General features: G+C 51.8%; 2 protein-coding genes across 2 annotated transcripts; both read left to right on the top strand.

Annotated features, from left to right (window-relative positions):
• Window positions 1-13,309: 13,309 nt before the first annotated feature.
• Window positions 13,310-25,716, top strand: LOC102270147 (uncharacterized). The gene is made up of 7 exons (XM_070387072.1): window positions 13,310-13,492; window positions 15,750-15,839; window positions 16,588-16,679; window positions 18,639-18,744; window positions 20,997-21,086; window positions 23,144-23,235; window positions 25,420-25,716. The coding sequence occupies exons 2-7, from the start codon at window positions 15,767-15,769 to the stop codon at window positions 25,600-25,602; spliced, it is 636 nt and encodes a 211-aa protein (XP_070243173.1). The 5' UTR covers window positions 13,310-13,492; window positions 15,750-15,766; the 3' UTR covers window positions 25,603-25,716.
• Window positions 25,717-31,112: 5,396 nt separating this feature from the next.
• Window positions 31,113-40,086, top strand: LOC102270435 (uncharacterized). The gene is made up of 7 exons (XM_070387071.1): window positions 31,113-31,293; window positions 33,595-33,684; window positions 34,266-34,357; window positions 35,602-35,752; window positions 37,972-38,061; window positions 38,520-38,611; window positions 39,758-40,086. Exons 2-7 carry the CDS (start codon window positions 33,615-33,617, stop codon window positions 39,968-39,970), a joined length of 708 nt encoding a protein of 235 aa, XP_070243172.1. The 5' UTR covers window positions 31,113-31,293; window positions 33,595-33,614; the 3' UTR covers window positions 39,971-40,086.
• Window positions 40,087-50,699: the final 10,613 nt, after the last annotated feature.

Raw genomic sequence — 50,699 nt, forward strand, 5'->3', positions numbered from 1 at the left:
TGTGCCTTTCCCAGGAAGGCCTGGCCTGGACAGTGGGGGAGGGGCGCTGGGGGGAGGGCTGTGCGCTGAGGTCCAGCAGGGACACCTCAGAAGAGGGACAGTGATGCTGGCAGGCTGGGGGTCTTCCTGGAGGAAGAGGCCCGGGACCCTCCCCACGAATAATGAAATTGCGGTGAACATTCCGACGCCTGTGCGGGTGTCAGAGACAGTGTTAACCGCCTGACTTGCTGTTTGGGGTTTGCAGGGGGCTTGTGTCTCCGAGCAACCGAGCCGCGTTCATTCTCTTGGGTTTGTCCACAGGCTCCACAGGCATCCCCAGAGCCAGCCCTGTCCGGGCGTCAAGGAAAAGCACTGGGCCCCCCATCCCGCTTGTGCCCAGGGTCGAAGAGAGACCCGGGTCGCGATGTCAGTCTCGAGGTCAGTTCTGCGGCCGCAGTCCTGAAGGGTCTCCGCCTTTCGGCCAGGATGGCGCTGCAGGGGTCTCTGTGGGGAGCACAGGGAGGCACCCAGGGAGGATGTGCGGGGGCCTCCTGGGTGGTGGGTCCCAGGGGCGTGGGCTGGGGGCCACAGAGACCCGATGGGGCGGGCGGTGGGGCCCCTTGAGGAACCAAGTCTCCCTGAGGGCAGCCTCACCTTCTGAGCTTCCCGACCCCTCCCAAGTCTGAGGGTTTCTGGGGTCACCAGGAGGAACAAAGACTGCAGCGGGCAGGGGAGGCTGGGGTGTCTGCAAGAGGAGGTGGCGGGGACCCCCTCCTGGTCCCCAGGTTTTCAGTTCAGTCGCTCAGTCGTGTCTGACTCTTTGTGACCCCATGGACTGCAGCACACCAAGCTTCCCTGTCCATCACCAACTCCCGGAGCTTACTCAAATTCATGTCCATCGAGTTGGTCATGCCATCCAACCATCTCATCCTCTGTCGTCCCCTTCTCCTGCTGCCCTCAGTCTTTCCCAGCATCAAGGTCTTTTTCAATGAGTCAGCTCTTCTCATCAGGTGGCCAAAGTATTGGAGTTTCAGCTTCAGCATCAGTCCTTCCAATGAATACTCAGGACTGATCTCCTTTAGGATGGACTGGTTGGATCTCCTTGCAGTCCAAGGGCCTCTCAAGAGTCTTCTCCAACCCCACAGCTCATTTTAGGGAGCACAGGGGCAGACCTGTGGACTTCTGAGTTTGTGGGAGGAGGCAGAACTTTGGGAGGGGGGCACTGTAGGACCCAGGAGAGGTCGGGTGTGGATCGTGGTCCAGGCACAGCCCTGACCAAAGAGGACATCCAGAAATTATTTCTGGGGGGCAGCCCAGAGGGGAGTCTGGGGCAGGGGAACTTCTGAAGGCGTTTGATAGAGTTGGAGCCGACACAGGACTGCCTTGGTCTGGGTCAGACTGTGTTCTCAACACTTGACATGCATTGAATCCTATGTAATCCTCACATTTCATCATTCTGCTCATTTTGTGGAGGGGAAAGCTGACAGCACAAGAGGTTAAATACCCCCAAACTGGGGCTTTCCAGGTAAAATATATGATAAATACTTAAATGGAAATTTCAGATAAATAATGAATTACCTTTTAGTATAGTAAGTGAGTGAAGTCGCTCAGTCGTGTCCGACTCTTTGCGACCCCATGGACTATAGCCTACCAGGCTCCTCTGTCCATAGTACTGGAGTGGATTGCCATTTCCTTCTCCACCTTTTAGTATAAGTACGTCCCAAATATTCCATGGGACTTGCCAATATTGAAACAAAATTTAGAAGAATAAATACAAAATGAATTTTTATGTCATTAGCGACATGAGCCATGCAGTGTTTGCAGATACTTATGCTAAAAAGTGATCTGTGTGTCTGAAACGCAAATCTCAAGGTGCTGTCTTTCTTGTTGCTGTTGTTAAATCTTGAGATCCCCAGCTAGTGACTGGCAGGCTGGAATCCCCCAGTTCTCACCCCAGACATATGGCCCACGTCCTGCCCGGGGTGATTCTGGGGCCGAAGTGATGCTGGGGCGGAGCCCCTTCCCTGCAGGGCTGGCCCCGCCCCAGGGCTGGGGCCCGGCCCCTCCCCTCACCGCGGTCCTGAGGGCAGGACTGAAGCCTCCTGTACCTGGACCCGGGAGGGCCTGTCTGAACCCCTTGGGCAGGCTGCCTGGTAGCCTTGGGACGGAGCTGAAACAGCACTGGGATGGCTCCACGAGTGCACTTACTGAGTGCCTGCTGTATGCCAGACTCCAGAGGCCCTTCTGATACCCAGTTAGCCGAGCTGCAGCTTCCTGGTCCCAGCACTTCGTGTCACAGTTGTTCTAGTTTTAAAGGGGGGTGAGCCCCAGGTACCACGAGCCCTGCCCTTGTCCTTGCCAGGCGCCATGACAACCGCTCTCCCCAGATCACACCCTGGGCCTTGGAGGAAACCAGCAGGAAACCCAAATGGGTGCATTGCCAGCACGTCCGTCCCCTTGGATGCTGGGGACCTGGAGACGTGGGAGGGGATGGAGCTGTCTGAGTCCACCCGAGCTCTGAGAGCCACACCCAGGCCCCCTGGCTCCACCGTCCAGGCACTAACTGTCTCCTGTCCGCAGGGAGCACCTGTGGTGCCATGATGCTGCCTCTGAGCACCATCGGGGGCCAGGGAAGGGAGGAGGTGCAGACCAGACCTCCGCAGAGAAGAGGTGAGACCCACGTGGGGCGGAATCTGTGGTCAGGCGGGAGTGGGGAGGTCTCCAGGGCACAGGCAATGGGGAAGCAATGACCCTGAAGACTGGCCCCAAGCCCGAGTGTCTGCTGCTGCTCTCTGAAGGAGGGGGCCCTGAGGGGCACCCAGCTGTTGTAGCTGACGTGACGATGGTACAACAGATACTGGTCCAATCCACCGTGTCTTCCCCCACGTATTTTATCAAATCTGTAGCAGCTTATAACCATCACACAAAACACAGACATGCCTCTCCGTCGCTCAGCTTTGTAGTTCCTTCCCCAGACAGCTACTTCCCAGCTCCTTGTCCAGTCTTCCAGAATGTTCTATGCTCACTCATGGAGACAAGGATGTGCATGTATCTGTTACTGTGTATTTATGTCTGATATACGGGTGTGTACTGCACATGCAACTTCCTTCAGTGTTTGGTTTCATTTATTTCTGCTCTGACACAGAATCTTCCAGTCACAGTCCCAAGGCTTTCCACACATCCAGTCACGCATGCTTCACAATGAGGGAGGGACAGGAATTACCTCGTTTTCCAGATGGGAAATCTGAAGGGTGAAAGTGAATAAACAGCTCACGGTGGGATCTGAATCCCTCTGGCCTGGGGGTCTTTGTCCTTAAGCACCGTGCCCCCTGTCCATCTCTAGGACGCTCCCCTACAAGACGCCCAGTTTGTGTTCCAGCTGCCTGGGATTCCACATCTCTCTGTGCTATATGTGTGCTAAGTTGCTTTGGTCGTGTCTGACTCTTTGCGACCCTACAGATTGTAACCCTGCCTGGCTCTTCTGTCCATGGAATTTTCCAGGCCAGAATACTGGAGTGGGTTGCCATTTCCTTCTCCAGGGGATCTTCCCGACTCAGGGATTGAACCCAGGTCTCCTGTGTCTCTTGCACTGGCAGGCGGATTCTTTACCACTGAGCCTTCAGGGAAGCTTGACCAGGTTCCTGCAGGTGGCCATTTGGGTTATTCCCAGTCTTTGACGATGACAATAAATGCAGATGGAAATAGGACTATACTTGGGTCACATTGCACCAGGGGAGTGGATCCAGGACTACATGTTTAAAAAGGGAGGTGGCAGCGTCCGAGGGGACGTTTGCACAGGTGGCCTGGATGGTCCTCCAGAGAGGCCGGCTTCCATTCTCAGGAGTGGAGGAGTCTGTAAGCAAATAGATGGATTTGTGGGCAGCTTTCAAATAGCAGGGACTTTCACTCCAAATCGACATGTCTGTCTTCTTCAGGGAATCCCAAGTGTTTTCTGGAGAGACGTGCCCACTGGCACCTGCGTATCAGCTGTGCCTTCCTCCTGGGCACGGGTGCCCCAGGGCGTCATATCTCCAGAGCCCCTGTTGTCTAACTCCAGCCTCTCCACTCACTGACATTCCCTGTCTGTTCCTGTGGACCTTCAGGATGCAACTTCATGCATCTCTGCAGGGACTGCTGTGCAACCTCCCGCAAGTGTCCTAACCTCTCCGTTTCCTTCTCTCTAAAGTTGGATGAATATAGTGCCCATCTCAGAGAGTTATCATGAACAACCAAACAAGCTAATACCTGCAAAATACTTAAAATTGTGCCTGACACACAGCAGGTCCTCCACATGTATTAGCCATCGTCACTGGTTTCATGATGAACATTTTATTATTATCGAGTTTCGCAAGCCTCAGCAGGCGAGAGGGCCTCATGCCTCTTTCTTCCTCGCTCAGCCCTGCCTTTTGAGAGAACCACCGGTCAGCGAAGGGAGCCCGCCAGAAAGAATGCAAGAGTGTCAGCCAAACAGGTGCCGACGTGTCCCATGGTGAGTCTGCTTGTTTTCTCCTTTGACCAGAGAACCCTGGGCCTGAGAGGTCAGGCTCATCGCCCACCCTCTCCGCCCAGCAGAGACCCTTGGGTGCCCGGGTGCCCCTTGCCCCTCCCTCGTCCCAGATGTGGCCCCATCCTATGAAGGGGATGGTTTTCCTTGAGGGTCCTGCCCTCTTTCCTGCCTCCTTCTCTTTGCTAATTCCAACCTCTGCTCCAATGTCACCTCCTTCATGAAGCCTCTCTTGACACTGCATCCCCAACCCCTTGCCTTGCTGAATTTCTTCAGCTTTATTATTGCTGCTTGAGATTATACCATTTATCTATTTGTTCCTAATCTGTCCCCCTTAAGAGAGTAGTTCAGGGGGAGGATGGCAGCGGGAAGCCCCGTGTTGTTCAGTGACATGTCCCCTGTCTAGATCAGATGTAACCCATGTCCAGCACTGTATACACTCGGGCTGATTAAATGAAGGAATGAATTAGGGAACGGTCCCTCCTGCGGAGGCAGCTGTGGCCTTGTCCACCTGGGTACCAGTCCTCCTTCTCCTGCTAACCCCCTTGACTTTTCTGGGGGACCACCGGTCTCCACCCACTTTGGGTGGATCTGATCCCATCCTCTGACTAGCTCCAGGTACGCCCCTGACCAATCAGAGCCGGCAGTGCCAAGGTTCCCGGTGATTGGCCCTGGGCTGGCACGTGACTCGCCCTTGGCCAATGAGGCGTCGGCTCTATCTCTGGGCTTCTTAACAGGCACGAGGGGAGGCTGGAGGGACCCTGGTGAGAGGGGTCAGGGGAGGCCCTGGGTCAGATGCCTTCGAGAACGTCTTTCCTACTAGTGCCTGCAACAGTCGTGGGAGGACTCTTTAGAAATTATATTAGAAAAGAAAATGAGTCACAGACGGTATAAAGATCATCCAAATTCGCCAGTTGCTAACATTTTTTCTATTTACATATTTTCTTTAATAAAAGAAATAATATATATGTATATTATAATATATATGTATATATTATGCATATATGTGTATATTTGTTACAGTATATATACACATAACATACCTAAGTGTGCATCGCCTTAGATACAATATTCTATTATACAGGGTGGGGTTATTGTCACCTTCCTGCATTCAACCCTGATACACGCTGCATCTTATCCCCGTGCTGGTTTTGATATTAACAATATGCTACATACTGTCCATCTGGCATTCTCCCTCCAACACAAGGCCTAGTCTAGGGCAGAGATTGTACTTAGTACCGTATCTGTAGTTTTCTTTAAGCTAGACAGTCTCCTAAGCCTTGTTTGCTTTTTATGGCCCTGACCATTTTGAAGTCCAGAGTCACACCCATCCCATATGTGGTTTATTGGGTATATTTTTTACCATCTCCCTGTGAATGAGACTCTGGATAAGCTATGATCTCTGGAGCACCACCTGTGACGCCGTGTCCTTCTCAGAACATCACATTTCGATGCACATGAGGTCTGTGCGCTATCACTGGTGATGCGAATTTTGATCCATTGGGCCAAGATGCTTGTTCCATTTCTCCACTGAATAATATCTGACTTTCCCATTTCTAATAGGAACTCATTGGAGAGACACTTGAAGCACTAAATAACTTAGAAGCAGAGAGAATCTTATTGGTCCTTCCAGGTCCTTTGCTCACCACTGAACCAATCATCAGCTAACCTAGAAGCAGAGAGCCTTTTGATTGGTCCTTCCAGGTCCTGTGTCTCTCCACTGAACCAATCATCAGCTAATCCAGAAGCAGAGAGCATTCTGATTGGTCCTTACAGGTCCTTTGCTTACCACGGAACCAATCATCAGCTAACCTAGAAGCAGAGAGCATTCTGATTGGTCTTTCCAGGTCCTGTGTCCTCCACGGAACCAATCAGCTGAGGTGACGCAGGACCCTAATGGCCTCAGGCCGGGTCACCTGACCATAGTAATGGAAAGGAAATCAGATCCCTCCCTTTCCCCATACCTGGAGAACACAAGGAAGGGATGAGGCGGTGATTCTCAGCCAGAGGCAGTTTGTCCCTCAGGGGTCGCCTTCAATGTCTGGAAACATTTTTGTTTGTCACAATTGAAGGGGTCGTGCTAATGGCATCCGGTGGCCGGGAATACTGCTTAGCATTTCTGCAATACTCAGGAGCCCCTGCCCCACCCACCGCAAGAAGGATCTGGACCCCAAATGTCACAAGTGGGAAGCGCTGGTAACCTGGGAATAGGAGAAGGACGGTTCTGCAGAGCTGAGGGCACCGTGTGGGGGGAACACCATCCTGCCCACCCCAAGCTTCCCAGCTGGCATCCCAGCCCTCTGAGGCTAAGGGCCCAAACTCCAGACTCTCAGCGCTGGGTTCAAACCCGGCGTCCGCCACTACCGGCTGTGGGACCCGGGACCAGTTCTTGAACTCCTCTGTGGCTCAGTTTCCCCATCTGTGAAACAGGGCAGTAGGAACCGCACATGGGGTTGATTACTAGGAGGAAGAAGTGGGTTCACATCTGTGCTGCGCCTACCTGGGAAAATGGGCTTCCCAGGTGGTGCTAGTGGTAAAGAACTCACCTGTCAGTACAGGAGACACAGGTTTGATCCCTGGGTTGGGAAGATCCCCTGAAGGAGGAGGGCATGGCAACCCACTCCGGTATTCTTGCCTGGAGAATCAAGGTTATGTACTCACTTCTAATCCTGAGTGCTGCATGTTCCCTACCTATACGTCTGATCAAATGCCAGAGTGGGAAAGCTTACCAGTGCCTCCCTACCCCCATTTCCTCATCTGCAGGATGGAAAAATAAGATCAGAGGCCACCTCGTGAGGATTAAATGGGACCTGATGTGTCATTCACGCTAAAGCGTCCTAAATGCTCAAAAACCCTTGGATAGAAATAGTAGTCCTCTCAGAAATCACTACAGCTTCAATACTGCCAGCACCGTGGGTGATGCTTTCTATTGGGAAGAAGTGTTTAATTTTTTAGGAAAGCAGATGGTTTTAAGAAAACCAGCAAAGCAAACATTGTCACAGCTGACGGGTTTCCAGCTCTCACAAAGCGGCAAACATTGTTACATTTAATGATCCTTTTTTTGGATTACCTTGTTCAGTCCTTACACGCCTCTGTGAGGGAGCAGTTACTTATAGTCCATTATACAGAAATGTAAACTGAGGCCAGGGAAGGGCAGGTTATCTGCCTCAGGATCCCCAGCTGTACTGGGCGAAGAAGGAATTCAACCCTAGGTGGGTCGCCCCTGAAATCCTTGCTCAGACCCTCCCCCCAGGGCACTAAAGTTCTCCTCCCTTCTCCCTGTTCTTTCCTTCCAGCCGGGTTTTTGCTTCGCTTTCTACATGGATTCGAAAGACTCCGAGTTTGATTCGCAACCTTCTCCTGGAAGTTCGAGAGGTGGCTCCAAGTATACCTCCCCTGCGAAGCCTCGTGCAAAGTATAAGGAGATCCAGGCCTGGGAGTGTCCCCTGTGCTGCCTCAGCGTCCTCTACATCTCCTGAATCCTGAGGACACCCCCGGCCTCCCGCTCCAGGCCACCCGCGCGCCCCCCAAACATGCATGCTGGGCTTCTGTGATGTGAAACCCCCAATATGGCGGCTTCAATAAACCCAACTTGCTGTCTCTCTCAAGGCTGTGGTCTGTGTGTGAAACTCCCAGGACCGGGGCAGTGCAGCTCCGTGCAGTTGGGCAGCCAGGGTCCTTTGACCTCGGAGCTCTGTGCCACGTGGCTGGAGAGGGCTCACCCCCCACACCCAATCCACATTCTGGTTCGGGGCAAGTTGGGGGATGAGAAGGGAAACACGTTTCAGTCCTTCGAAGGGCGACTTCTACAAGAAGCCCAAATAACTTTTCCTCACAGCTCATTGGCCAGAGCAGGTCACATGGTGACATCTAGTTGCAAGGGATGCTGGGAAGTGTAGTCCCTAGCCGGGCAAGCCTGTGTCACGTAATAGCTGCCATCATTAGAGCAAAGTTGTGTAGTACTTAGTGCAACTCCGCGACCCCGTGGACTGTAGCCCGCCAGGCTCCTCTGTCCATGGGTTTTTCCAGGCAACACTAGTGGAGTGGGTTGCCATTCCCTTCTCCAGGGGATATTCCCGACCCAGGGATTGGACCTGCATCTCCTGTGTCTCCTGCATTGAAGGCAGATCCTTTACTCACTGAGCCATCAGGGAAGCCCTTTTATAGCAAAGGAGAATGGCTATTGTTTCCATCACTGACGAGATCTTTTATGTTCATTTATCCCCAGCAGCAGGCTGTGGTGATTACACGAGTGAATAAACTTATTCTTCAGTTCTGTATCTCTCTCCCACTGACTAGGCTCTCCTCCCTTTTTACACAAATATTTAGAATGATGAACATTTTAGAGCACCGTCCATGTGGGAGGCACTGAGCTAATGTCTTTACACATTTTGATTCCCTTAATTGCGTTCTATTATTATCGCTCTTTCTGAGATAAGAGAACAGAGAGTCCACATCACTTGCTTCAGGTCACACAGATCAGAAGGAGCCAAGCCAACATTCAAACCCAGGCAGGCTGGCTCCAGAGTCTACGCCCTTAGCCATCATGGTATCCACCTCACAGAGGTGGACACGGGGAGATTCCCAGACGGCCACACAATTGTGAGTCAAAGAGCCTCTTTCAACACTCAGACCTTCCAACATTCCCTTCACACAACTCTTCAGATGCTGCAGAAATACTTGGAATATGTGTGTAGCATGTATCTATAGCCACAATAGTGCCAGTTAACAACCACCACCACAAAATCCATAGAGGTTGTTCACTGAGGTGAAAACACACAACGTGAGAGCTGTGAGTTTTCATTTTATCTGGGGATTTAGTGGGGATTATAGCCCAGGAGACAGCCTCTTGGAGAGCTGTGAGTGACTGCTCCAAACAGGTAGGTGAGAGGTCAGTTTACATGGGATTTTTGGAAAAGGGGTCCACGCAATCACGTGCACCCCTCATTACAAGGTTCATGTTGGTTATGATGCATGGACATCTCCATTAAAGAATTAAAGACTGTAGTTCTTTTCTAAGTAAAAGGTGCAGGTTGGGCAGAAATGTGAACAGACATGCTTTTTTTAAAAAAGTAGTTTATGAAAATTTAAATCCTGTGAAGTAAAATATAAAAATAGTAATATATTCTTGACATATGTGCAAAATTTGAAACAACCACCTTTAAAAACAGCTTTCATGAGCCTAGGTATCTTTCCTATAAATTAGGGGTCATTTTCTTTCCTATTTTATAGGACTCTGGTGAAGGTTACTTGAGCTCATCTATGTAAAGTTCTCAGTACCACACCTGACAGATGGAAAGTGCCCAGGAAACCAGTCATGACACAGACCCTTCAGTGACCATGGAATTGCATTTGAGAGGGATCCGGGTTTAATTTTCTTGCCTCCAGCACAATCACTTCATGCGGATCCTTCAATGTAACGGAATCCAGGACATTTCAGGGGCCCAACATGGCCAGTAGCTACTGCACTGGACGCCACAGATACAGAACGTTTCCATGGTCACCGAAGGATCTGTGTCGGGACCGGCTTAGATTTCTTGTGCTGTGCTGAGTGCTCAGTCCTGTCCAACTCTTTGCCACCCCATAGACTGTAGCCCACCAGGCTCCTCTGTCCATGGAATTTTCCAGGCAAGAATACTGGAGTGGGTTGCCATTTCCTTCCCCAGAGGATCTTCCTGATCCAGGGATTGAACCCGCAACTCCTGCATCTCCTGCACGGCAGGCAGATTCTTCACCAACGAGCCACCAGGGAAACGCTTTAGATCTCTTAGATTATCAGAATGATCATACACTGCAGCCTTCAGAAGTGAGGCTGTGGGCTCGCTGCTGTGAGAGCCTGAAAGAGCACAGTCTCATGGAGCAATCTCATCAGTGGATCTTGGGGACTCTTGGCTCTGCGCAGCGTCCTCTGGGCACTTTGAATCTCAGGGTTCCCGGTGCCCTGTCCACAGGACACCTCCCCTGCCTGGGCCAGATTAACCGATCGGTTACTGCTGATGTTAGATAAACGCTGACATTTCCCAGGCGCCTCCGCCTGTCACTCATGGTGCTGAGCACTTTATGTAGATGAGCTCATGTAACTGTCACCAGAGCCCTAGGAAATAGGAGCTAATATGATCCCCAATTTATTGGAGAGAAAAGCATGGCTCAGAGGAGCTTTTTAAAAACACCGCCATTTTAAATTTTCTGTCAAATTCCACACTATGTGCCTATTTGTATGCTCAGTTCAGTTCAGTCGCTCAGTCATGTCCGACTCTTTGCGATCCCATGGACTGCAGCACGCCAGGCCTCCCTGTCCATCACCAACTCCCAGAGTTCACTCAAACTCACATCCATCGAGTCTGTGATGCTGTCCAGCCATCTCATCCTCTGTCGTCCCCTTCTCCTCCTGCCCCCAGTCCCTCCCAGCATCAGAGTCTTTTCCAATGAGTCAACTCTTCACATCAGGTGGCCAAAGGATTAGAGTTTCAGCTTCATCAGTCATTCCAATGAACACCCAGGACTGATTTCCTTTAGGATGGACTGGTTGGATCTCCTTGCAGTCCAAGGGACTCTCAAGATTCTTCTCCAACACCACAGTTCAAAAGCGATAATTCTTCAGCACTCAGCCTTCTTCACAGTCCAACTCTCACATCCATACATGACCACAGGAAAAACCATAGCCTTGACTAGACATTCAAATTTTCATAAAATATTTCTTTCTTTAAAGCAGTTTATCTGTTCACTTTTCTTCGCAAACTGCCCTTTTGTGAGAGAGCAGCTTGACTTTATGTACTGCAGGAGCTGGTACAGAAAATTCTCCAGGTCAGAGGTGGGCAGACTATGGCCATCCAGCCCCGAGCCTGTTTGTGTAAATAAGGGCGTGTTGATACAGCCACAGTCATCCTTAGGTATCGTCTGGGATGCTTTCATGCAAAAGAGGAGCAGCTGCGACACAGACCTGATGGCCCAGGATTCTAAAATACCTGCCACACACCCTCTGGCCAAGAAAGGTGACTGACCCAGAACTGATGAGGCCAAACTGAAATCAGTATGGGTGAGGGTGTGAGAATGGTTAGAAAAGGAGGGAAACCCGGAACTACCGTGAATTCAATGCACACTGTAAGAGATATTCTGTGTTTGAGCCCAATACACATGCTATTAACACATACACGCGTTTCTACCTGTGTAGCGTCTCTTCCTACTCTAAGCACAAGTTTAGAACCACTACTTACTCTTACTGAGCTGTTACACATCCTAAAAGATGATGCTGTGAAAGTGCTGCACTCAATATGACAGCAAATTTGGGAAACTCAGCAGTGGCCACAGGACTGCAAAAGGTCAGTTTCCATTCCAATCCCAAAGGAAGCCAAAGTCAAAGAATGTTCAAACTACCACACAATTGCACTCAACTCACACACTAGCAAAGTAATGCTCAAAATTCCCCAAGCTAGGCTTCAACAGTACATGAACTGAGAACTTCCAGATATTCAAGCTGGATTCAGAAAAGGCCGAGGAACCAGAGACCAAATTGCTGACATCTGTTGGATCATAAAAAAAGCAAGAGAATTCCAGAAAAATATCAACTTCTGCTTCATTGACTAGGCTAAAGCCTTTGACTGTGTGGATCACAACAAACTGTGGAAAATTCTTCAAGAGATGGGAATACCAGACCACCTGACATGCCTCCTGAGAAATCTGTATGCAGGTCAAGAAGCAACAGAATCAGATATGGGAAAACGAACTGGTTCAAAACTGGGAAAGAAGTACGTCAAGGCTGTATATTGCCACTCTGCTTCATTAACTTATATGCGGAGTATATCATGTGAAATGCCAGGCTGGATGAAGCACAAGCTGAAATCAAGATTGCTGGGAGAAATATCAGTAACCTCAGATATGCGGATAACACCATCCTTATGGCAGAAAGCGAAGAGGAAGTACAGAGCCTCTTGATGAAAGTGGAAGAGGAGAGTAAAGAAGTTGGCTTAAAACTCAACATTCAGAAAACTAAGATCATGGCATCCAGTCCGATCACTTCATGCAAATAGATGGGGAAACAGTGGAAACAGTGACAGACTTTGCTTTCTTGGGCTCTAAAATCACTGCAGATGGTGACTGCAGCCATGAAATTAAAAGATGCTTACTCCTTGAATGAAAAGCTATGACCAACGTAGACAGCATACTAAAGCAGAGACATTACTTTGCCGACAAAGGTCCATCTAGTCAAAGTTATGGCTTTTCCAGTAGTCATGTATGGATGTGAGAGTTGGACTATAAAGAAAGCTGAGCACCGAAGAATTGATGCTTTTGAACTGCGGTGTTAGAGAAGACTCTTGAGAGTCCCTTGGACTGCAAGGAGATCCAACTAGTTCATCCTGAAGGAGATCAGCCCTGAATATTCATTGGAAGGACTGATGTTGAAGCTGAAGCTCTAATACTTTGGCCACCTGATGCAAAGAGCCGGCTCATTGGAAAGGTGCTGGGGAAGATTGAAGGCAGGAGGAGAAGGGAGAGACAGAGGATGAGATGATTGGATGGCATCACCGACTTGATGGACATGGGTTTGAGCAACTTCCAGGAGTTGGTGATGGATAGGGAGGCCTGGCGTGCTGCAGTGCACGGGGTCTCAAAGCGTTGGAGACGACTGAGTGACTTAACTGACTGACTTACTCTTATGACCTGCACAAGGTCATTCTCGTCCCCTTAAGACCTGCCCATCACGACCTCCTATATCGGTTTCACTACCGAACTGAGACACAGAGGCCCCCGACCCTCCCCGCTAATAACCAAGTTGCCGCGAACCTCTGACGCCTGTGCTGGTGTCAGAGGCGGTTTGAACCACCTGACTCGGCCTTGGGGGCGGGCTTGGGGCTTGTGCGTGACGCCGAGCCGCTCAGCGCTGTTCGTTCGCGCGCGTTTGTCCACCGCGTCCCCGAGCGCCTCCGGAGCCGGCTCTGCTCAGGCGCCAAGGACGCGCGCGGAGCCAGCCCGCCTGCCCTGCCCAGCCGCCCAGACCGAAGCGGTCCCGAGGTCAGTTCCGCGGCCGCCGCTCCGCGGGGTCTGCGCCCGCAGGGCGGGGGCGCGGGCCGGGGGTCCCCGCGAGCAGGGCGGGGGCGCCCCGGGAGGAGGTGCGGGAGCGGGGGCTGCCGCCTGGGGGCCCCGAGACCCCGGGGCCCGCGTGGTGGGGGCCCTGCAGGAACCCGAGTCTCCCCTGAGGGCGATCGAGACCCTCGAATCCTCTGAGCCCCTGGGCAACTCCGGGCCCCAGGATTTCTGAGGCCACTGGGAGGAGCGAATCCTGGAGGGGACAGAGGAGTGCCCCCCTCCCGGAGTAGGGTGTCCGGAGGCGGGGATGGCGGGGACCCCGTGCAGGACAGGCCGGGCGGGGGGGCCGGGGCCGGGTCCCCAGGTTTTGGGGGCGGGAGAGGCGGACCCGGGGACTTTGCGGTTTGATGGGGGAGGCGGAGGTCCGGGGGCTGCTCCCAACCTGGGAAGCCAGCGGGGTGTCAGGGGTCAGCGAGCAAATGGGCGAAGCAGAACACGGGAAGTGATGCCATGGGGCTGTTCTGGGGAGTGCGGGGGTTACTTTGAGGGGTAGGGAGCAGGGGCGACCCTCTGGACGTGTTTGCAGGTGCGCTGAGACGCATCAGAGGCTCGCAGATGAGGAGTGCGCGTGGAAAACAGCTTTTGCGCCTCCAGTGGTTCTGTGCGCCTGCGTGGCTGCGGGTGGGGGCTGGGAGCACGTTTGGGGCGCGCGGTTTTGAGGGGCAGCCTCTGGGGGAGGGGCCGGGCGAGGCTGAGGGTGGGCCTGGGGCTCCCCCAGAGGGAAAGTGTGCTGGGGAGGGTGGGGGGTCACTCCAGCCTGTGGGTCTGCCTCTGTGCCTGTCTGGAGGGTGTGTGTGTGGGTATGTGTGTGTGAGTGTGTGAGCAGGACTGCCTGTGAGGAGTGTGCTCAGCACTGAGCAGCAGCGTGGTGGGGTCTCTGAATTTCCCTGGGCTCGTCTGCAGGTGTGTTTGTGTCCTTAGGCCCTGGTTCCCGCAGTCTGCATCTCAAAGTGTGCGTTACTAACGATCCTGTGTTTGTGTAACTGGTCGAGTGTTCCCACTGTTTGACGCACCTTGTATTTGCACGATTAATGTGTGAGGGTCTGTGGTGGGTCAAAGGATTCTTAAAAAGGGTTAAAGGAAGAGGTTTGACTCTAAGTTACCAGAGTGTTCTGAGTATGTGTGTGTGGTTAATTGCATTTAATTTTCATGTTTAATCATTTATAGTCCTCATTTTCATGAGGGGAAAGCTGACAGCCCAAGAGGTTAAATAACCCCTGAATCAGGAGCTGCAGGTAGAATGCAGTGCACATGTTTAAACATGAATGTCAGATAAATAATGAATTATCTTTTGGTATAAGTACACTCCAAATATACCGTGGGACTTGCATATACTTAAACATGATTTAGCCAAATAAATAAAAACTTAGTTTTTAGTAGACATGCCCATATAGTGTTTGGATATGGCTTATACTAAAAAAAAAAATGATCTGTGAGTCTAAAACACAAATCTCAGGGTTCTGTGTTTTTCTTGCTGCTGTTGTTAAATCTTGAGATCCCCCAGCTAGTGACTGTAGGAGTGGAAGCCCCCAGTTCTCACCCCCAGACACACTGGCCCACGTCCTGCCCAGGGTGATGCTGGGGCCCGTGAGGAGCCCCCTCCCTGCAGGGTTGGCCCCGCCCCAGGGCTGTGCTGGCGGGTCTGGGGCCCAGCCCCATCCCCTCACCCCGCTCCTGAGGGCAGGACTGATGCCTCCTGTACCTGGAGGGGCCCAGGACAGGAGGGGAGGGCCTGTCTGAACCCCTTGGGCAGGCTGCCTGGGAGCCCTGGGACGGAGCTGAAACATGGTGATGGTAATGCTGACCTTGAGGTGCACTTACTGAGTGCCTGCTGTATGCCAGACTCCAGAGGCCCTTTGGATACCCAGTTAGCCGAGCTGCAGCTTCCTGGTCCCAGCACTTCGTGTCACAGTTGTTCTAGTTTTAAAGGGGGGTGAGCCCCAGGTACCACGAGCCCTGCCCTTGTCCTTGCCAGGCGCCATGACAACCGCTCTCCCCAGATCACACCCTGGGCCTTGGAGGAAACCAGCAGGAGCCGTTGCCAGCACGTCCCCTTGGATGCTGGGGACCCGGAGACGTGGGAGGGGATGGAGCTGTCTGAGTCCACCTGAGCTCTGAGAGCCACACCCGGGCCCCCCGGCTCCACCGCCCAGGCACTAACTGCTCTGTGTCCTGTCCGCAGGGAGCACCTGTGGTGCCATGATGCTGCCTCTGAGCACCATCGAGGGCCAGGAGACCGAGGAGGTACAGACCAGGCCTCCGGAGAAAGGGGGTAAGACCCGTGTGGGGCGGAAACTGTGGCAGGCGGGAGTGGGGAGGTGTCCAGGCGATGGGGAAGCATGGACCCTGAAGACTGGCCCCATCACCAAATGTCTCCACTGGCTCTTCTGGGCAGGGACACCCAGGATGCGGCCTCCCTGACATCACCTTCCGTCAGCGGGTCCCGTCACGGCCCCGCTCAGAGCCTGCAGGGAGCTCCTTGGAGCTGAGCCTGTTTGGGCCCCTTTTTGTGGCCTGGACACCCCTGTTTTCTTACCCCAGCCCTTCCCCTCCCTCACACTTCCTGTCTGTTCCCTGGGGGCCTTTGGGATACAATTGAATGCAGGTTTCACTCATTCCTGGGTGACCTCCAACAAGTGTCCCTACCTCTCTGTACCTCAGTTCGCTCATCTCTAAAGTGAGTTGATGATGATACCCATCTCAGAGAGTTATTGATTTCCCTGGTGGCTCAGTCAGTAAAGAGTCCGCCCTCAACATGGCAGACCAGGGTTTGATCCCTGGGTCGGGAAGATCCCCTGGAGAAGGAAATGGCAACCCACTTCAGTATTCTTGAGAGTTATTATGAAGAGAGAGTTATTATGAAGAACCACATAAATGAATACGTGTATAATACTTAAAAGCATGTCTGGAACATACTTCAACGTATTAGCTCCTATTACCGGTTTTGTGATGAAGACTATTATTACCGAGTTTCTCAAGTCTCAGGGTCAGATGGTTTCATGACTCTCCTCTTCCCTCAGTCCTGCTTTCTGTGAAGGCTGATGTTCCACGAAAGAAGTCCAAGAGAATGAAGGGAACGGTGTCCTTCAGAGTCCTGCCGTTCTGCCCCGTGGTAAGCCTGCTTGCTCCCTCCCTTTTCACCGGAGGCCCCTGGGCTGAGTGATCACGTGGATTGGCCACCCTCTCTGCCCACCAGAGACCCTTGGGTGCCCGGGTGCCCCTTGCCGCTGCCTTGTCCCGGACGTGGCCCCATCCTGTGGGGGCTAGTCTTCCTTGAAGATTTTGCCCGCCTTTCTGCCTCCTTCTCTTTGCTAATTCCAACCTCTGTTCCTGTGTCACCTCCCCCATGAAGCCTCCCTTGCTCACATTCATTCCGTTTCTCGCCAATTCACTGCCTCACTGAACTTTTTTTCACAGTAGTTATTGCTACTTGACAGCATACCTTCTGTCTGTGTGTTCATCATCTGTCTCCCCTACCAGAGTAGTTCTGTGAGGGCAGGGCCCTCCTCTGTTTTTCAATGACTCATTCCGTGCCTAGCACAGATGTAACCAGCGTCCGGCACTGTATACCCTCGGGCTGATTAAATGAAGGAATGAATTAGGGAATGGTCCCTCCTGCCAAGGCAGCTGTGGCCTTGTCCACCTGGGTACCAGTCCTCCTTCTCCTACTAACCCCCTTGACTTTTCTGGGGGGACCACCTGTCTGCACGCACTTTGGATGGCTCTGATCCCATCCTCAGACCAGCTGAGGATTGGGCCCCTGACCAATCAGAGCCGGCAGTGCCAAGGTTCCCGGTGATTGATCCTGGTCTGGCACATGACTCGCACTTGGCCAGTGAGACGTCTGCTCTGTCTCTGCGCTTCTTAACAGGCAGGAGGGGAGGCTGGAGGGACCCTGGTGAGAACCAGGGGGGCCGTGGGGAGAGGTCAGGGGAGGCCCTGCGTCAGATGCCTTCGAGAAGGTCTTCCTGTTAGTGCCTGCAGCAATCCTGGGGAGGACGCATTAGAAAATCTTATTAGAAAAGAACACGAGAGTCACAGGTTTACAAAGTATTTCCTGGGCAGCTTCGACCTGTCAGGCGTGGTGTGAGCACTTTACATAGATGAGCTCATGTAACCACACCGAGTCCTATGAAACACAGATTAATATGATCCCTAATACAGGAGAGACACCTGTGTCATGAGTGCTGTTTTTAAAGGTTATTTCAAGTTTGTACATAGTGAAGACCCAATGGCTCCTTTCATATTAGACTCAGTTCTCAGGATTCGTATCTTCATAAAGTATTTCTTATTTTTAAAGAAAATCCACAAAGTGTACCCTTTCACATTGCTGCCCTAACTGCCCGTTCACCAGAGAGCACCTTGGCATTGTGTACTCCAGGAACTGGCACAGAAGATTCTCTAGGTCAAGGGGGAGCCGATTAAGGCCACCCAGTCCACGGCCTGTTGAGTAAATAAGAGCTTGTTGACACACTACACCCACGTCTTAGGGAGAGTCTGCGACGCCTTCATGCCAAGTCCAGTGGTTCTGACACAGAGTGGATGCTTCAGGAAGAGTAGGCAATTTGCCATGACACCTTTGACCGCCAAAGTGACCGATCTTGCTTGGAATAGATGCAAACTGAAATTAATGCCGGTGAAGGTGTGAAAATGGTTAGAAAAAGGAGGGAAATCTTGAACTACTGTGAGTGTGAAGCCGGGTGTAAAAGATATTATGTGTTTGGGCCCAGTGCATATGCTCCACACACGTGTTTCTAGGTGTGTGGGGTGGGTGTTCCCTTATATTCGAGAAAGGCGTTTAAAACCACTCCTTACCCTTGCTGCCTGCACTACTGAGTCTCCTCCGCCTCAAAGCCGCCCAGGGCCACCTCTGTATCAGTTTCTCTAAGCAGTGAGGAGGACGAGGCCTGGGACCCTCCCCACAACCCTAGAAGTGAAGCGAACACGTCGTGCTGGCGGCAGGCACCCTGTTGACCTCCTGCTGGTGTTGGGGGGACCAAGGCTGGGGGTGCAGGATTGTGCCTGTCACGGAGCCGCTCGGCGCTCTTCATTCCTGCGAGTTCACCCGCAGGTGCCCTGGACTTCTTCGGAGCCAGCCCTGCCCGCGCCGCCAGGACACGCGGTGAGCAAGCCGGCGCGCTCCAGCCCGGACGCCCAGACCGAGCCCGGGGCCGGAGGTCAGTTCCGCGGCCGCAGCTCCGAGGGCTCTGCGCCAGCAGGGCGAGGGGCGCGGGAGGGCGCTGCGGGGTCCCCGCGGGGGGCGAGCGCCCCGGGAGGAGGTGCGGGCGCGCTCTGGGCTGCTGCCTGGGGGCCCCGAGACGCCGGGGCGCGCGCGGTGCGGGCCCTGCAGGAACCCCGGCTCCCCTGAGGGCGGGGGGCGTCCTCAGACCCTCGTGAGCCGCGGGGCGGCTCGAGTCCGAGGGAGGAGCGGAGCCTGGAGGGGACACAGGAGGCTGGGGTGTCCGGAGGCGGGGGTCCCCTCCAGGGCAGGCGGCGGGGAGCCCGCGTCCTGGTCCCCAGGTTTTGGGGCGCGGGAGGGGCGGACCCGGGACTTCGCAGTTTGCTGGAGGAGGCGGGAGGCGCAGGTTTGCTCTGCACACCAGAGAGGGCAGTCGGTATCGGGCTCAGGTAAGGAACTGGCCACACAGAAGATGGGAACATGACTCGGGGGAAGTCCAGAGGGCGGTGTGATGAGTGGGGAGCCGAGGAGACCCTCTGGGTGTGTCTGGGGTTCACTAAGGGCGCAGAGCAAGGTTCACAGATGAGGAGTGCGCGTGGAAAACAGCTTTTGCGCCTCCAGTGGTTCTGTGCGCCTGCGTGGCTGCGGGTGGGGGCTGGGAGCACGTTTGGGGCGCGCGGTTTTGAGGGGCAGCCTCTGGGGGAGGGGCCGGGGGAGGCTGAGGGTGGGTCTGGGGGTCCCCCAGAGGGAAAGTGTACTGGGGAGGGTGAGGTGTATTGATAATTTCAGCTGATGCGTCTGCAGTTGTGTTTTTTGGGGGGGGGGCGCGGGGGTGAGCATGACCAGGACTGCCTGTGAGGCCCGTCCTTCAGTTCTGAGAAGCAGGCCTGCCCACCTGAGTCATGGGGGTCATGGGGGTCTCTGGGTTTCCTTGCAGTGTGTCTGCGGGTGTGTTTGTGTCGGTAAGCCCTGCTTTCCACAGTGATCAACAGTTGTGTGTGTTGTAACAATTGTGTGTGTTAGTATATCTGGCCACGTGTTCCCGCTATTTGACGCACTTGTATCTTCACGATTATGTGTCAGGATCTCTGATGGGTCTTAAGCATCTTATGAAGGCTTCGAAGAAGAGGTTTGACTCTAAGTTACCAGATAGTATGTTCTGAGTGTGTGTGTATTTAATCATATTTAATCCTCATGTTTAATCATTTATCTTCCTCATTTTCATGGACGGGAAAGCTGACAGCACAAGAGGTTAAAAAACCCCTGAATCGGGGCTTGCCAGGTAAAATACAGGATGCTTACTTCAATTTGAATTTAAGACAAATAGTGAATTCCCTTTTAGTATAAGTATGTTCCAAATATTTCATGGGGCTTGCCTATACTTAAACATCATTTAGCAAAATAAATTTAAAAATGAGTTTTTATGTAGACCTGACCCGTATGGTGTTTCAATATGACTTACAGTAAAAACTGATTTCTGTGTCTGAAATTCAGGTCTCGGTTTGCTCTGAATTTGTTGTAATATCATTTTGGGAAATCTGGCAAACTTCATCCTTGAGATCTCCCTGCTAGTGACTGGCAGGCTGGAATCCATCCAATCCGCAGTCCCCAGACACACTGACCAGGGCTCTGCCCAGGAAGGGCTAGGGTCAGCCTGTGCCCAGCCCCCTCCCTGCAGGGCTGGCCCCGCCCCAGGGCTGTGCTGGCGGGTCTGGGGCCCAGCCCCTCCCCTCACCCTGCTCCTGAGGGCAGGACTGATGCCTCCTGTACCTGGAGGGGCCCAGGACAGGAGGGGAGGGCCTGTCTGAACCCCTTGGGCAGGCTGCCTGGGAGCCCTGGGACGGAGCTGAAACATGGTGATGGTAATGCTGACCTTGAGGTGCACTTACTGAGTGCCTGCTGTATGCCAGACTCCAGAGGCCCTTTGGATACCCAGTTAGCCGAGCTGCAGCTTCCTGGTCCCAGCACTTCGTGTCACAGTTGTTCTAGTTTTAAAGGGGGGTGAGCCCCAGGTACCACGAGCCCTGCCCTTGTCCTTGCCAGGCGCCATGACAACCGCTCTCCCCAGATCACACCCTGGGCCTTGGAGGAAACCAGCAGGAGCCGTTGCCAGCACGTCCCCTTGGATGCTGGGGACCCGGAGACGTGGGAGGGGATGGAGCTGTCTGAGTCCACCCGAGCTCTGAGAGCCACACCCAGGCCCCCCGGCTCCACCGCCCAGGCACTAACTGCTCTGTGTCCTGTCCGCAGGGAGCACCTGTGGTGCCATGATGCTGCCTCTGAGCACCATCGAGGGCCAGGAGACTGAGGAGGTGCAGACCAGGCCTCCGGAGAAAGGAGGTGAGACCCACATGGGGCGGGACTGTGGCAGGCGGGAGTGGGGAGGTCTCCAGGCTGATGGGGAAGCATGGACCCTGAAGACTGGCCCCAACCTCGCATGTCTGCTGCTGGCTCCTCTTAAGGAGGGAGGGCCCTGAGGGGCGCCTGGAATGGAACCTCCCCAACATCACCCCGTGTCCGTGGGTCCATTACTCCCCTGCTCAGAGCCCACAGGGCTGCATCCTGGGAGCTGGAATCAGTCTGGGCTCCTTTGTATCATGTGGCCACCTGCATGGGCCAGCTGACCCTCCACTCAGTTGCCAGGTCAAGGGGCTGTAGGGTCATTCATCTGAGACGCGATGGAGGCCTGAACCAAGGACTTAGCAGTGGGAAGGAGTGCGGTGGGGACTTCCCAGGTGGCGCTCGTGGTAAAGAACCCACCTACCAATGCAGGAGTCACACGTTTCCCTGGGTGAGGAAGATCCCCTGCAGAAGGAAATGGCAACCCGCTCCAGTGTTCTTGCCCAGAGAATCCCATGGACAGAGGAGCTTGGCGGGCTACAGTCCATGGAGTCCCAAAGAGTCGGACACGATTTAGTGACTGAGCACAGAGCTCCTTGCTGGTCCTGTTGGTGGTCTGGCCTCATGAGGGAGGGCTCTTGGGTTTGCTGTGACACTCCCTTTTTTGAAAACTTTTACTTTGTAATAATTTTATATTCACAAGACATTGCCATCATAATTCATTGAAATTCCATGGGCCCTTTATCCCATTTCCCCCAGCCATTTGATCTTATTGGATGATAGTCCAGCATGAAAACTGGCCCGCTGATCCTGGCACAGTCCCATGCGTGTTTTTGCTTCTATTTCCACACATCTGTAGCTACATGTAGCCATCATACAAAATAAGATGCAAGCCCCTTCCTTAGCTACCTACTTTCTTGCCCGAGGTAGCTGCTTCCCAGCTTCTCATCCAGTCTTCCAGAATGTTCTGCGCTCACTCGGACAGACAAGGATGTGCGTGTATCTGCACTGTGCATTTATGTCTGATATGCGGTGTGTACTGTGTATCTCACTTCCGTTTCCTATTTCGTCTTATTTCACTTCATTCTCATCTGGCATGTCGTGCCAGGCCCGGTCCCAGTGCTTCCCCTGCGTCCAGTCACCCACACTCCACAACAGCCCTGTGAGATGGTGACACCAATGACCTCATGTTGCAGGTGGGAAATCTGAAGGGTGACAGGTGCGAATCATCAGCTCACGGTGGGATCTGAGCCCGTCTTGCCTGGGGGTCTTTGACCTTAAGCACTGTGTCCCCCGTCCATCTCGAGGACCCTCCCCCACAAGACGCCCGGTGTGTGTTCCAGCTGCCTGGCTGTTGCGCTAAGTCGCTCACTTGTGTCCGACTCTGCGACCCCATGGACTGCAGCACGCCAAGCCTCCCTGTCCATCACCAACTCCCAGAGCTTGCTCAAACTCATGTCCATCGGGTTGGTGATGCCATCCAACCATCTCATCCTCTGTCGTCCCCTTCTCCTCCTGCCTTCAGCCTCCCCCAGCATCAGGGTCTTTTCCAATGAGGTAGCTCTTCTCATCAGGTGGCCAAAGTATTGTCTTCCTCGGGGAAACCTTCTTTGGGGAAACCTTTGGGGAAACCTAAGTATTTTCTGGAGAGATATGCCTCAGTGGTACCTGTGTATCAGCTGTGCCCCCCTCCTGCACACTGGCACCCCAGGGCGTCACATCTCCACAGCCCCCTGTTGTCTGACTCCAGCCCCTTCGGTCACTGACATTCCGTCTGTTCCCTGGATGCAATTTAATGCGTGATTGCAGGCATTGCTGTGCAACCTCCTGCAAGTGTCCTAACCTCTCTGGGCCTCAGTTTCTTCATCCGTAAAGTTGGATGAAGATAATAACCAAATCAGATATTACAGTATAATGTATGCAAGAGTGCCTGGCTCAGGGCACGCACTCAACACGTTAGTTTTTGTCACTGGTTTCCTGATGGAGATCTTATTATTACTGAGTTTCTCAAACCTCAGAGGGCACGATTGCCTCATGCCTCTTTCCTCCTTCCCCAGCCCTGCTTTCTGAGAACCCTGATGAGCCTCGAAAGAAGCCCAGAGGAATGAAGGGAAGACTGTCTTTCAATGTCCTGCCGTTCTGTCCCATGGTAAGCCTGCTTGTTTCCTCCCTTTGACCAGAGATCCCCTAGGTTATGAGAGGTCAGGCACCTCCACCATCCTCTCTGGCCAGGAGAGACCCTTGGGTGGCTGGGTGTCCCTTGTCCCCCACCCCAGGATGTGCCCCCATCCTCTTGGGGGTGCTGCCCTCTTTCCTGCCTCTTCTCTTTCCTAATTCCAACTTCCAGTATCACCTCCTCCATGAAGCCTCCCTTGCTCACTTTTGCCCCATTTCCCTCGGACCTCTTGCCTTCCTGAATTTTCTTCAGCGTTATTATTGCTACCTGAGAGCATATCTGGCAGCTATCTTTTTAATCATTTGTCTCCCCTACTAGAGTAGTTTTGTGAGAGCCTCCTCTTGTGCAATGACATATCCCCTGTCTAGATCAGATGTAACCCGTGTCCGACACTGTATACTCTCGGGCTGATTAAATGAAGGAATGAATTAGGGAACGGTCCCTTCTGCAAAGGCAGCTGTGGCCTTGTCCACCTGGGTACCAGTCCTCCTTCTCCTACTAACCCCCTTGACTTTTCTGGGGGGACCACCTGTCTGCACGCACTTTGGATGGATCTGATCCATCCTCAGACCAGCTCCAGGTACGCCCCTGACCAATCAGAGCCGGCAGTGCCAACGTTCCTGGTGATTGGCCCTGGGCTGGCACGTGACTCACACTTTGCCAGTGAGGTGTCTGCTCTGTCTCTGGGCTTCTTGACCTGCAAAGCGGGAGGCTGGAGGGACCCTGGTGAGAAGCAGGGGGCCCGTGGGGAGGGGTCAGGGGAGGCAGAGGGTCAGACACCTGTGAGAACGTCTTTCCTATTAGTGCCTGCAGCAGTCCCGGGGAGGACTCTTTAGAAAATCTTGTTAAGAAATAATGTAATCAAAGATTTTACAAAAACAGTACAAAGATCATCCGAGTTTGCCAGTTGTTACCATTTTTTTCTATTTGCATGTTTCTCATATATGGACTATGTATGTATGCTCCTATTCCTCCGTGTGTTTCACTTTAGAAGAAGAATATTCTCTTATATAACTGTGGGCCTGTTGTGACCTTTGAGGTCTTAACCGTGATATGCACTTCCATCTCACCTGCTGTCCATATTCTTGGTTTCTTCACTCACTACATGCAGTCTGTTTGGTGTTCTTTTCCCTCCTACCTGGGGGAAAACTGGGGCCAGCTATTGCACTTGGTGCCACCTGGGATTCCCAGGTGGCACTGGTTGTAAAGAACCCGCCTGCCAGTGCAGGAGATGTAAGAGACATGGGTTCAGTTCCTGGGCTGGGAAGATCCCCTGGAGGAGGAAATGGCAACCCACTCCAGTCTTCTTGCCTGGAGAATCCCATGGACAGAGGCACCTGCGGGGCTACAGCCCATGGGGTCGCAAAGGGGTGGACAGAACTGAAGCAACTGAGCATGCACACAATATATCTTTAGTTCTCTTTGAGCTAGACAATCTCCTCAGTATTCCTTTGCCTCTTATGACAGACGATTTTGAACATCCGAGTCACACCTCGAACAATATTGATTGCTTTTTCTGTTTTGTTTCATTTCTACACTTGTTTGATTTTTATGCTATCCCCCTAATGAGATTCAGGGTAAGCTATGATCTTTGGAGCACCACCTAAGTGATGCCGTGTCCTAAATGCACTTGAATTTAGATCCACTCAGGCAAGATGTTTATCACATTTCTCCACGGAATACTTACTGATTTTTCTTTTCTCTATGCAACTAACTAATAAGAAATCAGTGGGGAGATGCTTGGAGATGAACCAAATACTCTAGAAAGAGAGCTTTCTGACCAGTTCATTTTGGGTCCTTTGCCCACCACGGAACCAACCGGCAGCTTATGAGATGAGAACCCTACATCTTGTATCCATGGGCGTGTATGGGGCAGACGGTCCCTGCCTTTCCCTAACCGCTGTAAGGATGGGACGAAGCAGTGATTCTCAACCAGAGGCAATTCACCCCCCAGGGGACACCTTCAGTGTCGGGACACGTTTCTTCTTTGTTACAAGTAAAGGGAGCAAGCTACTAGCGCCTGGTGGGTAGAGGGCAGTGATGGTGTTTAACATCCTGCAATGCACAAGAGGCCCCCAAACACTCACACTGCACAGAACGGCCTGAGAGTGCGACACCACCATTCTTGCCCTGCGTCTCTGTTCTCTTTCCTTCCAGCCGAGCGTCTGCTTCACCTATTACGTGGAGCCCGATGACCCTGAGCCTGAGCCCCAGGTTCCTTCTGACGGTTCGAAATCGGACCCGAATTGCACCTTCGTCCCTATGCCTGTGCTGGAGTTCCGCGAGGTCAAGGTGTGCGAGTGCCCCCTGTGCTGCCTCAGCTTCGTCACTGCTTCCTAAAGGCTGAGGGCCCCCCGCTTCCCGCTCCTGACTGCGCGCCCCCGAATCATGCATGCTGGGCTATCGTGATGTGAAATCCCCCAATACAGCGGCTTCAATAAACCCAACTTGCTGTCTCTCTCAAGGCTGTGGTCTGTGTGTGAAACTCCCAGGACCGGGGCGGTGCAGCTCCGTGGAGTTGGGCAGCCAGGGTCCTTTGACCTCGGTGCTCTGTGCCACGTGGCTGGAGAGGGCTCACCCCGACACCCAGTCCACATTCTGGTTCGGGGCAAGTGCGGGGATGAGAGGGGAAGACAAGCTTCAGTCCTTCAAAGGGCGACTCCTACAAGAAGCCCAGATCACTTTTCCTCACAGCTCATTGGCCAGAGACGGTCACATGGTGACATCTAGGTGCAAGGGATGCTGGGAACTGTAGTCCTTAGCTGGACAATCCTGTGTCATCTAATAGCTTCTGTTATTATAGCAAAGGAGAATGGATAATGTGTCCACCTCGGATCAAGTCTATTATGTTAATTTATCCCCAGCACATGTTGTGATGAACACATGAGTGAATAAATATATTCTTCAGTTTTGTATCTCTCTCCCATTGATTAGGATCCCCTCCGTTTTTAGCAGGATAAATGTTTTTGAGCACTGACCCTGTGTTAGGCACTGAGCTAATGTCTTTACACATTTTGAGCTGCTTAATTTTCACAACCTGTGGCTGGTTCTATTATCCCTCTTTCTGAGATAAGAGAACAAGGCACAGAGAGTCCACGTCACTTGCTTCAGGTCACACAGATCAGAAGGAGCCAAGCCAACATTCAAACCCAGGCAGGCTGGCTCCAGAGTCTACGCCCTTAACCATCATGGTATCCGCCTCACAGAGGTGGAGACAGGGAGATTCCCAGATGGCCACACACCTGTGAGTCAAAAAGCCTCTTTCAACACTCAGACCTTCCAATTCCCTTCACATAACTCTTCAGATGCTGCAGAAATACTTGGAATATGTGTGTAGCACGTATCTGTAGCCACAATAGTGCCAGTTAACAACCACCACCACAAAATCCATAGAAGGTGTGCACTGAGGTGAAAATGCACAATGTGAGAATTTCTGTTTTATCTGGGGGTTTAGTGGGGACTATAGCCCAGGAGACAGTCTCTCGGAGAGCTGTGAGGAGCTGCTCCAAACAGGTAGGTGAGAGGTCAGTTTGCATGTGATTTTGGAAAGGGGGTCCATGCAATGAAGTACATAACTCAGTACACGGTTCATGTTGGTCATGATACATGGACATCTCAGTTAATGTGATTAGTGCTTTTCTAAGTAAGGAAGAATCTAAGGCTCTTGCGTCCTATTATTTTCTCCTGAACATATCTAGCATCTGAGGTGTAACTGAGCCCAAGTTTGGCCACCTGGGACTCATAAGTCAATCATTCAAGAGGCAGGTGTCAGCAGATAGGAAAGGTGCTTTTATCAGACAAGATGACACCTGGGGAGATGGTGGGCTTGTGTCCAGGGACCAACTCAAGACATTCTTCTCAGCCTTTTGTTTTTTCAGTTGCTAAATGGTGTCCAACTCTGTTACCCATGGACTGCAGCACACCAGATTTCCTTATTCTTCACTGTCTCCCAGAGTTTGCTCAAACTCATGCCCATTGAGTTGGTGATGCCATCCAACCATCTCATCCTCTGTTGTCCCCTTCTCCTCCTGCCTTCAATCTTTCCCAGCATCAGGGGCTTTTCAAATGAGTCAGCTCTTCCCATCAGGTGGCCTAAGTACTGGACTTTCAGCTTCAGCATCAGTCCTTCCAATGAATATTCAGGGTTTATTTCCTTTAAGCTTGACTGGTTTGATCTCCTTGCTGTCCAAGGGATTCTAAAGAGTCTTCTATAGCACTGCAGTTTGAAAGCATCAATTCTTCGGTGCTCAGCCTTCTTTATGGTCCAACTCTCACATTTGTACGTGACTACTGGAAAAACCATAGCTTTGATTATACAGACCTTTGGGAAAATGGAGGAATCTCTGTGAACCGTCAAGGCAGGAGGTTGGATTCTACACCATTCTCCACTGTATGCAGAACTGGCTGAGGTCTCTTCAGATGTTACCTTGCCCATTCAATCTGCCTTCTGGATGCTTAGGGGCACTTTGGAGGAAGAGAGCTAGTCATGCTTCTATTTATCCAGGAAAAGTATCAACAGGTTAGACAAGGCATTCAGGAGAGGATATTAGTTCAGTTCAGTCGCTCAGTCGTGTCCAACTCCATGTGACCCCATGGACTGCAGCACACCAAGCTTCCCTGTCCATCACCAACTCCCGGAGCTTACTCAAACTCATGTCCATCGAGTTGGTGATGCCATCCAACCATCTCATCTTCTGTCGTCCCCTTCTCCTCCTGCCTTCAATCTTTCCCAGCATCAGGGTCTTTTCCAATGAGTTTGTTCTCATCAGGTGGCCGAAGTGTTGGAGTTTCAGCTTCAGCATCAGTCCTTCCAATGAATATTCAGGATTGATTTCCTTTATGATGGACTGGTTTGATTTCCTTGCAGTCCAAGGGGCTCTCAAGATTCTTCTCCAACACCACAGTTCAAAAGTGTCAATTCTTCATAAGTCAGGAGTTAATTTCAATTACTTAGTGATCTCATTCCTGTGATTAGTTTATTTTAGAGGTGGGACATAATTGAGCAGACAGGAAACGGACAAAGGACTTGCTTTCAGAGGATTCTTTCTGCCACTTCTCCCAGAACATAAGTGCCTCACCCAGATCTTCATTCTGAATTCATTTCAGGGTGAACTGTAGGTGGTGGTGTGTGGTGGGGAACATCCTTTAGTTGGCAAACTTCAGGGACAAAAGACATATGAGGTCAGGGAGGAGGCTGTGGTGCCATTTCTGAGCTCCTCCTGGCGCCTGGTGGACCCTGGTCCTCAGCTCTCCTAGGCTGGCCTCTCCTGGGGGACTGGGGAGACCTGGCCCTGCTCTCAATGTCTTTTCTCCTCCAACAGGCTGGCTTGGGCAGGTTCATCCTCATGGCACTGGTAGAGGTGCAGGGGAGAAACAAATGTCATTTCACAAGCACTTTTCAACCTTCTGCTGGATCATATTTTGCCAGCCTCCTCTGCCGAGAGCACGTTCCATGGCCAAATGCAAATTCAGAACAAGGGGGCATTGCACACTTAAAGCACAAAGGGGATAGAAACAAGGCAGGGTGGAAAACAGGCCATGTCTGCAGTCTACTTCAATGCAGAGTTGTGACTACATCCCCAACGTCCATGGGCTTCCACCTGTCACAACACAAGAGGGTTCCCCAGCCTGGCACCTGGGAGGGAAGCCAGGAATGGGGGAGAGCCTTCAGCAGCCAGGTGACCCTTCTCAAGCATCGGAAGAGCCTCTGGGAGGATGCAGGTATCAGTGTGAGAGATGAGGAGGAAAGACTTTCTGTGTAAGTCAAATGTCCAGAGACCTCAGAGCCTGCATGCCACAGAGAAGCCCACAGGAGTCCTGAGTGTGGGGAAGCTTTCACAGAGGGCTCACCCCTTACTCGTCACGGCAAAACCCACACCTCGGGGCAGTTGTGACGATGCACCGAGGACGGGGGCGTGGGGGTGGGCTTCAGGCAGGTCTCCTCCCTGCTGCTCCAGCAGAGAGTTCAAGCTGGAAAAGACAGTAAACTTTCTGAGTGTGGAAAAAACCTATAACTGAAACGCACATGAAAACCACGGAGAACCTCTGGGAATAGAGATTTCTTTCATTTCACCGCCAACATCTTTGGGTAGACCAGAAGTTCTCATGTGGGGTGATACTTCAGCGCCCCCTCCTGGAACTTGTCTGCAATGTTGGCACTATTTCAGGTTGTCCCAAATTGGTGCCCCTCTACTAGGCTCTGATGAAGAAGCAAATGGCAACCCACTCCAGGGTCCTAGCCTGGAGAATCCCATGGACAGAGGAGCCTGGTGGGCTACAGTCCACGGGGTCGCAAGAAGTCAGAGATGACTGAGCAACTAACACACTAGACTCTAGTGGATAGAGACCATTCTAAACACGGTGCGGTGGACCAGGAAGACCCCCTGAACAAAGAACGTTCAGGTCGCAAATGTCAGTGACACTCTGGGGGATGCATTTCAGAAGGAATTAGGTACAATTTTCTGGCTCTCCAACACAGTAATCACTAAGTAACCACATGAAGCTAATCGATGTAAACAAATCAATCTTAAGTAAAATTCAAAACAGAGTTTCTTGGCAGCTCAGGGCAGGATTCAGCCGCCGAATGTGGCCAGAGGCTACCGCCCTGGACGCTGCAGATACACAACATTTCCGTGGTCACTGAAGGGTCTGCGACAGGACTGGTTTAGATCCCTTAGGTTATCACTTACCGTGGCCCCCAGAAAGCGAGGGTGTGGGCTTGCAGCTATGAGAACGTGAAGGAGCACAGTCTCCTGAAAAAACCTTATCAGTGCATCTTGGGGACTCTTGGCTCCTTGCACGGTCCTCTGGGCACTTTGAATCTCAGAGTGGCCAGTGCCTGCCCCAAAGGGCACCCCCTCTCCTGGGAGAGATTAACTAAGTGGTTACTGATAGTGTTAGATAAACTCTAACACTTCGCGGGCACTTTCCATCTGTCAGGTCCGGTGCTGAGCACTTTCCACAGATGAGCTCATGTAACCTTCACCAGAATCCTATGAAATAGGAACTAAAATGATCCCCAACGTATAGGGAAGTCACCCAGGCTCACCAGAGCTGTTTTTAAAGGTGGTTGTTTCAAATTTTGCACATATACCAAGACTATATTACTATTTTTATAGTATACTTTACAGGATTTAAATTTCCATAAACTATATATATATATATATATTAAAAACACATATCTGTTCACCTTTCTGTTCAAACTGCACTTTTCACAGCAACTTTTTGGTTTATCTACTCCAGGAGCTGGCACAAAAAAATTCTTTAGGACAAGCATGGGCAGATGATGACCATCCAGCCCACAGACTGTAAATAAGGGCATGTTGACATAACTCCATCCATCCTTAGGACTGTCTAGGACGGGTTCATGCAAAGAGGAGCAGCTGCGACACAGACCTGATGGCTCAGGAGTCTAAAGTACCTGCCACACACCCTGGCCAAGAAAGGTGACTGACCCGGACTTGAATAGCCGCAAACTGCGATCCACACGGGTGAACGTGTGAGAATGATCAGCAAAAGGAGGGAAACTCTTGAACTTCCCGTGCCCGTGATGCCCAACGTTAAAAGATATTTTGTGTTTGAGTCCAGGACACATGCTATTAACACATACGTGTGTTTCGACCTGTGTGGCATCTCTTCTTACTCTAAGCACAAGTTTAGAACCACTGACTTACTCTTATGACCTGCACAAGGTCATTCTCGTCCCCTTAAGACCTGCCCATCATGACCTCCTATATCGGTTTCTCGAAGCAACGAAAACAAGAGGCCCCCGACCCTCCCCCCTAATAACCAAGTTGCCGCGAACCTCTGACGCCTGTGCTGGTGTCAGAGGCGGTTTGAACCACCTGACTCGGCCTTGGGGGCGGGCTTGGGGGTTGCGCGAGTCGCCGAGCGGCTCAGCCTGTACATAAGCGCGCGTTTGTCCACCGCGTCCCCGAGCGCCTCCGGAGCCGGCTCTGCTCAGGCACCAAGGACGCTCGCGGAACCAGCCCGCCTGCCCTGCCCAGCCGCCCAGACCGAAGCGGTCCCGAGGTCAGTCCCGCGGCCGCCGCTCCGCGGGGTCTGCGCCCGCAGGGCGGGGGCGCGGGCCGGGGGTCCCCGCAAGCAGGGCGGGGGCGCCCCGGGAGGAGGTGCGGGAGCGGGGGCTGCCGCCTGGGGGCCCCGAGACCCCAGGGCGCGGGCGGTGGGGGCCCTGGAGAAATCCAAGTTTTCCCCTGGAGGCGATGGAGACCCTCGGATCCCTTCCACCTCGGGGAGACTCCAGGTCTAAAGATTTCACTGGTCACTGGGAGAAGCGAAAACTGAAGGCGACAGAGGAGGCTGGGGTGTCCGGAGGCGGGGATGGCAGGGGTCCCCTCCAGGGCAGGCGGCGGGGAGCCCGGGTCCTGGTCCCCAGGTTTTGGGGGGCGGGAGGGCGGACCCGGGACTTCGCAGTTTGCTGGAGGAGGCGGGAGGCACAGGTTTGCTCTGCACACCAGAGAGGGCAGTCGGTATCGGGCTCAGGTAAGGAACTGGCCACACAGAAGATGGGAACATGATTCTGGGGGGATCCAGAGGGCGGTGTGATGGGTGGGGAGCCGGGGAGACCCTCTGGGTGAGTTTGGGGTTCACTAAGGGCGCAGAGCAAGGTTCACAGATGAGGAGTGCGCGTGGAAAACAGCTTTTGCGCCTCCAGTGGTTCTGTGCGCCTGCGTGGCTGCGGGTGGGGGCTGGGAGCACGTTTGGGGCGCGCGGTTTTGAGGGGCAGCCTCTGGGGGAGGGGCCGGGGGAGGCTGAGGGTGGGTCTGGGGGTCCCCCAGAGGGAAAGTGTACTGGCGAGGGTGGGGGGTCACTCCAGCCTGTGGGTCTGCCTCTGTGCCTGTCTGGAGGGTGTGTGTGTGTGTGTGTGTGTGTGTGTGTGTGTGTGAGAGAGTGTGTGAGAGAGATCAGGACTGCCTGTGAGGAGGGTGCTCAGCACTGAGCGGCAGGCCTGCCCGCCTGCGTGGTGGGGTCTCTGAATTTCCCTGGGCTTGTCTGCAGGTGTGTTTGCGTCATTAGGCCCTGGTTCCCGCAGTCTGCATCTGAAAACGTGTGTTTCCACTGACTGTGTGTGTGTGAGTGTGTGCGTATCTGGCCTGCGGGTCCCGCGCTGTTTGACGCACCCTGTATTTGCAGGATTATGCGTGAGGGTCTGCGATGGGTCTCATGCCTCTTCGAAAAAGGCTTAGAGGAAGAGGTTTGACGCTAGGTTACCAGATAATGTGTGCTCAGTATGTTTTTAAGCATATTTGATCCTCATGTTTAATCATTTATAGTCTTAATTTTCATGGAGGGGAAAGCTGACAGCCCAAGAGGTTAAAAAACCCAGAATCCGGGCCTGCCAGGTTAAAATGCAGGCTGCTTTCTTAAATTCAAACTTCAGACAGATACTGAATTACATTTTAGTATAAATGTGTCACAAATATTTCCTGGGAGCCCATCTGTAAAGATAATCTAATACATTTTTAATAATTTTTTTTAAATGTAGATATGACCCACACAGTGTTTAAAGACTACTTAAACTAAAACTTGATTCGTGTATCTGAAATTCAAATCTCCATTTACTGTGTATTTATTATAACATTGCTGTTGTTAAACGTGGCCAACTTGATCGTTGAGATCCCCAGCTAGTGACTGGCAGGCTGGAATCCCCCAGTTCTCACCCAAGACACACTGGCCACGTCCTGCCCAGGGTGATGCTGGGGCGGAGGTGAGGAGCCCACACTGAGCCTGTGCCGAGCCCCCTCCCTGTAGGCCTGGCCCCACCCCAGGGCTGTGCTGGGGGGTCTGCGGCCGGCCCCTCCCCTCACCGCCGACCTGAGGGTGAGACTGAAGCCTCGTGTACCTGGAGGGGCCGAGGACAGGAGAGGGGGGCCTGTCTGAACCCCTTGGGCAGGCTGCCTGGGAGCCCTGGGACGGAGCTGAAAGACAGCCCTGGGACTGCTCCACGGGTGCGCTTACTGAGTGCCTGCTGTATGCCAGCCTCCAGAGGCCCTTTCTCTACTAGTTTGCTGAGCTGCACATCCAGGGTCCTGGCACTTTGTGTCATATTTCTTGTGTTTCTTAAAGGATCATAAACCCACGGACCCTGCCCTTTCCCTTGCCAGACACCATGCCACACACTCCCCAAATCACACACTGGACCTTGAAGCAACTCTATGCAGGTGGCATTGCCAATATGTCCGTTCAGCTGTTGGGGACCTGAGGACTTGGGGAGGGGATGGAGCTGTCTGAGTCCACCTGACCTCTGAGAGCCACACCCGGGCCCCCCGGCTCCACCGCCCAGGCACTAACTGCTCTGTCTCCGGTCCGTAGGGAGCACCTGTGGAGTCACCATGCTGCCTCTGAGCACCATCGAGAGCCAGGAGACCGAGCCGGTGAAGACCAAGCCGCCGAAGAAAGGAGGTGAGACCCGGAAAACTGGGCAGGCGGGAGTGGGGAGGTCTCCAGGGCAAAGCAATGATCCTGAAGATTGGCCCTGTCACCAAATGTCTCCACTGGCTCTTCCGGGCAGGGACACCCAGGATACAACCTCCCTGACATCACCTCCCGTCAGCGGGTCCCATCACGGCCCGCTGGGAGCTCCTGGGAGCTGAGCCCGTTTGGGCCCCTTTTTGTGGCCTGGACACCCCTGTTTTCTTACCCCAGACCCTTCCCTCCCTGACACTTCCTGTCTGTTCCCTGGGGGCCTTTGGGTTACAATTGAATGAAGGTCTCACTCACTCCTGGGTGACCTCCAACAAGTGTCCCTACCTCTCTGTACCTCAGTCCGCTCATCTCTAAAGTGGGTTGATGATAATACCCATCTCAGAGAGTTATTATGAAGAACCACATAAACGAATGCGTGTACAATACTTAAAAGCACGTTTGGAACACACTCCACACGTATTAGCTCCGTTACGGGTTTCATGATGAAGACTATTATTACCAAGTTTCTCAAGCCTCAGAGGGTCAGATGGTCTCATGACTCTTTCCTCCTCCCTCAGGCTTCTTTTCTAAGAAGCCTGATGTTCTGCCGAAGAAGTCCAAGAAAATGAAGGGAACGGTGTCCTTCAGAGTCCTGCCGTTCTGCCCGGCGGTAAGCCTGTTTGCTCCCTCCCTTTTCACCGGAGGCCCCTGGCTGAGCGATCACGCAGATTTGCCACCCTCTCTGCTCACCAGAGACCCTTGGGTGCCCAGGTGGCCCTTGCCCCTGCCTTGTCCTGGATGTGGCCCCAGCCTGTGGGGCGGGATGGTTTTCCTTGAGGGTGCTGCCCTCTTTCCTGCCTCCTCCTTGCTAATTCCAACTTCTGCTCCAATGTCACCTCCTCCATGAGGCCTCCCTTTCTCCCTTTCACCCCGTTCCTCTCCAGCCCCTTGCCTTCCTGAATTTTCTTCAGAGTAATTATTGACAGCATACCTTGTACCTATTTTTCAACCATCTCTCTCCCTTACTAGAGTAGTTTTGTGGGGTCAAGAGCCTCTTCTGTTGTTCAATGACATATCCCCTCTGCCTAGCACAGATGTAACCAGCGCCAGGCACGCAATCTCTCGGGCTGATTAAATGAGGGAATAAGTCAGGGAACGGTCCCTCCTGCAAAGGCAGCTGTGGTCTTGTCCACCTGGCTACCAGTCCTCCTTCTACAACACCCTTGTTTTTCCAGCAGGAGCTAGCACAAAAATTTCCCTAGGTCAACGGTGGGCAGACTACCGTCATTCAGCCCACAGCTTGTTTGTGTGAATAAGGGTTTCTTGGCACATCCACCCCCAACCTTAGGTAGAGTCAGGGCTGTTTTCATGTAAAATCCAGTAGCTGAGACGCAGACTGGATGATCCAGAAAGGCTATGCAATTTGCCATGACACTTTCCACGACAGTGGTGAATGACGGTGCTTCGAATAGATGCAGGCTGGCATCAGTTCAGGAGAAGGTGTGAGAATGCTTAGAAAAAGGAGGGAAACTCTTAAACTCTTGTGACTCTGATGCACAGGGTGGATACTTGCTGTTTGGGTCCAGCACACATGAGACATACATGTTTCTACGTGTGGGGCCTGTGTTTCTTCGTATCTGAGTAACAAGTTTAAGAGCCACTGCTTACCTTGCTACCTGCACAACTGAGTCTCCTCCACCTAAAGCCGCCCAAGGCCACCCTCTGTATCAGCTTCTCTAAGCGGTGAGGAGGAGGAGGCCCGGGACCCTCCCCCCAAAATAAAAGTGAAGCCAGCACGCCCGTGCTGGCGGCAGGCACGCTGTTAACCACCCGCTTGTGTTGCGGGTGGAGGTGGGGCGTCGTGAGTGATGCGGAGCCGCTCGGCGCTCTTCATTCCTGCGAGTTCACCCGCAGGTGCCCTGGACTTCGGATCCAGCCCTGCCCGCGCCCCCAGGACAAGCGGTGAGCAAGCCGGCGCGCTCCAGCCCGGACATCGAGACCGAGCCCGAGGCCGGGGCCGCAGGTCGCTCCCGCGGCCGCAGCTCCGAAGGGTCCGGCCATCAAGGTTGGAGCAGTTCGGGGCGGGGGATCTCCGCGGGGAGGGCGCGGCGGGGGCTCCCCGAGGGCGGCGGGAGGCCTCGGACCCTTCCGAGCCGCGCGGGGACTCCGGGCCCCAGGATTTCTGGGGCCACTGTGGGGAGCGAATCCTGGAGGGGACAGAGGAATGGGTGCCCCGCGGAGTTGGGTGTCCGGAGGCGGGGATGGCGGGGACCCCCTCCAGGACAGGCGGAGGGGGGCCCGGGTCCTAGTTCCCAGCTTTTGGGGGCGGGAGGGGCGGACCCGGGGACTTTGCCGTTTGATGGGGGAGGCGGAGGTCCGGGGGCTGCTCCCAACCTGGGAGGCCAGCGGGGTGTCAGGGGTCAGCTAGCGAGTGCAGAATGAAACATAGGCTAACGACTTTATGGGGAGTCCAGAGGGCAGTTTGCAGGAGGCAGGAGGCCCTATGGATGTGTTTGGGGTTTCACGGAAGACGCATGAGAAGTTCGCTGATGAGAAGGGCGCGTGGAAAACAGCTTTTGCGCCTCCAGTGGTTCTGTGCGCCTGTGTGGCTGTGGGTGGGGGCTGGGAGCACGTTTGGGGCGCGAGATTTTGAGGGTCAGCCTCTGGGGGAGGGGCCCGGGCGAAGCTGAGGGTGGGCCTGGGAGTCCGCCAGAGAGAGTTCCCCCAAACTGATGCATCTTTTTTTTGCGGGATTATATGTGAGGGTCTCTGATTGCATCTTATGTTTCTTTAAAATGTTTAAAGAAGGTTTAAAGAAGGCAGAGGTGTTGATTTTGTTTCCAGATAATGTGTTCTGAATATGTGTCAATTTAACCATATTTAAGCTTCATGTTTAATAATTAATTTTACTCATTTTTTTCTGGAAGGGAGAATTGACATAACAAGAGTTAATAACCCCTGAATTAGAGCTTATCAGGTAAAACGCAGGATCAGTTTAGTTCAGCTGCTCAGTCCTGTCCGACTCTTTGCGACCCCAAGGACTGCAGCACGCCAGGCCTCCCTGTCCATCACCAACTCCTGGAGCTTGCTCAAAACTCATGTCCATCCAGTGGGTGATGCCATCCAACCATCTCATCCTCTGTCGTCCCCTTCCTTTCCTACTTTCAGTCTTTCCCAGCATCAGGGTCTTTTCTAATGAGTCAGTTCTTCTCATCAGGTGGCCAAATATTGGAGCTTCAGCTTCAGCATCAATCCTTCCAATGAATATTCAGGATTGATTTCCTTTAAGATTGATTGGTTTGATCTCCGTGCCATCCAAAATGTAGGAGGGTTACTTACATTTGAATTTCAGGCAAATCATGAATTACCTTTGGACATAAGTATGTCCCAAGTATTTCCAGGGATATATACATAAACATAGGTTAGTATATTAAATAAATGATTTTTAGGTAGACACTTACCATGCAGTGTTTGGGACTTGTTATAGTGCAATATGACCCGTGTATATGAAATTCACATCTCAGTTTGCTGTGTATTTGTTATAATGTAGTTGTTAAATCTGGCAAACTTGATCCTTGAGATCCCCAGTTAGTGACTAGCAGGCTGGAATTCCCCCAAGTCCACTCCCCAGACACACAGCCCAAGTCCTGCCCAGGGTGATACTGGGGCAGAGGTGGGGTCCCCACACTGAGCCTGTGCCGGGCCCCCTTCCTGCAGGGCTGGCCCCGCCCCAGGGCTGTGCTGGGAGGTCTAGGGCCCGGCCCCTCCCCTCACCATGGTCCTGAGAGCAGGACTGATGCCTCCTGTACCTGGAGGGGCCCAGGACAGGAGGGGAGGGCCTGTTTGAACCCCTTGGGCAGGCTGCCTGGGAGCCCTGGGACGGAGCTGAAAGACAGCACTGAGACTGCTCCACAAGTGCACTTACTGAGTGCCTGCTGTATGCCAGACTCCAGAGGCCCTTTGGATACCCAGTTAGCCGAGCTGCAGCTTCCTGGTCCCAGCACTTCGTGTCACAGTTGTTCTAGTTTTAAAGGGGGGTGAGCCCCAGGTACCACGAGCCCTGCCCTTGTCCTTGCCAGGCGCCATGACAACCGCTCTCCCCAGATCACACCCTGGGCCTTGGAGGAAACCAGCAGGAGCCATTGCCAGCCCGTCCCCTTGGATGCTGGGGACCTGGAGACCTGGGAAGGGATGGAGCTGTCTGAGTCCACCCGAGCTCTGAGAGCCACACCCAGGCCCCCCGGCTCCACCGCCCAGGCATTAACTGCTCTGTCTCGTCTCTAGGGAGGGCCTGCCGCGTCATGATGCTGCCTCTGAGCACCATCGAGGACAAGGAAGCCGAGGAGGTGCAGACCAAGCCTCCGGAGAAAGGAGGTGAGACCCACGTGGGGTGGAAAGTATAGGCAGGTGGGAATGGGAGGGTCTAGGGCAAGGTGATGAGGAGGGGTTGACTCTGGAGACTGGCCCAGTCCCACGCAGGCGTCTCCCCCTGTGGAGGGGGCCCTGAGGACACACAGGATGAAGTCACTGACATCACCTCGTGTCAGGCTGTCTGTCACTCCTCTGCTCAGAGTCTGCAGCCTGCAGCAGGGTCCTCACCTCTCTGCCTCAGTTTCCTCATCTCTAAAGCGGGACAATGATAGTGTCCGTCTCAGAGAGTCATTATGAGCAATCAGTTAAGCTAATACATGTAAAGTACATGAGCGCCTGGACATGGCAAGCACTCAGTAAGTGTTAGCTTTTGTCACTGGTTTCATGATGATGAAGATACTGAGTTTCTCAAGCCCCAGCAGGCAAGATGGTCTCACACCTCTTTCCTCCCCCCCACACAGCTCTGCTTTCTGAGAACCCTGATGAGCCTAAGAAGAAGCCCAGAGGAATGAAGGGAAGACTGTCTTTCAAGGTCCTGCCGTTCTGTCCCATAGTAAGCCTGCTTGTTTCCTTTCTTTGACCTGAGATCCCCTAGGTTATGAGAGGTCAGGCACATCTACCACTTCCTCTGTGCAGCAGAGACCCTTGGGTGGCTGGGTGCCCCTTGTCCATGCCCCCCCCCCAGGATATGGCCACCATCCTCTGGGGGGTGTTGCCCTCTTTCCTGCCTTCCTTCTGTTTCCTAAATTCCAATCTCGGCTCCAATGCCACCTCCTCCACGAAGCCTCCCTTGCTCACTTTTGCACCATTTCTCTCTAACCCCCTGCCATGCTGAATTTTCATCAGATAATTATTGCTACCTAAGAACATACCTTGAATCTGTGTGTTCATCATCTGTCTCCCCTCCTAGAGAAGTTGTTCAGTGACATATCCCCTGTCTAGATCAGATGTAACCAGTGTCAGCCACTGTATACACTCGGGCTGATTAAATGAAGAAATGAATTAGGGAACGGTCCTTCCTGCGGAGGCAAGCATGGCCTTGTCTACCTGGGTACCAGTCCTCCTTCTCCTACTAACCCCCTTGACTTTTCTGGGGGGCGCTCCTGTCCCCACGCACTTTGGATGGATTTGATCCCATCCTCAGACCAGCTCCAGGTACGTCCCTAACCAATCAGAGCCTACGTCCCTGACCAATCAGAGCCGGCAGTGCCAAGATTCCCAGTGATTGGGCCTGGGCTGGGCACGTGACTCACCCTTGGCCAATGAGGCGTCTGCTCTGTCTCTGGGTCTTCTTAACAGGCAGGAGGGGAGGCTGGAGAGACCCTGGTGAGAACCAGGAGGCCCTTGGGGAGAGGTCAGGGGAGGCCCTGGGTCAGATTGCCTGCGAGAATGTCTTACCTACTAGTGCGACTAGTACTACTCTTAAAGAAGTTTTCGTATTAGGAATTAATGTGAGAATCCAAGATTTTTTAAAAAACAGTACAAAGATTATCAAAATTCACCGAGTGTTGCCACATATTCTATTTGCATGTTTTTAAAAATATATATTTAGATATAATATTGATGGTACTCAAGATTCTGCAAAGCACAGGATGCCCCCCCCCCCCACACACACTCTGCAAGGAATGACAAGACCCCAAAATGTCACTAGTGTGACACTGACATTCCCCTCTTGTTTCTTTGTTCTCTTTCCTTCCAGCCGAGTGTCTGCTTCAGCTACTACCTGGAACCGGATGACGCTGAGCCTGAGCCCGAGCCCGAGCCGGAGCCCGAGCCCGAGCCCCAGGCGGCTCCTGACGGTTCGAAATCGGACCCGAATTGCACCGTCGTTCCTATGCCTGTGCTGGAGTTCCGCGAGGTCAAGGTGTGCGAGTGCCCCCTGTGCTGCCTCAGCTTCGTCACTGCTTCCTAAACGCTGAGGGCCCTCCGCTTCCCGCTCCTGACCGCGCGCCCCCGAATCATGCATGCTGGGCTACCGTAGTGTAAAATCCCCCAATACAGCGGCTTCAATAAACCCAACTTGCTGTCTCTCTCAAGGCTGTGTGTGGTCTGTGTGTGAAACTCCCAGGACCGGGGCGGTGCAGCTCCGTGGAGTTGGGCAGCCAGGGTCCTTTGACCTCGGTGCTCTGTGCCACGTGGCTGGAGAGGGCTCACCCCGACACCCAGTCCACATTCTGGTTCGGGGCAAGTAGGGGGATGAGGAGAGAGGAAGACATGCTTCAGTCCTTCAAAGGGTGACTCCTACAAGAAGCCCAGATCACTTTTCCTCACAGCTCATTGGCCAGAGACGGTCACATGGTGACATCTAGTTGCAAGGGATGCCGGGAACTGTAGTCCTTAGCCGGGCAATCATGTGTCATCCAATAGCTTCTATCACTATAGCAAAGGAGAACGGATAATGTGTTCACCTCCGACTGGGTGTGTTATGTTAATTTATCCCCAGCACGTGTTGTGATGAACACCCAAGTGAATAAATGTATTCTTCAATTCTGTATCTCTCCTCCATTGACCAGAATCTCCTCCCTTTTTATGCAGATAATTAGAATGAGGAACTTTTCTTGGGCATTGACCATGCGGTAGGCCGCAAGCCAGTGTCTTTACACATTTTGATCCCCTTAATGCTCACGACCATGTGGCCAGTTCTGTTATTCTGTCTCTTTCTGAGATAAGAGAACAGAGGCACAGAGTGCCCGTCACTTGCTTCAGGTCACACAGATCATCCAAGCCAGGATTCAAATCCAGGGAGGCTGACTCCAGAGTCTGTGTCAACAGGACTCAGCAGCTAAACAACAACAACCATCCTTTGTATCAGACTCCTTCGGTGGCAAGCAACAAAAACCCTGACTCCGGGCCTTTGCCCTGGCTGTTTACTCCCCTGCAGTGCGCTTCTCCCAGGGCTTTTCTGTTGTTGACTCAATCCGAATCTTTTCCAGTTCCTCATTCTATGCAGGTATTGGTGACTTTACGGCTTATGAGATATTTATGACAGTTCTTTGGTGCTGGCTCGTTTTAAGATTATCACCAGTTTCCAGCCCTCTGTTATATAGGAAAGTACCCACTCATTTCTGAGAAGTAAAATGATCACCCGTGAGCTTCAGCACCTCAACAATTTAGAAGACTATAGAGTGAGTTTTCTCTGTAAGATAATACATGCATTTCACAAGAATCCCAAGTCATAACAAGGTGGATTCATTAAAACAAAAAAAGTCTCTCTCTCTTTCTCTATCTTCTATTTTTTGCAGTTTTAATTTTGCTGATATTTATAATCTATTCAGCTTGAGAAATTTCTTTCAAAAGTTTTGCTTTCAAAAACCAGATTTCAGGGGTACAAGCACATATCCCTCAGACTGACTAAAGGAAAAACATGAGGGTTGGTGAGGCAGTGAAACTCCTAGAACTCTCACACATTGTTGCGGAAGTGTAGATTGGTGCTGCTCTTTAGAAGAGAAAACTGGTGGCTGGCATAACTGCACATATGAATGTCCGACCCCAACAACCCCGTTCTTGGGTATATTCCCAATAGAAATGCATATTAAGCTAACAGAGGGTGTGTACAAAAATGTTTCATGGCACCTCCTACACTATTGGTGGGAATATAAACTGGTGCAGCCACTCTAGAGAACAGTGTGGAGGTTCCTTACAAACTAAAAATAAAGCTATCATATGATCCAGCAATCTCACTCCCAGGCATATATCTGAAGAAAACACTACTTGGAAAAGATACATACACCCCTATGTTCAGAGCAGCACTGTTTACAATAGCAAGACATAGAAGCAACTGAAGTGCCCATCAGCAGATGAATGGATGAAGAAGATGCGGTGCATACATACAACAGAATATTACTCAGCCATCAAAAAGAATGAAATTATGCCATTTGCAGCCACATGGATGGATCTAGAGATGATCATATTGAGTGAAGTCAGAGAAAGACAAATACCTTATGATATAACTTATAGATGGAATTTCATACAAATGAACTTAGGAAACAGAAACAGATGCACAGACATAGAAAACAAACTTATAATTACCAAAAGGGAAAGGGGTTGGGGAAGGGACAAATTAAGCATTCTGTATTAGGAGATACAAACTGCTATATACAAAAATACATAAGGTCCTGTGGCATAGCCCAGGGAGCTCTATCTAATATCCTGTAATGAAAAATCATATATATTTCTATCTGAATCACTTTGCTGTGCACCAGAAACTAATACATCATAAATCCACTATACTTCCATAAAACAAAAACAAAAATTAACTCATATATATGTGTGCTGCTGCTTCAGTAGTGTCTGCTCTTTGCGACCCTATGGACTGCAGCCTGCCAGTATATATAGGCTTCCCTTGTGTTTCAGACAGTAAAGAATTTGCCTGCAAAAATAGAGGTTAACTCATATATATATATATCAGTTCAGTTCAGTTCAGTTCAGTCGCGTCTGACTCTTCGTGACCCTACGGACTGCAGCACACCGGGCCTCCCTGTCCACCACCAACTCCCAGAGTTTACTCAAACTCATGTCCATGGAGTCGGTCCATCCAACCATCTCATCCTCTGTCATCCCCTTCTCCTACCGCCTTCAATCTTTCCCGGCATCAGAGTCTTTTCAAATGAGTCAGTTCTTCATATCAGGGGGCCAAAGTATTGGACTTTCAGCTTCAGCATCAGTGTTTCCAATGAATCATATATATACATATATGTATGTATATATAAACTTTACATATATACATGCATATGTATAAAGAATGTTCATAACAGGCCCGTTCATAATAGTCCCAAAGTGCCAGCTACCCAAATGCTTACATTATTTCTCATCTTTTGTGCTGGGAGTCCATTTAATTAAGGTCTGACCAGAGACCATCCTTAAGGGTAAGGACCATGCTTAACAGACAGGCCAGGCGGGGTGTGTTTCGACAACTGTGTGCCCATCTCAAGAGCGTCTCAGTTGCCACCATCTTGGGGGTTTGAGAGTAGGCCATTGTGAGCAGCAGTGAGTGTGTGGGTATTTGGGAGAGGGGTCACCGCGTGCCTGGGGGGTCTCTGTGTATCTGAAGATTGTGCAGGGTGGGCCCCCAGACCCCAGTGCCACCCCCGCCCCGGGCATCCAGGCCCCTGGGTCTTCGTGGCTCTGAAATATAACACGGTTCTTCCCTGTGAACCCCACTTGCCATCTCCTGGAAGACCTGGGCCCGGGGCGGGGCGGGGCGGTGGGCCAGATGGGGAAAGGGCACTGGCGGGGCCCAGGTGGAACCCCCGCCAGGGAAACAGTGATGCCGGAAGGCTGGCTCACAAAGTGGGTGTGAGGCCAGAATTTCCAGTCCTCCAACCCTGAGAACAACAAATTTGTTTCAGCCACTGTTTTAACCGCTCGATCCGAGTACCCGTGTGGACCCGGGTTGGCTGCGGGGGTCGTGAGCCGCTCCTTCCGCGCTTTTGTCCTGCTGGTCCCCAGGCACGTTTTTAGGGCCCCCGCCCCACGCGGGATGCCAGGGCCACCACTGCGCCAACCGCCCCCCCTCCCCGACTCCGTGCCCCTGGGCACGAGCGCCGGGTCTCAGCCGGGTTGGGGGGGCGGGGTCAGTCCCCCGCTGCGGTTCTGAAGGGTAGGGGGCGGTGCTCACGGCTGGGGGGCGGAGGGGGCCGGGGCTGCAGCGGGTGGCGCTGCAGGCGCAGAGGGAAGGCGAGGGGGCGCCCTGGGAGCGGGTGTGCGGGTGCGGGGTGGTCTCGAGGGGGCGCTGCCCGGGAGCCTGGGAGGGGCCGACCGGCCGGGCCGGGCGCACGGGCGGCCTGGGCTCCCGCGGAGGCCTGCTGCCACCTAGCGGGCCGGCGCCGAGGGGCCCTCGCGGCTGCGTCTTCCCGGCTGGCGGGCAGCGCGGGGCTCACGGCCGGGGCCACAGCAGGGGATCTGAGACCCCCCGGAGAGCGGGTGGCGGGAGAAGTCTTCTGACCCTCACCGGCTAAGAACAATAAAATTGTCGTTTAGTCGCTCAGTCCTGTCCCACTCTGTGCGACCCCGTGGACTGTAGCCCGCCAGGCTCCTCTGTCCGTGGGATTCTCCAGGCACGAATACTGGAGCGGGTTGCCACGCCCGCCTCCAGGGGATCTCCCCCACCCGGGGATCGAACCCGCGTCTCCTGCAATAGCGAGCATATTTACCCCTGCGCCACAGGCGAAGCCCGAGTGACACGTACGCAGTAAGAATTTTTCACTTTTGCAAGTATGTATAAAAGAAGCAGAGGCTCCTCTGACATGCCCCCGGAGGCTTGCAGCGGGGGGTGGGGGAGAGGTGCAGGTGTGTGTGTGCAGCTCCCCGCTGTTTCTGTTCCCAAGCCGGGAAGGGGCAGGAAAGGGATTGAAGGGGAAGGAACTGAGGCTGGTTTCTAACTCCTGCTGGAGATTTTCCAGTTGCAGTCACCCAAAGCGAGACCCTGAATCCTTGAGCTGAACCCCCTGAGGGGCAGAGAACAGGATGGGGGAGGGGAAGGGGTGCAAAACCTCCATCAGGCATCGGCTGCCAAGTGTGTATTTTTAAAATAATAAACGTGGACTTCTGGTTTCAGAAATGCCATCCGGTACACAGTGGTACTCAGTCCAGGGTTTAAAGTCACCTAGAGGCACGGCCTCCTGAGATGAATGTAAAGTCACGACTGGGGAAATCCTCGAGGGCTTTTGGAAATGATGTCGCTCTGCTTTCGGGAGTAATGAGGCGAGAAGGGGAGATGAGCGCCGTGCTCGAAGGTCTCCATCCTGCCGGACCTGCCCGGCTCCTCTCCCCCGGGGGGCCGGGAAGTGACTCCTTTCACAGCCCCCTGGGAACCTGTGTTTGCTGTGTCCCCGTGAGGGAAAAATGAACTCATGTTTGCTACCTTTTTGCCAGGTATCAAAATGGCCTTTCTGAGAGCGGATTCGTATATCTGTCTGACTGAGTCCCTTCGCTGTACACCTGAAGCTGATACACAGCACAGACCTGTGCAACAGTCTCCAGCCTCCCCAGCCAGCGGGAGAGATTCTTTAATGTCTCAGCCACCAGAAAGCCCACAAGTTAGGTACGTAGACTGCAAATTCTGACCCCTCTTTGAGTCACTCATCTCTGGGTGCTTCCGTGTGTCTCACACTCTACAAGACACATGCTAATAAGTCTTTGTGGGTTTCGCTCTCATTCACCTGCCTTGTCCCAGTTTCTGTCACAGAATTTGGGGTCTATATACCTAACTTGGTGGGGGGTACACAAGACTGCCCTCTCTTTAGACACCAGACAAGTGTTCTGCGGGTTCCCAGGCTGCCCACTCTTCTGATCATTTGGCCACAAATTTGGGATTCCTCAATTCCCTCGAGTTCTGTTATTCACTAGAGGGGCTCACAGAATTCAGGAAAGTGCCGTGCTCACAGTGTGATGTTATATATGTGGATATATACATTAATAGCTATTTTTATTCATTTAGCTGTGCCTGGCCTAAGTTGCAGCAGGCAAACTCTTAGTTGCAGCATGTGGGATCTAGTTCCTTGACCGGGGATGGAACCAGGCCCCCTGCACTGGGAGCGGGGAGGCCCAGCCCTGGCACCACCAGGGAAGTCGCTGTGATGCTCAAATGCAGAGATGCACTGGGCTTTGGGGTCCTCGGGGCGCCTCCCCTTCCTGCACATCCAGGAGTGTCCCCAGGGAGGCTCATTCAAGCATTGAGGGTCCCAGGTCTTTGTTAGTGTTTCATCATGGGGGTCCCGGGTCTTTGTTAGTGTTCCATCATGGGGGTCCCAGGTCTCTGTTAGCGTTCCATCATGCAGGCTGGGTTGATTTCATCATTTGCCACATGATTGAATTCCATCTCCTGTGCCTCCTCCTCCCTGGAGGTCAGGGTGATGTTTATCGTCCGCTCAACATTCTCCATCACTCGGCTCACGGCCCTTCAGATGTGGTGCATGTTTGCGTCTGTGCTCGGGCTCATAAATGTTCAAAGATATGCAGGAGATAGATCACACTGTACAAAAACACATTCTTCACATCGCTCTGGCCACTGTTTCCCATCTGGGAGTGGTTGCCTGTCCCCAGAGGGTGTCTGGCAGCATTTTATCACAGTTTGAGGACAGGGGATTAGTGGGTAGAGGCGGAAGACGCTGCTTCCAACAGCCTGTGATGCACAGGATGGCCCCCCAGTCATCCAGGCCCCAGTGAGCAATGCTCTGAGGTTAAGGAGCCCTGAACTAGGCTGAATGTTATAAAATTCACTTGAACTTTCAGCTTTTTTATGGATGTGGGTATTTATTAGATCTTTAGTTCAGTTCAGTTGCTCAGCCGTGTCTGACTCTTTGTGACGTCATGAGCCACAGCACGCCAGGCCTCCCTGTCCATCACCAACTCCCAGAGTTTACCCAAACTCATGTCCATTGAGTCGGTGATGCCATCCAACCATCTTATCCTCTGTCGTCCCCTTCTCCTCCTGCCTTCAGTCTTTCCCAGCATCAGGGTCTTTTCAAATGAGTCAGCTCTTCACATCAGGTGGCCAAAGGATTGGAGTTTCAGCTTCATCAGTCCTTCCAATGAACACCCAGGACTGATTTCCTTTAGGATGGACTGGTTGGACCTCCTTGCAGTCCAGGGGACTCTCAAGAGTCTTCAAGACCACAATTCATAAGAATCAATTTTTCAGCACTCAGCCTTCTTTATAGTCCAACTCTCACATCCATACATGAGTACTGGAAAAACCATAGCCTTGACTAGACGGACCTTTGTTGGCAAAATAATGTCTCTGCTTTTTAATATGCTGTCTAGGTTGGGTGTAACTTTTCTTCCAAAGAGTAGGCATCTTTTAATTTCATGGCTGCAGTCACCATCTGCAGTGATTCTGGAGCCCCAAAAATAAAGTCAGCCACTGTTTCCACTGTTTCTCCATCTATTTGCCATGAAGTGATGGGACCGGATGCCATGATCTTTGTTTTCTGAATGTTGAGCTTTAAGCCAACTTTTTACTCTCCTCTTTCACTTTCATCAAGAGGCTCTTTAGTTCTTCTTCACTTTCTGCCATAAGGGTGGTGTCATCTGAGGTTATTGATATTTCTCCCAGCAATCTTGATTCCAGCTTGTGCTTCATCTGGCCCGGCATTTCTCATGATGTACTCTTATTAGATCTTAGGGATACTCATTTTAAAGAGACAACATAGTAAGTTATGTAAAGTGTAAAATATATACATACAATAAGAGTTGTACACAGCACAATGGAATGTTAGCCGTTAAAGAGAATGAAATACTGCAATTTGCAGCAACATGGATGGAGCTAGAGATCGTCATACTGAGCAAAGGAAATCAGACAGAGAAGGAGAAACGTCATATGGCATCCCTCACATGTGAAGCCTAAAATGAAATGATATAAATGAAGTTACGTCACAGACTCTCAGACTTAGAGAACAAACTTATGGTTTGTTCTTATGGTTAAACTTATGGATAACCAACAAAGTCCTACTGTATAGCACAGGAAGCTTTGCTCAATGTCACGTGGCAGCCTGGATGGGTGGGGTCTTTGAGGGAGAATGGGTAAATATATATATATATATGGCTGAGTCCCTTCACTGTTTACCTGAAACTATCACAACATTGTTAACTGGTTATACCTCAGTACAAAACAAAAAGTTTTTTTTTTTTTTAAGTCGTATATACGATGACTAAATAAAGTATTTGCATGGCAGCAAGAACCACGGGGGTAATATCATGTTCAGGGGGGATGATTTTTCCTTTTTGTCTTAATAATATTCTCTTTCAGCAAATAAAAATCAAGAGTAAAATGTGCATACATTGTTTTTAGGTGATTCCATATTGTGACATCTTAAATATGTATGAACACATATCCTTGTATCTACTCTTGCTGCTCTGATTTTAACATAAGGAGTTAGAAAACCATTAAGGACAGTGTAACCTCCTAGTTATGATCTTTTAAGAGGTGCTGCTAATATATTGAACACAAACTTTTTAACTTTTTATTTTATATTGGAGTATAGCCAATTAACAATGCTGAGATAGTTTCAGGTGGACAGCAAAGGGACTCAGCCATAGATACAGATTTTTCCGTTCTCCCCGAAACTCCCCTCGCATCCAGGCTGCCACTTACCACTGGGCAGAATTCCTCATGCTTACAGTAGGTCCTTGTTCGTTCTCCATTTTAAATACAGCAGTGTGCACATGTCTGTCCCAAACTCCCTAACCACCCCTTTCCCCCATCCTTCCCCTCAGCAACCGTAAGTTGAACATACAGCTTTTTAACGCTGATTCTGTGTCGTGCCCCTGGCAGTCACCCTGGACAAGACCCCCATGCATAAGAAAATGTTCGTGAGTTACCTTCAGCCTAGAAAATAAGAAAAAGTGAGAAAAACAAGATCCAGAACAAGATACGAACTTCCAAGAAGTTGACGTGCACTTAAGACAAGTGTGTGACTTAGAAGTGGGAGTCTCCTGACCTCTGGATGTTTCATGTGGCTGCTGCTGCTGCTAAGTCGCTTCAGTCGTGTCCGACTCTGTGCGACCCCATAGACGGCAGCCCACCAGGCTCCCTCGTCCCTGGGATTCTCCAGGCAGGAACACTGGAGTGAGTTGCCATTTCCTTCTCCAGTGCATGAAAGTGAAAAGTGAAAGCGAAGTCACTCAGTCATGTCCAACTCTTAGCGACCCCATGGACTGCAGCCTACCAGGCTCCTCCGTCCATGGGATTTTCCAGGCGAGAGTACTGGAATGGGTTGCCATTGCCTTCTCTGGTTTCAAGTGGATTCTGAGAAAAATGTCTGCTTCTTTAATTAGATGGAAATGTACACAACAGAGAGCTTTGCATCAGGTCTGGCATTTAGTGCGTGACTCCCGGGGACATTCCAAGCTGGGCTGTTGACCTGTTTTTCCTCTGGACCCCAAGCTGTGTTAACTCTTTGATGACTTCTAATCAGGAATCAACGATCCCTGTTAGAAACGCCCATCTTGCTGCCCCCTTATCTCCCTTCCTTCCTCAACCACTGTTATTTCTTACTTTTTGTGTTGCTGTTATTGTTCCGTCACTAAGTCATGTCCGATTCTTTGAGACCCCATGGACCGCAGCACGCCGGGCTTCCCTCTCCTTCATCATCTCCCAAAGTTTGCTCAAACCCTTGTCCATTGAGTCAGTGATGCCATCCAACCGTCTCATCCTCTGTCATCCCCTTCTCCTGCCTTCAGTCTTTCCCAGCATCAGGGTCTTTCCCAAGGAGTCGACTCTTCGCATCAGGTGGCCAAAGTATCGGAGCTTCAGTTTCAATGTCAGTCCCTCCGATGAAGGATTGACTGGTTTGATCTTGCAGTCTAAGGGACTCTCAAGAGTCTTCTAATAAAATTGTAGTCAACATATAAACTGCCTGTATAGATCTCAGACACCACTTTAATCATTTGACATATGATGGGGTTCAGAATACCTCACCCCAAAATATGGCACCTGGCATATTGAAGGTGAAGCAGTTTGAGAAAACAGCAGAAGCAGGAAGTTCACTCTCACTTCCCCTTCCCCCTTCTTCCGTAAAGCAAGTCATAATTCCCTAATGGGAGAGGTACCCTCCCTATACCAGGAGGAAAGGAGCATTCTTATCTGTAAAGGCTGAGGAACACTTCCAAGAAGAAGACTAACACACGGGCCTTGCTAAGTTTCTGCCAGCTTATTACACTTACCTCTTATTCCTTAATCTATCATATTCTTCCACAACTGTCCATGCCTCATCAAACCTAGTTTGAAATACTCAAGTCGGTTTCTTTAGGTAGGTCTTCATTTCCTTAGGAAGGCTCCTGTGTCAGTTAAAACATATCAAAATAAGTTGTAAGCTTTTTTCCTGTTAATCTGTCTTTGTTGGTTAATTTTCAGACCCACCCAGCGACCCTCAGCAGATGGAAGAAAAGATTTTCCACCTCTACGAATTTTAATCCTTACATTTACTTGCTGTCCTTTTATTTTAGAAGGACAAAATGAGGCTCAGAGAGCTTAAATGACCTCCAAATTGTAGGTTTTCAGATAAAATACATAGGAGAGCCCTTCTGGGGAATCCCCCACACCAGGGGTTTGTGAACTGCATGTGTATACCTAAAAAGTCATCACCAAATCTCAGGTTATAGGTTTTCTCTTATGTTCTCTTCCTGGAGTTTTCTAGTTTTGGTTTTACATTTGGGTGTGTGATCCATTTTGAGTTAATTTTTGTCACAGGTATAAGGTCAGTGATAAGAATACTAACCATTATGTCATCATCATCATAATCAACATCACAATGCATAAAATAATTATTGCACGTTTCACTGTACTTTCCCTACATATCTTGAGGCCCTGATAAATGTTCTTTAGTTAAATACAAATGGCTCCTCAACACAGAAAAACATTCTACCTTGCTCATGAAAAATTTCTCAACCCTAGTTTTGGAAAAACTGAAAAAGCATCCTATTACCCTGAGAATGCAGGTTTGCTCACACAGGCTGGTGGGGGTCTGAGATGCAAGTGTCTATGGAAGGCAGCTTAGAAATCTCTATCAAAATGACACACACATTTGCACCGTGGCTCAGCAATTCCACTCTAGGGAATTTAATCTTCCCAGAAGGTGTACACACCAGCAGAACTGCTGAAGCTCATAGTTTTCCACAGAATACTGGTAGCAAAGGGATGA

Source organism: Bos mutus, chromosome 18 (genome assembly GCF_027580195.1).
Source record: "Bos mutus isolate GX-2022 chromosome 18, NWIPB_WYAK_1.1, whole genome shotgun sequence".
Taxonomy (NCBI): domain Eukaryota; kingdom Metazoa; phylum Chordata; class Mammalia; order Artiodactyla; family Bovidae; genus Bos; species Bos mutus.

Excerpts from the sequence above, each read along its gene's own strand:
- LOC102270435 (XM_070387071.1), top strand. The coding sequence starts at position 33,615 with ATGCTGCCTCTGAGCACCATCGAGAGCCAGGAGACCGAGCCGGTGAAG. Across the intron at positions 33,685-34,265 it reads CAAGCCGCCGAAGAAAGGAG|GCTTCTTTTCTAAGAAGCCT; the intron begins GTGAGACCCGGA and ends CTCCTCCCTCAG. Across the intron at positions 38,612-39,757 it reads TCCTGCCGTTCTGTCCCATA|CCGAGTGTCTGCTTCAGCTA; the intron begins GTAAGCCTGCTT and ends CTTTCCTTCCAG.
- LOC102270147 (XM_070387072.1), top strand. The coding sequence starts at position 15,767 with ATGATGCTGCCTCTGAGCACCATCGAGGGCCAGGAGACCGAGGAGGTA. Across the intron at positions 15,840-16,587 it reads CAGGCCTCCGGAGAAAGGGG|TCCTGCTTTCTGTGAAGGCT; the intron begins GTAAGACCCGTG and ends CTCTTCCCTCAG. Across the intron at positions 21,087-23,143 it reads CAGGCCTCCGGAGAAAGGAG|CCCTGCTTTCTGAGAACCCT; the intron begins GTGAGACCCACA and ends CTCCTTCCCCAG.